This window comes from Lycium ferocissimum, chromosome 6 (assembly GCF_029784015.1).
Source record: "Lycium ferocissimum isolate CSIRO_LF1 chromosome 6, AGI_CSIRO_Lferr_CH_V1, whole genome shotgun sequence".
NCBI classification, from domain to species: Eukaryota; Viridiplantae; Streptophyta; class Magnoliopsida; order Solanales; family Solanaceae; genus Lycium; species Lycium ferocissimum.
Genome location: NC_081347.1, coordinates 71,630,400 through 71,702,488, shown reverse-complemented (window position 1 = coordinate 71,702,488; position 72,089 = coordinate 71,630,400). Strand labels below are relative to the sequence as shown.

The 72,089-nt window shown below is 37.1% G+C and overlaps 4 protein-coding genes across 6 annotated transcripts in view; 1 reads left to right on the top strand and 3 right to left on the bottom strand.

Annotated features, from left to right (window-relative positions):
- Window positions 1-3,984: 3,984 nt before the first annotated feature.
- LOC132061619 (uncharacterized) lies at window positions 3,985-6,229 on the bottom strand. The gene is made up of 4 exons (XM_059454391.1): window positions 5,552-6,229; window positions 5,014-5,092; window positions 4,222-4,284; window positions 3,985-4,112 (listed from the first exon to the last, which is right to left on the bottom strand). Exons 1-4 carry the CDS (start codon window positions 6,227-6,229, stop codon window positions 3,985-3,987), a joined length of 948 nt encoding a protein of 315 aa, XP_059310374.1.
- Window positions 6,230-38,451: 32,222 nt separating this feature from the next.
- On the top strand, window positions 38,452-58,041 carry LOC132061617 (transcription initiation factor TFIID subunit 2-like). The gene is given in 28 exon segments (XM_059454390.1): window positions 38,452-38,465; window positions 38,806-38,883; window positions 38,885-38,941; window positions 39,566-39,896; window positions 41,367-41,512; window positions 41,594-41,660; window positions 43,160-43,359; window positions 43,490-43,645; window positions 43,948-44,030; window positions 44,139-44,230; window positions 44,830-44,955; window positions 45,043-45,096; window positions 46,778-46,846; window positions 47,128-47,225; window positions 47,326-47,681; window positions 47,782-47,870; window positions 48,026-48,151; window positions 48,287-48,343; window positions 49,465-49,544; window positions 49,629-49,671; window positions 53,865-53,951; window positions 54,040-54,129; window positions 54,437-54,495; window positions 54,611-54,701; window positions 54,777-54,942; window positions 55,086-55,269; window positions 56,253-57,409; window positions 57,412-58,041. Coding segments are annotated over 28 exon segments (4,569 nt in total). The 3' UTR covers window positions 57,825-58,041.
- Window positions 58,042-58,825: 784 nt separating this feature from the next.
- Window positions 58,826-67,635, bottom strand: LOC132060305 (uncharacterized). Its single transcript, XM_059453280.1, has 10 exons — window positions 67,549-67,635; window positions 66,851-66,973; window positions 66,255-66,375; window positions 64,621-64,746; window positions 64,203-64,312; window positions 63,926-64,109; window positions 62,371-62,568; window positions 61,544-61,771; window positions 61,197-61,395; window positions 58,826-59,259 (listed from the first exon to the last, which is right to left on the bottom strand). The coding sequence occupies exons 1-10, from the start codon at window positions 67,569-67,571 to the stop codon at window positions 59,156-59,158; spliced, it is 1,416 nt and encodes a 471-aa protein (XP_059309263.1). The 5' UTR covers window positions 67,572-67,635; the 3' UTR covers window positions 58,826-59,155.
- Window positions 67,636-70,507: 2,872 nt separating this feature from the next.
- LOC132060304 (uncharacterized) overlaps window positions 70,508-72,089 on the bottom strand; it is a 7,473-nt gene continuing 5,891 nt past the window's right edge. For all 3 annotated transcript variants that reach the window (XM_059453277.1, XM_059453279.1, XM_059453278.1), the window contains 3 exons: window positions 71,481-71,882; window positions 71,302-71,398; window positions 70,508-70,793 (listed from right to left, as the gene is read on the bottom strand). In XM_059453277.1, the coding sequence (XP_059309260.1) occupies window positions 70,780-70,793; window positions 71,302-71,398; window positions 71,481-71,882 (513 nt within the window). In that variant the 3' untranslated portion in view covers window positions 70,508-70,779. The remainder of the gene's footprint in view (window positions 70,794-71,301; window positions 71,399-71,480; window positions 71,883-72,089) is intronic.

Here is a 72,089-nt window from a genome sequence, read left to right as displayed (position 1 = left end):
CATGCCAAGATGGATGAGCAATATTTAATGTAAAATGATCCCTCCACCATGTTATGTCCTCCTAAAACAATGTATACTTTCATAAAGTAGTGGATGCTCAAATATTCAATTGTATGCTTCAACTTTTTCTCCTCAAAATTTTCAGCCCTATGGCCGAATGTAACTTGTGTGTTTCTTCCAAATTTAATTGTCCACAATATGTTGAAAATGTAGTGGATGAATCAACATTTAATTGCATATTTGTATGTCTTCCATTAACCTTATTTTAGATGACTTTGAGTCATCCTTTTTACCTTGGATGTTGATGCTCTTGTTGGCTCATTATTGTCACCAATTTTTACTTAACACCACACTTAAGTAATTCCTAATCTCCAATAACATTTTTGTACTAAGTAAAATTTGTAACCGATTTGTTCTAGTTTAGAAATTAAAATCCAAAGTTTCTATCTCACGTTGATTCTTTCGCGAATAACTCGACGTATAAAAATACGGGGTCTAACACTTCCGGCATACTTTTTTCTTTTTCAAGCATAAGGTTTGCCCCTTCCGGCATATTTTTCGAAATTTGTTCGTAAATTTTCCTTTTTGTGAACCTAATTTCTGCTTGTTTCGACATAATTTTCAATCTTTTACCACTTGCAGAATTTGTTTATTTTTTATTTTAATATTTTTGCTTTGATGACGGATGTTGTGTTTCTTAATTTGTTACTTTATGTAGGTTGTTGAGGAGGAACAATTGGGCGTTGAACAGTTTGGTGACGCCAATTGCGAAGAATCCATTGTATCTCCACCAAAAGGAGATATGGCTCAAAATCTTGAGCAAACAACACTTGAAAATCTTGAGCATATAAGACGTGAAATACCTGAAGCTCAAGTTTCTAATGAGGGTGATGAACACGATGTTGTTGCTCATATTGGGGTTATGCCCGAGCCTATTAATGCAGTTGAGCCATTGAGGAGCGAACCAGCCAATGCAGACCTGCCCGAGCCTATTAATACGGTTGAGCCATTGAGGAGCGAACCAGCCAATGCAGACCCGGTTCAAGTCAGTACTCCGAGGGAGTCCATTGTTGTTGATGGAAAGGGTGAGAACTCTCGAAATGGAGGACAATTATCGATATGTGTCCTTTGAAGATATTGTAAATGTCGCTTCTTCGTCAAAGAAAGAATTGTTAGTCAAACCCCTCTATTCTTGAAGAAGAACCTGTTGTTGAAGTGGCGGAAGTGCTATCTTCCTTGAAGACAAGGCGCCAGAGGAAAAGGAAAGCAGTGGGTGATACCCCGGCACCCGGATGGATGCTATATTCTGGACGAAACGATCTTCCTTTTAGGTCACGGAAGGACGAAAGTGACAGGGATGAACAGTACAGAAGGATGTGCCCATTCCATTACTTCAAAAGCAAAATTGCCGTCAACTTTTGGAAAAAATTTATCAATCCTCAAAATCTTCTAGCAAGTAGATTTCGACCTACTGGGTAAGTTTTTAGTTATTGTGTTCTTTCTTAAAAGTTATTTTCTGCCCACTCCGGCATACTTTTACTTTTGGAAACCCAAATCTTGCCCCTTCCGGCATACTTTTCCCTTTTTCAAGCATAAGGTTTGCCTTTCTGTGAACCAAACTTCTGTTTGTATTTTTCTAATTTTTGTTCCCTTTTCTTTAATCAGGGAAGAAGATGAGGTAATGTATCCTGGAAAGTTGAACCAACTGAGTGAAGTTTATAAGTTGGGTGATGTTGAGCCAAAATATAGGATGTTTTTTTTGGAGCTGTACCATGATGTCTATGCGCTTAATGATGAGGTTCGTGATTGTCTTTTACTTTTTCTTTTCTTATTTTTCTATTAGTTATTGCTTCTTGCTTTTTTTTTTTTCCTTTATTGTTGAACCACTAATTTTTTTTTTTCCTTAACACAGCATATTGATGTGATGCTATATTATTTGAGGAAGAAAATGATGTATCATCCTCCAGCTGCCAATCTTTGTTAAGTACACAACCATAGATATGATGTTTGATCAGCTTGTGCAATTTGACATCAATAGATACTACCAAGACCGGTTAATTACCAATCGGTATCTTTGGCGGCGATGATGATGCATTTCTTTGAGTAATATTGTGTATGGGCAAAGAGGAAAATGTGGTATATCGTGGGAGAATGTCGACGGGGTATTAATTCCTATTCGCCCGGATGCGATGATCCTAAAGCAATTTCTCACTATGTACTTTTTTTTTATGATTGATGAGCGTAAATTGGTAGTTTATAACTCACTCAATCATAATGATGATCGTTTGGTTCGCATTCTCGAGGCCTACTGTGGTATGATCCCTAAGTTGTTGGAGGTCAATGATTTTCAATTATTCAGGCCATCATACAATAACTTCGATAATCGACATATACAGGTACACTTTGTCCAAAGCAAGGATCGTACGTTTCATTATTATCTTTTTTAGCTTTTTCTATTGTTTTTTGTTGATTTTTTTATTTTGTTTATTGTTTTTGGTTTTGTTGTTCTAAAACATCTCTCTTTTATGACTTTCAGAGATTATAATTGTGGTCGTTTTTTGATCAAGTTTGCTGATATGCTGATTAGTGGTGAAAATCCGGCTGATTGGGATGGTTCTGGTTTGATGGACTACATGAAAGAGTGGTCAATCAATTTGGTTTGTCATGGGAAAGATAAGCTGAAAAAGGGTTATGACACACCACCAGATACAGCTGGAAGTGATTATCATGAGCATAACAGTATGGAGTGTGAATATGAGATGAAAAAGAGAGCAAGATCTCTGAAGAAAGCAAAAATATAGTTTGTTTTAGTTGAGCTAGATCTGTGAAGAAAGGAAAAAAAATAGTTTGTTTTAGTTATTTTTGCACCATGTAATTTTTTTTTTTGTGCGCCCTTTGTGTTTTTTGTAAATGTTATAAGATTGTATAGTTTGTTTGTGTTATAAATTTCAACTTTAAGCCCCTTTGTAATTTGATGGTGTTCATTTTTAATCTCAACTTCTCTGTTCATAAAAGCTGTTATTTTGTTGAAAATCCAAGTTATGCCCCTTCCATCACAACTTTATGTTGGTTGTGTAATAGAATTTTACCGGGGTCGGCATAGTTTCTCATTTTGTAAACAGAAGTTCTGCCCATTACGGCATAATTTAAGTTCAGCAAAGTTGCCAAAACCAGCAACAAAGACAAAACCTTTGAAGTTATTGACCAGCCAAAATGCACTTGTTGGGGATTATTTGTGACGTAATGCTGTTATTTCGTTGAAAATCAAAGTTATGCCCTTTGAATCACAACTTTATGGTGGTTATGTAATAGGAGTTTGCCGGGGTCGGCATACTTTGTCATTTTATTAATAGACGTTCCGCCCATTCCGGCAGAAATTAAGTTTGTATAGTTTGTTTGTGTTATAAATTTCAACTGTAAGCCCCTTTGTAATTTGATGGTGTTCATTTTAATCTCAACTTATCTGTGTCATAAAAGCTGTTATTTTGTTGAAAATCCAGGTTTTGCCCTTTCCATCACTACTTCATGGTGGTTGTGTAATAGAATTTTGCCGGGGTCGGCATAGTTTCTCATTTTGTAAATAGAAGTTATGCCGTTTACGGCATAATTTAAGTTCAGAAAAGTTGCCAAAACCAGCAACAAAGACAAACCCTTTGAAGTTATTGACCAGCCAAAATGCATTTATTGGGGATTATTTGTTACGTAATGCTGTTATTTTGTTGAAAACCAAAGTTATGCCCTTTGCATCACAACTTTATGTTGGTTATGTAATAGGAGCTTGCCGGGGCCGGCATACTTTGTCATTTTATGAATAGAAGTTCCGCCCATTCCGGCAGAAATTAAGTATGTATAGTTTGTTTGTGTTATAAATTTCAACTTTAAGCCCCTTTGTAATTTGATGGTGTTCATTTCTAATCTCAACTTCTCTGTTCATAAAGTTGTTATTTTGTTGAAAATCCAAGTTATGCCCTTTCCATCACAGCTTCATGGTGGTTGTGTAATAGAATTTTGCCGGTGTCGGCATAGTTTCTCATTTTGTAAATAGAAGTTATGCCGTTTACGGCATAATTTAAGTTCAGAAAAGTTGCCAAAACCAGCAACAAAGACAAACCCTTTGAAGTTATTGACCAGACATGCCAGTTCCGGCATAAATGTAAAACTTGAAAACAACAGAGAGAAGGAATATTGTTATGTCCCAAGGAACACATTTATTAAACTTACCAGGATGTAGTCTTTGAGATACCAATTTTGTTTTACCATTTTCCCCGGCAAAAACTGTTATACCTGTCAGAGGAGGTATAAATTGTAAAACTGGATAATTTAAGTTCATGATTTTTTTTTCTTTTTCCTCAATGTTTTTATGGTAGAGAATTGTAGATTTCATGTAGGGACATTTATCTGTTGCTATTATATAGTCTTTTATTATCAGCAACAAGAAGATAACAACTTAATAAAAGAAAATAATAAAAGAAAGAATGGACAAAAGAATAAATGAGTGATAAGATGCTTGAAGTCTCAGTCTTAGTAATACCAAAGTTTTGCCATTTCTTTCAGGCAGAGTGTGCATTATGCGTCAAGAATCATAAGATAAATTCATATAAACCATGTATAAGAGTGTGATGTTAGGATGACAATTTCCTCTTTCTGTATCTTCTTGAATATGGATTGAGAGGTCAATCGTGGTTACGGGTTGCCCTAGTGTGTCCAAAGAACTTGCATCTACCACGTCCGTATGTGTACTTTGTTGATTTGTTCTTGGGCGATATCTTTTTGTTTGTTTTCTTCCGAGGTCTTATTTTAACATCGGGCGGCGTTATTTTAAAATCCATAATGTTTTGTGGAATAATCCATGAGTCTTGATTTCCAGCGATAGTATTTCACCTTTGTATGTCTCGTGTGCTTGTTTCTTGAACCGATCCGCACGGTATGTAGATTTTGGCAAACTTCTTTTGTCTCAACTTGCCATGGCATGTGTGCACGGTAACTCGTCAGTTTGGAACTCCAAGCACTCACAAGTCATATTCTTCAGGTCTACATTGTATTGATATCCTTCATCTTTCACAACAAATTTGACGGGAGTTATGTTTTCTACCTGTGGAAATTGATAATATAAATGAGTGATATTTTTTGTGGCAATTCTCAGATTATATGAGAGTTATGCCCTTTCCAAGCATACTTCCGTACATTGAAAATAAGATTACGCCCCTTGCGAACTAAGTATAAAATAGGGTCATAGTTGTTCCTTTGTCCAGCATAACTTTTGTGTTTGGTTAATTTTAAACTATACATTCCTCATAAAACTAAGATTGAAGTGTGTTGGTAAAATCTACTTACTTTCATTGTGAGCAAAAAAACAGTGTAATAGTTATGCCCTCACCGGCATAATTCCATGCTAGTTATTATAAGTGTCTGCCCCTTCCGGCAGAACGAAGTATAAAAATAGGGTGATAGTTTTTCTTTTATCCAGCATAACTTTTGTGTTTGGTTAAAATTAAACTATGCATTGCTCACCAAACTAATATTGAAGTGTGTGTTGGTAAAATGTACTTACTTTCATTGTGAAGCCTCTGCTTATCTTTTCAAGCAGAATCTTTTCAGCCCAACATGTCAGGTCATGGGACGGTCCTGTTGCGTCCAATTTTCTCTGGTAAAACCAATATTTCAGCTTGTTCTGGATGTAATCAATACATGCCATTATTGGCAACTCCCTTGCTTTCCTCAATACAGAATTCATTGTCTCGACATTGTTTGTTGTGAGCATGTTGTAACGCCTGTTGGTGTGGAATGAACGTGCCCATCTTTCCGGTGGTTCTTCTTCTATGTATTCTGCTGCCTTTTGGGTCGATTTGTTGTATACGTGACATATAGGTACGAAACTCGCTCGTTTGTAGGTAGTTGCGCATTGTAGAACGATTGATAGGATTGCTTCGGATGGGAAATATTTCTGCAAGTTCTTCTCCATGTGGTAGATGCATATTCCATGCTGGGTATCTGGATACAGTTCTTTGATTGCAGTTGCAATTGACGAGTGGCGATCGGAAAGAATTGATAGGTCTTTGCGCGTGCCAAACACCTTTTTCACGTGTCTGAAGAACCACCTGTAGGATTCATTATTCTCAGAGTCAGCAATACCAAATGCGAGAGGAAATATGCTGTTGTTTCCATCTTTTGCTACTGCTATCATGAGCACACCGCGGTATTTTGATTTCAAGAAGGTTGCATCCACCATCATTGCGGTCGCGTTGTTTCCAACCCTCAATTGATGCTCCATACGCAAAAAAAGCATATTTAAACTTATTGTCGGTCCATTTGATGTTAGCAACTGTTCCAGGATTTCTTAATTTCATCATGTGAAGATATTGCGGTAGAAGTGTGTAGTTATTTTCTGGGCTTCCTCTTATGACATTATAAGCGTGTTGGAGGGAACGCCATGCTTTGTGGTAACCAGTTATTCCAATGAAATTGCAACAGTTATTTTCATGAAACTGAAAAACCTCCTCTGTCTTTATCCAATTTAAATCAAATCCATGCAACAGTTATTCCAATTTAAAATGGACTAATTTATACTTCTATATAAACCAACACAACTTTGAAGAAGGAAAAAAAAACACTTTACTTCTGAAAACCAGATATAATCACATACAAAATGAACCAAAATCAACATATTGTACATGTTAATGGTGGCCACGGGCAAGCACATGAACATTCCCATCCTCATAACCAAATCCATCCTAATATTGCAAATTTGCAAATTACTCATGAAATTGCGATATCAAAAGAGATATAGATTTTCGAGGGCTCATTACGGTGCTCTAAGTAGAGAAAATGATGATCTCGAAGAGAATTACGATTTGTAAGGCGAGAGGTTATTCCAAAGACACCGGCCAAGTTGACGATGGGGCAATTTGGAATGGGTACACGTGAAATTAGAGCTCGATGATGGTAGTTTGGTACTTATGAAGTTAGGATTTTATGTTTTGTGGATATATATATATATATATATATATATATATATATATATATATATATTACTATTATATATAAGAGGGAATGTGAGGACTTTTGTAGTCCTCACAATAATTTCTCAAATTTTTAAAAACTTTTTCATTAATTACTTTTATGTCCTAATTTTATTTATTTAAGTCAATTTTTTGTTTTTTGTTTTTAAAGTCTACTTTTCAAAAGCTATCGAGCCTGGAGACTTTTGTAGTCCTTACAATAATTTTCAAATTTTTTTAAAACTTTTTAATTAATTACTTTTAGGTCCTAATCTTATTTATTTATGTCAATTTTTTTGTTTTTGTTTTTAAAGTCTACTTTTCAAAAGCTATCAAACCTCCTACCTCATTTTTCACGTTCTTTGATTTTCTGATTGGTGCTCGATATCCGCATTTGAGCCCAATTAATCCAGATAATTCGCACTGCATCGCGCCTATTCGGGGGGGAGCGCTTCCTCCAAAGATTTTTTTCCATATCCATGTTCGAACCCCTAATCCCTAATTAAGAGAGGAGCAGCTCCATCCGCTGCACAAGTTAAATTATGTATTTGTCTTAAAAGTTCATTAACTATGTATAGATTATTTATTTAGAACTAAATAACTTCAGAAAATTAGGATACATAAGTTATAATTTCATCAAAATGGAAGTTAAAATATTAAAGGAGTGGAATGAAAATTTTGCTTTTATATAACTACCCACTTGTGGGACTACAATGGGTATATGGTTGTTGTTGTTGTTGTTGTACACTTATACTAACACAAATTATATTTCTTTAGTTAAAATATCGCTTTTATATCTTGAGTTTGGGCCCGGCTTAGCACGGGCCTCACATAACTAGTATATATATATATATATATATATATATATATATATATATATATATATATATATATATATATATAAATGTATGTTAAGAAGTGTAAGTTTCTTTAGGTTTGTAGAATTTTACTTTAATGGCTTCTAAAGAGAAGTATTGCCTTCTACGGCATACTTGTTCAGAAGTTTGTTCAGAACTTTGCCAGTAACGGCATACTCTACTACTTTGTAAATTGTACTTTTGCCTTCTCCGGCATAATTGTTATTAAATTTGTTCAGAACATTGCCGTTAACGGCATACTCTACTCCTGTAAATTGAACTTTTGCCTCCTCCGACATAAGCACTTTTTGTTTCTTGATGATAATGCAGTAATTGTTTTTGGTTAAAAAAAATGAAAACCTCCTCTACCTTCATCCAAATAAAATCAAATGCCTGCAACAGTTATTCCAATTAGAGGATTGACTCAACTGGACTAATTTATACTTCTACATAAACCAGAACTTTTGCCTTCTCCGGCATACTTGTTATGAAATTGGTTCAAAACATTGCCGTTAACGGCATACTCTACTCTTTTGTAAATTGAACTTTTGCCTCCTCCGGCATACTTGTTCTAAATTTGCACACGCTTACCTTAATTCAAGTTTAAATCGATAAGCATTGCCTGATTTAAATTGAATTTACTATAATTACAATTTCAAGTAAATAAGCATTGTATACTAATTTAATTAAGGTATAAAGTAATTAAAGTCAGAACAAAGCATTAAATCCAATCGATTCTATTTTGCTGAATAATTTTATCATGCGTAATGTTCAATCTGAGCTGTATGTCATTTGTTTCTTAATAATCAGGTCGTAGAAGATGATCTTTTTCAAATATTAACAATCTAAACTCAATAAAATCGTTAAATTGAGTTGAATTAAGATTTGTACCTTTTACTGATGTTGTAGCAGCAAAATCAATGGAGAAATCTGGCTTGAAACAACGATTTGAATAATTGAGAAATAAGCCTGGGAACGAAGTTGGGCTGGGTTAACGATAGAAGGATTTGAGAATAATGATTTTTGTTGTGTTTTATATGTAACGGTTAGGGGTAGTAATGTCTTTTTACCATGTTAGTTTTGTTCGGAAGGGCAATAATTAAAGACCACCATTTTGAGAGGCAAAATCTAAAGACCAGCCCAAAAGAGGGGCATTCGCGCACCTCTTAAAAAAATCCAGAACTTAAAAAAATCGGAAAACTAACCACAAAAGACACACTTTACAGCTAATATCTGTAAAAATATTGCTTCTTCGATTATTGAAGAGGAAATTAAATTCAGAAATCAAACAAAACAAAGGTGTGACATTAGATCTGATGAAAAAGTAGAGTATGAATAGGAAAAATAAACCAAAATAGACATACCCACATAACCGATGCGAGGGAGGAGATTGAGATAGCGACGAGCTTACCGATGGTTGGAGATTGCGATAGCGACGAGCGAGGATTCGTTCCTTCAAGGCGTAAGGGTTACGATTCCGAAAAAGAACGAGCAAAAGTTTTTTTATTTTATACTTTTTGATAATTTGGAGGGAATAGTTAATTATTTGGGGAAAGAATTGGAGGGAAGATAAAATGATTAAAATTGCTTTCAATTAGTCATTTTTAGTAGTAAATTATTTTAATTGTCGGTAAAAGGATACTTGTGACCGGCTAATATGTTTTTGTCGCTAATTTTTTAAGTTAAAGAATCAATTAGCGGCTATTGTATTATTGCCGCTAAAGGCCCTTTTTGTAGTAGTGACAAACCGTTTTTGGATTGGGACTGCTGTTACTGTTTTTAGCATAACTCCTTGTATACAGCTCCGTTTTGAGTGCTTCAAGATGTTCTGGAAAGCTATTTCATAGACCTAAAAATTTTATTCAGGATCTGAAACCCAGTTTTGCTTTTATCTACTCGAAAAGGGGTGATGAAGTACAGGGGAGGTGCCGCCCAGATTTTTGTTTTGAAAATCCTACATGAACTGATGTTAGTATTTTGAGCATATATTTTTGTACAAAACTGCTGTAGGGGTGATTCGAAATTTTCTGAGACCCTAAGACATATATCTACAACTTTCATTGAGGACACAAAGTCCAGTTTTTCCATTTACCCCTTCGAAACTGAGCAACAATACAAGACAAATAGTAAAGCGCTGTCAGTAATTTCGTTTTGATAGTTTGGGCTGAAGTTCGTTGATTTCGTGTTTAGTTGTGATGTGCTGGGACTTTTGAACTTAAGTAGATATTTTATTGTGTATTTAAGGTATATATGCTCCTGTACAAGCTAAGAGAAATTGTTTGATGAAGTGGGCTTTGGTTGGTCTATGGCGTAGAGGGTTTGAACTCCTCGAGTTGTGGTAGAACTTGTTGTGTGGTAAAACGCCAAGGTTCGTATATAAACTTGAACTTGAAATATTTTATTTTCTGAAATTTTGAAGTATCTTGATGGGTTGTTTCCTTACTCTTCGTCTTATATTATGGTATGGTTATTGTCTCAAGTATTGCAAAACTTTTGCTAAATCGCCCACTTGTACGAATTGCTTGATCATTTTGCATTCTTGTTGGGACTTTGTCCTTCTTGTTACGGTGACTTGTCATCGATATTGGCATGCCCCTCGATTCGGATCTTGCCCATCTTGACTTTGGATTTACATTTCATCTTGATGATGGATTTTCGTCCATTTTCGAGTACGAGTGGAAAGCCACTTTCAACATGGTTCTTGATTCTCTTGATATTGGGTGATGACCCTTCTTGATATGGGCTTCGGTCCTTCTTGATATGGGCTTTGATCCTTCTTGATATGGGCTTCGGCCCTTCTTGATTTGGGGCTCCGGCCCATCTTGATAATGATTGTGCTTAGTGTGAAGGCATGACGTACACATTGGGCAAAATTGGTTATTGACAACTCTTTTGGTTTGAAATATAAGCTTTCTTGATACTTGAGTATTGATATTTTGAAACTCTTCAAGGTTTGTATTCGATACTTTGATATACTTGTTCACTCGAAATTTTAAGCTTTCTTGATACTTGAGTCTTTGATTATTCGTATTGACATTTTGAAACTCTTCAAGGTTTGGGTTTGATACTTTGAGATACTTATTCACTTGGCTTTTTGTTACCTTATTGAGCTACCTACGGCGAACAAGGGAATTGGAGAATCTAATGGCTCCAAGCCCAAAGTTTATACACCACTAAGCTTTATGCTTAGCGATAGTTGTTTTCTATCGTAGGTAATGTGCGAGATGAGATATGAAGATGGCCACTTGGAGTATACTTTTGGGAGCCTTAGTGAAGATCACATGTTCATATGCATCTAGTCTTTGTAAACTTTTTGGGGACTTGTACATGATACATGTGTGGCACTTATGTATGAAATTTTGAAGGCTTGTGGAAAACAAGACCATGTGCTTGTAACTTAAACTTGGTGACTGGTTTTGCTATTTTAGGGTGTGTTTTTAACCCAAGTCATGCCATATACTGAAATTGTATTTTGTCTTGTAATTATGTACAAAGGATGATATTAGTTTTGTGAAAATCTCTAGTTTGGATTTTGTGTATCGTATGGACCCGCAATGGTGTCGATTTGGAAATAAAAGTTCAATGCGAAGTTCTTAAATGTGTTGACTATTTGAGAAGGGAATTACTATTTTAAAATGATACTCTGATATTGTAATTTATCTAAGAGAATTTTTCGGAGCACACAAAAAAATAATAATAATAATAATAATAATTAAAAAAAAAAATGCCGTACTTCCAAATTTTTCCGCATGGGCCTTTTTCCGCTATTAAATATATTTGTGAATATCTTTTGGCATAAGTTCCTTCTAAACGATGTAAGTGTAAAATTGACTTTTGTTTCGTAATGGTGTCCTCCCAAAGGGGGGTGCTACAAGTGTTGGTATCAGAGCCTAGGTTTGTGATTCTAGGACTTTTATTGTGATTTGTTGGTATATTTTTCCTTTTTGGCACATGTTTTTTTTAGTATATAGCGCATATGCATCATGTACATGTCCCTAATGCAATGTGATCTTCCCTTATGTAGGAATCAAGTCGTGGCATCTTCTACTTCTAATAGACTTATGGAAGCCGCTCGTGAGAGTTTAAATAACTCTAATGCCCAACCTCACCTACAAGAAGGGGTTGGAGAACATTTTGCTGATTCTAATCCTCCTAGTGCAAGTGGATCTGAAGCGGGAAATAATCAGGGTGCAAGAGTTGGGCCACACCCTCAAATGAGTCACAGTGCTCCTGCTGTTGATCCTCCTTTTCAACAAATGGTTGACTTCTGTCGTCACATGGCTAGAAGAATGCCTGACCCTGATGAAATGAACTTTGAGAAAATGAGAAAAATGGGTGGAGTTGAGTTTGAAGGCACCGTTGACCCTACAGATGCCGAGCAGTGGTTGGAACGGATTGAAAGAGTTTTTGAGCAATTAGAGTGTTCAGACGCTGCCAAATTTAAGTATCTTTGTCTCATTGTTACAAAAAGATGCCTATGATTGGTGGGTAAGTGTACCGAATGCCAGGGCAAAACCTCATGTTCTTACTTGGAATGATTTTGTGAAAGAATTTCATATGAAGTATGTCCCACTTGCTTATCATGATGCAAAGAAAAAAGAGTTCTTGAATTTAAAGCAAGGGGGTATGTGTATTGCTGAATATCAGCAGAAGTTTCTCAGGCTTTCCCGTTATGCTGGTGGTATTATTAATAACGAGAAAGATAAGTGCAGGCGATTCGAAGACGGTTTGAATAATTCCATCAGAAAATCTGTGGCGGTCCTACAACATGAAAACTTTTATAGATTAGTTTCAGCTGCTCTTACTTGGGAAAGGATCGACAAGGAACAAGCTAGTAGGAATGAAAACAAATTCGGAAAAACTGAAACAGATTCAGGAGGTCCATCAAAAAGGGGAAGGTTTGACAGTTCCAAAGCTAGTACTGCTCACAAGTCAGCCCAGCATAAGCAAAATAGATCAATTTCCTCTACTGCCAGCACTCCAAGCTATGGCCAAGACAGGACTCGTATACCCACTTGTTCACAATGTGGAAAGAATCACTTTGGTACGTGTAGAAGAGCTTCTGGTGCTTGTTTTAATTGTGGGAGCTTCGATCATAAAGTGAAGGACTGCCCTAGTCCGAACCCCACTTCTTCTCCGCGTACGGAAGGCTCAGTTCAAAAACCTACTACCGCTCCCTCTCAAGGGAATAGAGGTGTAAGATCTAGAAACACACAAGCAACAGGTGCAGGTGGAGCCAACTAAGCTAGTGGGTCAAGAGCTACAGCACGAGCTTATGCGATGAGACAGAGGGATGACCAAGATGGAGCAGATGTGGTTGTTGGTAAATTTCACTTATTCGGCTTATGTGTTGTTACATTATTTGATCCTGGTTCTACCCATTCCTATGTTTCCTCATCATTGGCTTTTCCTGACAACGTGAAATCTGTGAGACTTGATTGTGGTGTGCTTGTCCAAATTCCTTTGGGTCAACAAGTCGATTGCGATCAAATCTATCGGGATTGTCCCTTGGTGATTCAAAATCTAGTCTTCCCGACTGATTTGATTGAAATGCCTTTCCAAGACTATGATGTCATTATCGGTATGGATTGGCTTTATAGATATCATGCGCTAGTTGATTGTAGGTCGAAACATGTGACCTTTAGAGCTCCTTCACTTTCACACATCATTGTTCAAGGTGAAAGATCAATGACATCTAATATTATCTCCGCGGTTGTGGCAAGAAAGATGATCAGACAGGGTTGCGAAGCTTATCTTGCTCATATATTTAATACACACCTGGAAAGTCCAAGCCTTAAGGATATACCAGTGGTGTGTGAATTTCCTGATGTCTTCCCTGAAAATCTCCCCAGACTGCCCCCGGAAAGGGAGGTTGACTTTCCTATAGAGGTTATTTCTGGAACTACTCCTATTTCTATAACGCCTTATCGAATGGCTTCAGCAGAATTGAAGGAGTTGAAAAATCAATTGCAAGAACTCCTTGAGAAAGGTTTTATTCGCCCGAGCGTTTCTCCCTGGGGAGCTCCTGTTCTATTTGTTAAAAAGAAAGATGAGACTCTTAGGCTTTGTATTGATTACCGGCAACTGAAGAAGGTAACAATTAAGAATAAATACCCACTGCCTAGGATTGATGATTTATTTGACCAGTTAAAAGGTGCTAGTTTGTTCTCAAAAATTGACTTGAGGTCTGGGTATTACCAACTGCGGGTAAGGGAACAAGATGTCCCTAAAACTGCCTTTAGGACTCGATATGGCCATTATGAATTTTTGGTGATGCCATTTGGGTTGACGAATGCTCCTGCAGCATTTATGGATCTGATGAATCGCGTGTTTAAGCCTTATCTTGATCAATTTGTGGTGGTCTTTATAGATGATATTTTAATATATTCCAAGAATAGTGAAGATCATGGAAAGCATCTTCGAATGGTTTTGCAAATTTTGCAAGAGAAAAAGCTTTATGCTAAGCTTTCCAAATGTGAATTTTGGCTCGGTGAAGTGGCCTTTCTGGGACATATTGTGTCGGCTGCAGGTGTGAAAGTGGATCCTAGTAAGATTCAAGCTATTGTTGAATGGAAACCACCTAAAAGTCCAACTAAAGTAAGGAGTTTCTTGGGCTTAGCGGGATACTATAGAAGGTTTGTCAAAGGCTTCTCCATTATAGCCTCTCCTTTGACTAAACTCTTGAGAAAGGATGTCAAGTTTGTATGGGATGACAAATGCCAGGAGAGTTTTGAAAAGCTCAAATCCTTATTGACACAAGCTCCTATACTTACTCTACCAACTGAGGGAAAAGAATATGTGATATATAGTGATGCTTCTCATCACGGTTTGGGTTGTGTCCTGATGCAGGAAGGGAAAGTGGTTGCATATGCCTTTCGAAAATTGAAATCACATGAATTAAATTATCCTACTCATGACCTTGAGCTCGCTGCCATAGTGTTTGCTTTGAAAATTTGGAGGCATTACTTATATGGCGAAAAGTGTCACATATTTACTGATCACAAGAGTTTGAAGTACTTGAGTACACAGAAAGAGTTGAATTTGAGACAACGTAGGTGGCTTGAACTCATTAAAGATTATGACTGCACGATTGATTATCATCCGGGTAAAGCCAATGTGGTAGCAGATGCTCTAAGTCGTAAAGCCCTTGCTAGTTTATCTCTAAGTCACTTGCCTTTGTTTCTTAAATTAAGAGCCATGAATGCTTGTCTTGCATTTAACTCTGATGGCTCTATTGCTGCTAGTTTGCAAGTCAAACCAGTTCTACTTGAACGGGTGAAAGAAGCACAGAAATTAGATGAGAAGCTTGTGCAATTGATCAAAGAAGTTCAAACTGGAGAAAAGCTTGATTTTAAATTAAGGGAGGATGGTGTTCTACTTTATCAAAACAGGTTATGTGTCCCTAAAGATGACAACTTGAGAAAAGAAATTTTGAATGAAGCACATACTTCACCGTACGCAATGCATCCTGGAGGTACTAAAATGTACCAAACTATCAAAGAACACTAGTTGTGGAATGGTATGAAGAAAGACATTGCGGAATTTATTTCTAGATGTTTAGCTTGTCAACAGGTAAAGGCTGGGCATCAAGTCCCAACTGGGTTGTTACAACCCTTGTCGATACCTGAGTGGAAATGGGAAAGAATAACTATGGACTTTGTTTCCGGACTTCCACGCACTCAAGGAAATCATGATGCAATTTGGGTTATAGTTGATAGGCTAACCAAAAGTGCTCATTTCTTGGCTATCAGAATGGACTACCCACTTGAACGTTTATCAGAATTGTACGTTAATGAGATTGTGAGGCTACATGGTGTCCCTGTTTCTATTGTATCTGATCGAGATCCAAGGTTTACATCTAGATTCTGGACTAGCTTGCAAAAAGCTTTGGGCACTAGGTTGAACTTTAGTACTTTCTTCCATCCTCAGACAGACGGTCAGTCCGAGAGGGTGATTCAAATTTTGGAAGATATGCTTCGAGCTTGCACTATGGAATTTAAGGGTAGTTGGGATAGACACCTGGCTTTGATAGAGTTCGCTTACAATAATAGCTACCAATCAAGTATTGTCATGCCTCCCTACGAAGCCTTATATGGGAGAAAGTGTAGGACTCCCCTTTGTTGGAGTGAAGTCGGTGAAAGGAAATTGGTTGGTCCTGAGATTGTCCAACGAACTGAGGATAAAGTAAAAGTCATCAAGGATCGTCTAAAAATTGCTTCGGATAGACAAAAGTCTTATGCTGATCTAAAAAGGCGTGAAATTGAGCATCAAGTGGGAGATAAAGTATTTTTAAAGGTTTCTCCATGGAAGAAGATTATGAGATTTGGCCAAAAAGGAAAACTTAGTCCTCGATTTATGGGCCATATAAAGTACTAGAGCGGGTTGGACCGTTGCATATAAATTAGCTCTTCCACCGGAGTTGGATAGGATCCATAATGTCTTCCATGTTTCTATGCTTAGAAGATATCGCTCAGATCCATCTCATGTTCTTCCTGTTGAATCCATAGATGTCAGCCCTGACTTGACATACGAAGAAGAACCTATCCAAATCTTGGCGCGTGAGACAAAAGAGCTTCGAAACAAGAAAGGTCCGTTAGTAAAAGTCCTTTGGAGAAATCATTCTGGCAAAGAAGCTACCTGGGAGCGAGAAGAGGATATGCGAATTCAATATCCACAGTTGTTTTGAGGTAAGTATAAAGTAAATTTCGGGACGAAATTTCTTAAGGGGGGAGAGTTGTAACACCCCAAAATTTTCTTTTTTTGAAAGTAACACCTCAAATTTTTTTTAGAAGAAAAAAAAAATTAGTTATGTTTCGGGTGATCTGACTTCGGGAGGTCGTAACCCTATCCGAATTTGGGAATTTGGGAAAACTCATAAAATGAAAGTTGTAGATAATTGAAATACCTTTCCAACCATGTATTATGGGCTTATAGGTGACATCTGGATAAAGAGTTATGGACATTTTAATGCAAAAAGGTCAAGTTGTACAGCAAAATTCGGCCCAACCCGATTCCAAGTCGGGTCAGGCCCAACTCCTTAGCCCATTAAGGGATATTTTCAGCTCCCTTCTTCATTTCCAGACCAAGAAATATCCAGAACATTTTAAAGAGAGAGAAGAGAGTAGAGAGGGAAAAAAACTAAGATTCGATCAAAATCTGAGCTCCGAATCCCAAAGCTCGTGAAGAGAAAAGTGTAGTACGAGTTGTCATCGTCATTTTAAGCTAAATATTGACCTTGGGGAAGGATATTTTCGTGGTTGAGCTACTGCTAAGGTATGTATAAGATTTATTTTATGTTATTAAAGTGTTTATTTGGAGGTTTAACGGATTAGAACGGAGAAAATAGCATTATAAACTCGTTTGTTGCCTTATTGCAATTTATGGATTGGGGGCTGTTTTGTTGGATTTAAATGGGTGGAATTAATGGAGTTATGATGTATAATAATTGTTGATATTGTTATTGATGTTGTTGATAAGTTGTTGTTCTTGAATTTGAGGGAATAAAGTGTATGAAGATATTGTATACAAACCGTTTTTGGATTGGGACTGCTGTTAGTGTTTTTAGCATAACTCCTTGTATACAGCTCCGTTTTGAGTGCTTCAAGATGTTCTGGAAAGCTATTTCATAGACCTAAAACTTTCATTCAGGATCTGAAACCCAGTTTTTTCTTTTATCTACTCGAAAAGGGGGATGAAGTACGGGGAGGTGCTGCTTGCATTTTTGTTTTGAAAATCCTACATGAACCGCCGTTAGTATTTTGAGCATATCTTTTTGTACAAAATTGCTGTAGGGGTGATTCGAAATTTTCTGAGACCCTAAGACATATATCTACAACAAAAATGATATGTAGAATGTACAAAAATGTCCTTTGATCTTTTAAACATGTCATGTGAAAAGTTGGTTTAAAGAGTTGCCAAAAAGGGAAAGAGGCATTCTTTTTTAAACGAACTAAAAATGGAAGACAAACAAATTGAAACGAGGGAGTAAAATAGTAAAAGTGAGAACCTTGTGAGCGCATCTAGAATCACCACTGCAATTCCTCGATTGTCACTTCTACCGGACTTTGGCTGATTGTCTCCTTTAGTCGTAATGTCATCATAAAAAGCTCTTGTAAAGAAGTTTCACCAACCTATCCAACATTTCCCATAAATCCACATAACAAGAAAAGAGTTATTTGTCAAAAAACACACCTAAACTATCACTTGCGAGTTACACGCCTCATCCATTGATCCTTTTACCTACCTAAACTATCACTCATTTGGTATTAAAGCACAACTCGATGTTGAGTTGGCCAAATATTTGAAATTAATCTACAACAGGCGCGTGTAGAGCAACTCAGCATCAAGGTGTGTTTTAATACAAAGGGAGTGGTAATTTAGATAGGTAAAGGAAACAACGGATACTATCACTTTTGCGCTAGTTTCATACCTCAACTATCCATTACTCCCTTTGTCTACCTAAACTATCACTCCCTTTATATTAAAACATACCTCGATGTTGAGTTCGCCAAATATTTGAAATCAATTGACAACTCAGTATGGGGTGTGTTTTAATACAAATGGAGTGATAATTTAGATAGGTAAATGGAACAATGGATAGTTGAGGTACGAAACTTGTCAATTCTTGACAAGAAACGAAGATGAATAAATAGATAAGACAGGAAAAACAAGCATCAAGAACTAAATTATTTTCCCGGTCTTGGATAGGATGATAAGAAGAATTAAACACGGAGTTTACCTATTGAATGGCACGATACTCATCTGGATGAATTAATTAAATCGCAAAGTTCATCCAGTGAAATTTAATCCTGAAAATCCCTAAATTATCGCCAAGATTTGATCCTGAAATCCCTACGTCCACTGTTAATTAGTGATTAGTGAAATTAGTGTGGAGGAGATCGGCGCTATGGAGAAAAAGAGGTGGTGGAATGGTGTTAAATCCTTTAATTGGGGGATTTGGAGTGCTATTTATTAAGGTTGCTCCAAGCCCCAATTATTTTCCCTGTATCTCCACGTCCCTCTGATTTCACTTCCCACCCTAATTTGATTTCTTCCCTTCGTGTGAGTATGGAGACCCGCAATTTTGTAACCCAAAAAAAAAAAAATTGGAATCAAACTAACCCATTAAAAAAAAAAATTAAACTAGGCTTCACGCATAGAATTTATGTGTGAAACCCTTGCCTAAAAACCCGACCCACCCTTTATTCTTTCTTTTCTCTTTCTCAAAAATTAAGGTTTTTTGCGTACTTTGATCGAAGATTAGTCACGTTTCAAAACACCGAAATATAAATATTTTATATAGAAATTAATATTTTTTTTAGTGTACAATAATATCGGATCATTACATCAAGTATACATATACATTTTGATTGTCGTTTTAGGGTTGTAAGTGCTCCGAAGTACGTTTGAAAACTTGTTATATTTAGGTTTAAGAGCCATATTTTAGAGGGTGCGGATTCTTTTATGTCTTTTTTATTTTGTTATTGTATTGTGTAATCCGCACCTTTTGAATGTGCAAAAATAAATATAATATTTAAAAATAATTCATCCAATACGAGAGGCTCATAATAATTGAAAAATATTTCATTCCATTAGCAACGAAATACACCATTAAATTACAATAGACTTTAAAAAAAAAAAAAAGTTCTAGATACTCTTCTACTTCCAGATGTGCTGCCACCACGAGAGTTTTTGTAACACCCCAAAATTTTCTTTTTTTTGAAAGTAACACCTCAAATTTTTTTCAGAAGAAAAAAAAAATTAGTTATGTTTCGAGTGATCTGACTTCGGGAGGTCGTAACCTCATTCGAATTTGGGAATTTGGGAAAACTAATAAAATGAAAGTTGTAGATAATTGAAATACCTTTCCAACCATATATTATGGGCTTATAGATGACATCGGATAAAGAGTTATGGACATTTTAATGCAGAAAGGTCAAGCTGGACAGCAAAATTCGGCCCAACCCGATTCCAAGTCGGGTCAGGCCCAACTCCTTAGCCCATTAAGGGATATTTTCAGCTCCCTTCTTCATTTCCAGACCAAGAAATGTCCAGAACATTTTAAAGAGAGAGAAGAGAGTAGAGAGGGAAAAAAAAAGCCAAGATTTGATCAAAATCTGAGCTCCGAATCCCAAAGCTCGTGAAGAGAAAAGTGTAGTACGAGTTGTCATCGTCATTTTAAGCTAAATATTGACCTTGGGTAAGGATATTTTCGTGGTTGAGCTACTGCTAAGGTATGTATAAGATTTATTTTATGTTATTAAAGTGTTTATTTGGAGTTTTAACGGATTAGAACGGAGAAAATAGCATTATAAACTCGTTTGTTGCCTTATTGCAATTTATGGATTGGGGGCTGTTTTGTTGGATTTAAATGGGTGGAATTAATGGAGTTATGATGTATAATAATTGTTGATATTGTTATTGATGTTGTTGATAAGTTGTTGTTCATGAATTTGGGGGAATAAAGTGTATGAAGATATTGTATACAAACCGTTTTTGGATTGGGACTGCTGTTAGTGTTTTTAGCATAACTCCTTGTATACAGCTCCGTTTTGAGTGCTTCAAGATGTTCTGGAAAGCTATTTCATAGACCTAAAACTTTTGTTCAGGATCTGAAACCCAGTTTTGCATTTATCTACTCGAAAAGGGGTGATGAAGTACAGGGGAGGTGCTGCCAAGATTTTTGTTTTGAAAATCCTACATGAACTGCTGTTAGTATTTTGAGCATATCTTTTTGTACAAAATTGCTGTAGGTGTGATTCAAAATTTTCTGAGACCCTAAGACATATATCTACAACTGTCATTGAGGACACAAAGTCCAGTTTTTCCATTTACTCCTTCGAAACTGAGCAACAATACAAGATAGTAACGCTGTCCAGAATTTCTGTTTTGATAGTTTGGGCTGAATTTCGTTGATTTCGCGTTTAGTTGTGATGTGCTGGGACTTTTGAACTTAAGTAGATATTTTATTGTGTATTTAAGGTGTATATTCTCCTGTACAAGCTAAGAGAAATTGTTTGACGAAGTGGGCTTTGGTTGGTCTATGGCGTAGAGGGTTTGAACTCCTCGAGTTGTGGTAGAACTTGTTGTGTGGTAAAACGCTAAGGTTCGTGTATAAACTTGAACTTGAAATATTTTATTTTCTGAAATTTTGAAGTATCTTGATGGGTTGTTTCCTTACTCTTCGTCTTATATTATGGTATGGTTATTGTCTCAAGTATTGCAAAACTTTTGCTAAATCGCCCACTTGTACGAATTGCTTGATCATTTTGCATTCTTGTTGTGACTTTGTCCTTCTTGTTACGGTGACTTGTCATCGATATTGGCATGCCCCTCGATTCGGATCTTGCCCATCTTGACTTTGGATTTACATTTCATCTTGACGATGGATTTTCGTCCATTTTCGAGTACGAGTGGAAAGCCACTTTCAACATGGTTCTTGATTCTCTTGATATTGGGTGACGACCCTTCTTGATATGGGCTTCGGTCCTTCTTGATATGGGCTTCGGCCTTTCTTGATTTGGGGCTCCGGCCCATCTTGATAATGATTGTGCTTAGTGTGAAGGCATGACGTACACATTGGGCGAAATTGGTTATTGACAACTCTTTTGGTTTGAAATATAAGCTTTCTTGATACTTGAGTATTGATATTTTGAAACTCTTCAAGGTTTGTATTCGATACTTTGATATACTTGTTCACTCGAAATTTTAAGCTTTCTTGATACTTGAGTCTTTGATTATTCGTATTGACATTTTGAAACTCTTCAAGGTTTGGGTTTGATACTTTGAGATGCTTATTCACTTGGCTTTTTGTTACCTTATTGAGCTACCTACGGCGAACAAGGGAATTGGAGAATCTAATGGCTCCAAGCCCAAAGTTTATACACCACTAAGCTTTATGCTTAGCGATAGTTGTTTTCTATCGTAGGTAATGTGCGAGATGAGATATGAAGATGGACACTTGGAGTATACTTTTGGGAGCCTTAGTGAAGATCACATGTGCATATGCATCTAGTCTTTGTAAACTTTTTGGGGACTTGTACATGATACATGTGTGGCACTTATGTATGAAATTTTGAAGGCTTGTGGAAAACAAGACCATGTGCTTGTAACTTAAACTTGGTGACTGGTTTTGCTATTTTAGGGAGTGTTTTTAACCCAAGTCATGCCATATACTGAAATTGTATTTTGTCTTGTAATTATGTACAAAGGATGATATTAGTTTTGTGAAAATCTCTTAGTTTGGATTTTGTGTATCGTATGGACTCGCAATGGTGTCGATTTGGAAATAAAAGTTCAATGCGAAGTTCTTAAATGTGTTGACTATTTGAAAAGGGAATTACTATTTTAAAATGGTACTCTGATATTGTAATTTATCTAAGAGATTTTTCGGAGCGCACAAAAAAAAAAAAATTAAAAAAAAAAATGCCGTATTTCCAAATTTTTCCGCATGGGCCTTTTTCCGCTATTAAATATATTTGTGAATATCTTTTGGCATAAGTTCCTTCTAAACGGTGTAAGTGTAAAATTGACTTTTGTTTCGTAATGGTGTCCTCCCAAAGGGGGGTGCTACAGTTTTGCCCACGTGAACGCTTATTATGCCTAAATTGCTTACATGTCGAGTACTTGCGAGAGTAAGTCTTTTCGCTAACATCCATTTGATTGTGATAACGGGTTAGCTTGTTTTTTCCCAATTTACGGATATGGTTCTTGTTCGCAATCATCGAAAACGGCGCGGGTGGCCAATAAGCTTGATCACCAAGGGGACGGAATTGGCCCGAATATGCTTTAAGGTATTTTACGACCTTATATTCCTCCGCCACATAATCATTTACATTTCTGGCCATTCTCTCAAAGCACCTGACTGCATGAGAACATGGCATGTGGTACGTTTGCCACTTACCATAAGTGCATGATTGTGTACGTTCAGTAACGATATGTTTGTTTCCTCCTTTGCCGCCGCAATAACCCGTTCTAACTTCATAAACTCGTTGAACGACATCATACTCGATCATTTGGTGACCCTCTGCCTTTCTTCTGTAGTGCTCTATTTTTTTGTAGGGCTTTGGCATCCATGTTCCCTCGTCGGCTAATATTGCTATGGCCTGCCTTGTCCTATTCGCAAATCGCTCCACGACCTGCCTGAAAGTTAGTCTTACCATTGCGGTGACAGGTAGTCCTCGAGCAGATTTGAGGAGTCCATTGAAAGACTCCGAGTCGTTCGTTAGAGCATGCCCCATCTCCTTCCTCCATCAGCATAAAGAGTCCATTTTTCAACTTCTAATTTCATCAACCAAACATATGCCTCTTCACTCACTTCCCTTAGCAGCTCTATTTTTGCAGCCCATTTTCTTTGTTGATGCTGCATCGCAGCCCCCCACATCAATTTGTTTACAGTGCCATTTCCAAACTTTGTTTGCAAATTAGCCTTTAAGTGCCTTAAGCAATATCGATGGTAAGCATGTGGAGGCTGCCACCCTTCCAGAGTAAGCATATTGTGAAATATGCCTTTATGACGATCCGATAGGACACATATGCCCTTACGACCCTTAATAACATGAGTTTGTAGACGAGTCAAGAACATCCCCATGTCTCGTTGCTCTCGTTGGCGGCAATTGCGAAAGCAAGAGGGAATATTGACCCATTGGCATCCATACCTACTGCAATTAGGAGCTTAATGTCATATCGGCCATATACATGGGTCCCATCTATCGATATCACATTCTTGCAGTGAGCAAAACCATCAATACTTGGTTTGAATGCCCAAAAGACGAAGTCAAAAATTCTGCCCTCTAAAAGCCGCCACTGTACAACAGTGCCAGGATTAGCATGTTGTAGAGCCGCCATATACCCCGGCAACGCCTGAAAAGAGGATTCCCAAGTTCCAAAGATCGTTTCAAAAGCACGTCGACGCCCGAGAAATCCCTTTCTCTTGCTTATCATTTTACCATATTTTGAGTGGACCATGCCAATACAAGTTTTGATAGGCATCCTGCATAAGTTTAAACAAAAAACATTTAGCAATGATATTTTAATTGCTATAAGATATATAATGTAAACAGTCAGATAAATTACCTTGGAGTTTCCTCAATGTGTTTAACTAACACACGAGCAATCATGTTTATATCTAGATTACAATGATGCGCTTCGACTTTGTCCCATATCACAAGTGTGCTTCGGGTGGAATTTTGTGATTTCCCACAAACCATCCGGCTTAGCAATTCCCCCAAGCAACCACCGACAGCCTTGAGTATGTCACCTACAAATCAGCCTCCATACCGATCTGTTTGAGTCATCAACCTTAAACTCCCTCATACCCTGTACACAATACATTCTGACAGCCCGTTGCAACATCTTTTTTGATATGAACTACATTCCCTTTGCAATGACGCATTCATCAGCCATGGGATTTTTTTGTTCAATCCACGTTTTTTTGTGACCTCGATAATCATCTCTTGTGAAGACAAATGCATCCTCACGACCTTGGAGACTGTCAAGATATGGAATATAGTCAGAATGCCATTGCATTGAGCTGTCAGGAGTTGGGTTTTCGGCCATCGGTGGTGGTACGTGGTGTTGAGTTGGTTCTGGTTGGTTTTGGGGACTATAATGCGTATCTTCATCCCCTTCACTATCTTCATCATCGGTTACCTCTGCATTATTAGCTGGTTTATCGCCATCACTCTCTGATGTATCCATATAACTTGGACAATCAGCGCCATCTAAGAAAGGCCTCCTCCTACACGATAAAAAGCATATGTTAAATTCTAAATTCACAAATATATATATATGTATGTATGTATATATACATATATATATATATATATATATATATATATATATATATATATATATATATATATATATATATATATATGGAGTTTTTTTGTCTATTACCATAGATGGATTTCCACAACGGGAGGTTGAAAGCAAAAATGAGTGGATGGTTAGGAAGACCAAGATACACAAAGGATTAGTAATTGAGATTATGTAAGTTATCCAAGAGGATACTTCGTACATAAAAGGAATTCGAATTGGGGCTTTACGTTCGTAGAAATGGTCAAGAAGTACTCCCATGATTCTCGATCCGAGTATGTTCCTATCCACCGAGTAAGTAAATAACTATCAAGAACGAAGTAATCTTTTACTTTGGTTAAAGGCCCTTTTCCGAGAAAGGAGAATAGGAATGAAATAAAATAAATCGAAATAGAAAGAAAAGAATCTAATTGCAAAAGCAAAAAGGAGGGATGTCTTGTTTTTTTCTTCCTTTTTTCTTTTTTTGTTTTTATTCTTTCTTTCCTATAATTCAATTTTTATTTCTATTTAGAGAGATAAAATTTTTGTCATGATTCGTGAACTAATGGACTCTCTAATTTTTTTTTCATAATTGAAAATTCGAGGTTGAAATGTATATGTGATATTGCTATAAAGCGCATTTTATTTAATGATAAGGTTATTAATCAACAAAGAAAAATTAAAATTCTTAAAAGATGAGATCAATTCGAAGCATTTATTTATTGGTTTTAAATATAGCGCATGTAATTCCATTGGTCTAATTTGGGACCTTAGGATAGATTTTGATTCTATCTGACAAACATATAAAGATAAAGAATAGGAAAGGGCCCTTAGATTTATAAAGGATTACCAGATATAACACAAAATTTCTCCACCTATTCCTTCTAGTCGAGCCTCTCGGTCTGTCATTATACCTCGAGAAGTAGAAAGAATTACAATCCCCATTCCACCTAAAATTCGCTGAATTCGTTGATAATTAGAATAGATTCGTAGACCAGTCGACCGATTCGTTTTAAATTTAAAATATTTCTATAGGGTCTTTTCTTATTCCTTCTATGTCGCAGGTTAAAACCAAAAAATCGTTGTTGTTTTCTCGATGTTTTCTCACGTTTTCGATAAAACCTCTCGTAAAAGTATTTGAACAATATTTTCGGTAATATTAGTAGATGCTATTCGAACCACCCTTTTTCGATCCATATCAAAGCATTTCGTATAGAAGTTATTATCTCAAAGAATAGTGTCCCTACCCATGATGAACTAAAATTATTGGGGTCTCCAAATTTGATATAATCAACGTGTTTTTTACTTATTTATTTTTGAATATGATATGAATTATTAATTCAATTTATTTCTCGATTCACTCAAAGAGGTGAATAGGGTCCCAATAGAGATATGTAAAAAGCAGGTCCGATTACGCGTATTCCTAATCCTAAATGGAATGTAACGATGTAGGGATCCATATGTAAACATATTATCTATTTAGATAGGCCCGAATGACCCCTTCTCATAATGAGAATGTATATAACCCTATTCCGGCCTGGTCCGGTATGGAATGAACTTATAATCATGGAATCGACTCGATCATCAGATTATAAGTTCATAACCCTAGCCCATTCCATATAAGCAAAAAATCTCAAATAGCCTTGATCATGAGCCATATAATTATCACTATAAATAAGAACCATAATTCCAACAGTAGTGATTAATATTGACATAATAGAAGTAAGTGGGTCGATCAAGTATCCGAAGTCTAAAGAAAAATCATTATTGATGATCCAAGACCATACATATTGATAAAAAGAACTGCTATTTATTTGCCGAATAGACAGTAGATTGAAAAAACCATGACTATTCTTAACAATAAAACACTCGAAAAGCCCACATACGGCGAAAACTTTTTGTTGCCGTTGGAAAAAGAATAAGTCCCGCTCCTATTAACATAGGACCGGAAGTGGAATGAAAGGTATGATCCACGCATATTCATATATCCGTTCCATAAAAAAGTTTTGAATTCTTAATTAATTGTTTCCGATTCACCGGATCTTACCTCTTTTGAAAGGCGTCAATAAAAAGTAAAAATATGGACTAACTTAAACTAATTTAAAACTTAAATCGAATTTTCTATTCTTACTTATTCGAGTCTTTGCTAAATACTTCAACTATTGAAATCAAGAAGTTACAATGGGTCAAATGATATGAAAGGGATTAATTACTAGTCTCCTTTGAAATAGGCCCATTTTTCCCAGTTTTACCAAGAAATTGAACGGGGATTCCGGTTTTTCATTTCGAAGTAAAAATGGGGTTCTTATCTTTAAACCTCTCGAGGTATTTTATTGCATGTAAATGAAATGTGGAACCATAAATAGAAATCGAGTATTTTTTGGATTCTTTATTTTATTTTTTATTAAGTTCAACTAATTTCATTTCTTCATTTCTACGTAATGTAACCAATTAGCAAATTCTATAGGTATAGATTTTCGAATCAAAAAGAAAAGAATGTGAAATTGTGAAATAAAGATGTCAATAGAGAACCTTTTCTTTTTTACGATTCTGAATGTTTTATGGAATAGAAAAACTGGAAAAAAACGCATATTGGCCTTCTTTTTTTATTTCCAGTATTATGTCCAGAACAAACAATTTTTATCAGAAACATTCCTCTAATGAATTCCCTGGGAACTTCTATAGTCAATGGAATATATAGAATTGTGATCAATCAAATATTGCAAAGTCCCGTATTTATTACCGATCGAATTGGACCATAACGGAATTTCGGTCTATACCGGCACCATAATATCAGATTGGGGAGGAAGATCGAATTAGAAATTGATAGAAAAGCAAGGATATGGGCTCGTGTAAGTAGGAAACAAAAAATATCTATTCTAGTTCTATCATCGGCTATGGGTTTGAATCTAAGAGAAATTCTAGAGAATGTTTGCTATCCTGAATTTTTTTTTGTCTTTTCCGAGTGATAAGGAGAGAAAAAAATTGGGTCAAAAGAAAATGCCATTTTGGAGTTTTATCAACAATTTGCTTGTGTGGCGGCGATCCGGTATTTTCTGAATCCTTATGTAAGGAATTACAAAAGAAATTCTTTCAACAAAGATGTGAATTAGGAAGGATTGGTCGACGAAATATGAACCGAAGACTTAACCTTGATATACCCCAGAAAGAGGCTGGCCCAACTTAAATGAGATATGATAGCTTCTTTATGATCTAACATTCTTGCCAATACATTATCTTCATTTTGCTCCGGATTGTAATCTCTAATGAAAAATATAGCTCCATGAGCAAAAGCTCCGTCATGATGAATCTGCGATATATTGGTGGTGAGTATATAATGCGACTTGAGTAGTAAAGTCTTGTGCTATGAATGCATAAGCGGTGTAAAGAGTACATGTGTTGAGCTACCAAAGAAGTAATAACCCCTAAAGAAGCTAGAGCAAGGCCTAATTGAAAATGAAGCGAATTGTTGATTGTGTCATAAAGACCCTTATGTCCACGCCCCAATCGTCCCCCGGAGGAATATGTGCATCTAAAAGATCTTTCATACCGTGCCCAATCCCGAAATTGGTTCTATACATATGACCAGCAACGAGAAAAATAAATGCAATAGCTAAATGGTGATGGGCAATATCAGTCAGCCATAAACTTTGCGTTTGCGGATGGAATAACCTACACATACTGATTATAAGCATGTTGTGGAGAATGATCAACTCCACCAAATCGAAAGGACTGGCTTTCATCCACAGTTGGTACCACTGGCGAGTTTTGATAATAATCAGCTGCACTGAACTAGAAATTATTATAATAATCAGCTACACTGAACTAAGAATTATTGTAATAATCCGCTCTCCTGGGCTGAGAATTCTGATAATAATGACTTGCTCCACTAAATTGAGATGACTGCCCAATATTACTCGTATCAGGTCTATAACCCCTACAAAGATTTAAAAATGGTTATTTATCAATACATACAATAAACACGTGCTACTGCACAAAATAATAATATAAGAATGCATATTTACCAAGTTTGATTAAATTGTTGGGTAAGATTTTTCAGCGGCACCTGGCCACTCAAAATGTCCCCGTAAGAACTAATATCTCCATACGTGTTAGCTTGACTGGGTTGTTGTTGCGGCACCTCTCTGAGTATCTTTTCAACATACATCTCCAGAACATTAAGAGCGACTAAATGTTTTAATTCTTCTGGCGCATTCAAATAATCCCTTAAAGAATCATCATCATTGATATAATGCCCACCATAAAGCACTATACCATTGGAAACTGATTGTGGATATCTGCCTGTTATAGAGATTTCATACTCATCTGGACTAATCTTCATTTTTTCACATATGTAAGTGACTAGTGATTCATAAGACATTTCAAGTGGACATTTAACATGAACGTTTGGTCTTTTATTGTAACGAACTGTACTATTGTCATCAAGGATAATATCATCCCAATGTATTGAAACCTTAACTGGTGGAATATCTTGAGCCATTTTTTGTATGACTTAAAATAGGTTTTTTTGAATGAATTTAAGAGACTTAAACTTATGAAATGGATGAGTTTTTACCTCGTCTAACATTCTTCTTAAATAGATTCATATTCACCCCTATTGCGCACAAGAACATTGCGTAATATGAATTTAATTCAAATAAACGGTCAAAAATTCCGCATTGTGTTGTCCGATCGGTCCTTTAGGTGTCATAAAAAAGCTGAAATTGGCATGCATGATGTGTTGTCAAATCATGTCCTATTGCGCACAAGAACATTGCGTAATATGAACTTAATTCAAATAAACGGTCAAAAATTCAGCATTGTGTTGTCCAATCGGTCCTTTAGGTGACATAAAAAAGCTGAAATTGGCATGCATGATGTGTTATCAAATCATGTCCTATTGCGCACAAGAACATTGCGTAATATGAATTTAATTCAAATAAACGGTCAAAAATTCAGCATTATATTGTCCAATCGGTCCTTTAGGTGTCATAAAAAAGCTGAAATTGGCATGCATGATGTGTTGTCAAATCATGTCCTATCGTGCACAAGAACATTGCGTAATATGAATTTAATTCAAATAAACGGTCAAAAAATGCAGTACTATATATAACATGATTGATAAACAACTAGTATTCACTTTAAAACGAGTTATCATGACATTCTACAACCAATTTGGAAATCTTGATTCTATTACATGTTTTACCCCAAAGAAAATATTTGAAGCAATGGGTAGGACATGGGAACTAGATGATGATGATTTTCATTACTCAAATAACCCTAACAAAAGATTCAATCAAGGATACAATAAAACAATGAGAGAAGAGTGGAATTGGCGTGTTAGGGAGGCTGAAGCACTGGAGGAAAAGTTAGTTTCAATAAGGCTTAAACGCCCAAAAAAATGTGCTATGTCAATGCCTCGCGGAACTCTACAAGAGTTTAATTTTGCTCTTAATCGTTTTCGCGAAGAGAACAATCGGATGCAAATACGTTACCATAGGTTAGAATATGGTATACATGGTAGCACAACATTTAGATCCAAGTGGGATTCGGACTGTGAAATGTCCGATGAAGATTAATATTTTTCTTATAGTAAGGTAAGTAGGTAGGGTCATAAAGACCCCCCTCCCCCCGAGGGTACTTGGGGGTTTGCAACTATATAAGTATCCCTTTCTTTTGTTATTAGACTACACCATATTCAATGTCGAGTGGTAGAAACTCAGCTTGGTCTTTACTCCTTCCAAAAGAACCAAATAGCAGTGATGATGAGAGTTCAAATCATAGCGCTTTTTTCGAGTGAAACCAGTGATTTCAAACTAGATGAGCTAAATCTGGACCTTCTTGTAGAGCGTAATGATGATTGCTGCAGTGTGAAATATTCAGATCTGCGGGAATATTATTGCGGTTTACACCGAGAATGGTCACATCGGATTGCCGAATCAGAACGTCTTGCTCGTGACTTGGAAAATCTCAATGCTCCAATCCCAACAAGGTACTCACTAACCATGCCTCGAGTAGGTCCAGCAACTTGCGAGATGGCCGTACAAAGGATTAGAAAAGAAAACAATGAATCGGTAAGACGTTGTAGATTTTACATGCTAAAGTTGGCTGAAGAACAAGCATCATCAACCGGTAGAGAACTAACATCTCCTGAAAAAAGATGTGTGTTAAGAGACCGCCAATATCGTTCTGAGGACGATATCGAAGACTTCTATTCTGATAACGATTAGGGTCTATTTAGGCTCACTGTCTTAGATTATGAGTCATTTAATTTTCGGACTAAGGCTGTTAATTTTTATTTTTATTTTATGATGAAGTCATCAATTTGAATTAGTTTGACATGTTTTTTAATTTGCTTTTATTGTTAAAGTCTATTATTAATTGACAATTTAACAAATAAACACAACTAAATTAGTACATAAAGGGTGCGGATTACATTATAGGGGAAAAGGTACAACTAGTAAAAAGCATAATCCATAGAAATATTAAACTTAATAAACAAAATACATATAAATAATGAACAACATAGCACAAATAATCGTCCACAATTTAAGTTTTTCTTTCAAAGCTATTTTCTCATGCTGAGCCTCTCTAAGTTTAGCCTTCAGCAAATTTCATTTTTTTCGGAATCGGTGAGCAATACCTCCAAACCTTCAATTTTTTCTTCAGCTTCCACAAGCTTAAATTGTGAGTCCAACTTAGCGGTATCTCTAGAGATACGTGGAGTCACGGTATCTCTATTCAAAACTGGATTTTTAAACTTCGCCACCACCGTTTTATCCACGTGAATGCTATCTTCCCACCGAAAGTATTTGCAACCGCCCATATCCTATAAACATTACAAGAAAATCGGTTTTTCAAAGTAAAATATATGGATAACGCGAAAAAAAAAAGCACTAAAAAATGTAAAGACACTTACTTCGAGCACTTTACAACGCAAAAAACGGCGACTCGGATTATCTTGGGTCTTTGATGTTTTTAGTTTACAGTAATAACTGCATTCACAAATATCGGTTTGTATAGCAAACATTGAAGTTTCAAAACTTTGAGATATGTTTTTGGAAGTGTAAAAGTGTGTTGAAAGGGTGAAGATGGAGAAAATGAAAGAGAAAAGAAAGAATAAAGGTTGGGTCGGGTTTTTAGGCAAGGGTTTCACGCACAGATTCTGTGCGTGAAAGGTATAAAATGTAAATGTACACTTTGGCCCTTTCACGCACAGAATCTGTGCGTGAAGCCTAGTGTTTTTTTTTTTTTTTAATGGGTTAGTTTGTTTCCAATTTTTTTTTTTTTTTTTTGGGTTACAAAAGTGCCGGTCTCGTGAGTATGGATTTTTTTTTATAATATAATGGTAAATAGTTATTCGTATTTCATAGTAGGAGTATTATTTATACTAAATAAATAAATTAATTTAAAATTAAAATATAGATTATATTAATTATAATTAAATATAAATATTAAAGACATGTGGTTTGTATTCATTTATCTTATCTAATATAAATATTGTATTAAAAAAAATCTAAGGTAATCTATCATTCTGAATTTGGTTAAAGATTTTATTTGGCTAAATATTTAAATGCGCTTATTTATAGAGTTTAAGTTATATATAGTGGGACAAGAATTTTTCACACCATTGAGTCACATTTATTTATTATCGCCGGTGATGTGTTTTTATTATTTAATACTACAAATAAAAAAAAAAAAAAAAAAAAAAAAAAAAAACAAGTAGTAAAAGTCAAATAATGTCATGCAATCGTATAAATTGATCTTTCCATGCTTGAAGCCTATGTATCACTTTTCAATTGAGAAAAAAAGGGTTACGCTTTTTATTTAAGTACATGTACGATTGGATTGCACTTTCAAACAATTTTCTGATATTTGTGATAAAGAGTAATTGTGAACTTATGAATAATTATGCACACACCGTCAAAAAATACTCGTCTTATATATGCGTGTCATGTGTGCGCTGTAAGAGAATGTTTTCCTTGAATAATCTGTTCCCATGAATGGGTTGATATACATGATTTACACCATAATTGTAGGCTACCAATTAGGAACTAATTTCACTAAATAATACTAACATATGCTATCCTAAAATAGAAGATTACAAAATATATTTTACTAATCAGAATATATTTTTACATATTCTAACACACCCCCGCAGTCGAAGCGGGAGGTCTACGAACGGTTAGACTGTCGCGAAAATCATCAAATAGTACGCGCGGAAGACCTTTGGTGAAAATGTCGACAATACGATAACGGGACGGAACGTGTAGGACACGAACTTCGCCACGTCTAACCTTTTCGCGAACAAAGTGAATGTCCATTTCGATATGCTTGGTACGTTGATGTTGTACGATTTCCGGACAAGTAAATGGCACTTACATTATCACAATAGACCAACGTTGCTTGACGAATAGGACAATGGAGTTCAAGCAACAGATTACGAATCCAACAAGACTCGTAGACAACATTAGCAACCCCTCCGTATTCTCGCTTTCAAAGCCACTTGACTTAGATAGAGTAGGTTGGCGCTTGGAAGACCAAGAAATCAAGTTATCCCCAAGATAGACACAATAACCCGATGTGGAGCGTCGAGTGTCGGACATCCTCCCCAATCAAGATCGTATATGATAGGGTGTTAGAGGGGATTTGTATAAATGTGTGCCAAAGTCAATCGTACCTCGAATGTAACGCAAAATGCGTTTTAATGCTTCCATATGCTGGACCTTGGGGTCATGCATAAACAAGCAAACTTGTTGGACAGCGTATGATATGTCAGGCCGAGTGAATGTCAAGTATTGCAAGGCACCAGCCAGACGACGATACTTCGTAGGATCCTCATACGGGGCGCTTGAAGAAGCGCTGAGTTTGCCCTTTGAGTCAACCGGTGGGGGCAGGCTTACACCGTGACATGCTCGCTTCGTCAAGAATATCCTGCGTATAAGAACTCCGAGACATAAAGAGGCTATTGTTGTCCCCGGAGACCGCAATCCCCAAAAAATAGCTCAACGGACCCAAGTCTTTCATTGCAAATTCCGTAGCTAATTTGGACATGATCGAGTCTGAGAGAGTCTGAAGATGCAGTTAGAATAATATCATCCACATATAACAAAATATAAGCAATATCTTTCCCACGACAAAAGATGAAGAGAGAGTTGTCAGATGTACTATGGGAGAAACCAATGGTTGCCACATATTCAGCAAAACGCTGATACCAAGCCCGTGGTGCCTGCTTCAAACCATAAAGAGATTTACGCAAGAGACAAACATGATCAGGACGAGCTGGATCCCGAAACCCCAAAGGTTGATACATATAGACAATCTCATTCAAATTGCCATGCAAGAAAGCATTCTTCACATCAAGCTGGTGAATGGGCCAAGAGCGAGATAAAGCAATAGTAAGAACCACACGGATAGTTGCCGGCTTGACCCACGGACTGAACGTCTCGTCACAATCAACACCCTCCCGTTGAGACCTGCCATCACCTACAAGCACGGGCTTTATGCCTCTCAAAAGAACCATCGATTTCTTTTTATGCCGAAAAATCCATAAAGACCGAATAATATTAGCATTTGGAGGACGAGGGACCAACTCCCAAGTCTTACTATCAATAAGAGCATTATATTCATCTTGCATAGCATTCTTCCAATTCGGATCATTAAGGGCACCAACGGGATTCCGAGGAATGGGGGAGATGGAATTGGTGGTGACACTTAAGGCTTGATTATGGTACTTGGAGTTGGGCTTAAAAATCCCATGTTGACTACGTGTAGTCATGCGATGCATGGGTGGGTGGCTGGCAGGGAGGGGGCTGCTGCCGTGGTGGGGCAGTGTGGGAGAGAAGAAGGTGGCGGGCGGGGAACCGGGGGGGGGGGGCGGTGGAGGCGGGCTGGGCGATCGGCGATGAAGGAGAAGAGGTAGGGGAGATCGGGTGGTGGGTTGCACGAGAGGGAGGGCGTATTGGGGAAACGGCACACGGTCATGCAACAAGTGGATTCTCAATGGGGAATTATCATCATCCAAAAAATCATATGAGGTAGGAGATAGAGTAGGCATTTGTGAAAAAGGAAAGGAATTTTCATCAAACCACACATGCCGAGCTATGATTATTTTTCGGCTCGATAAGTCGTAGCATTTGTACCCCCGATGGTTGGAAGGGTATCCTAGGAAGACACATGGAGTGGACCTAGATTGTAGCTTATGAATTTGTGTGTGGAAAGAGAGAGAAAGCATAGACAACCAAAAACTCGAAGATGAGAGTAGGATGGATTCTTTTGATAAAGAATGTGAGTGGGTGTCTTATATGCTAAGAGTTTAGAAGGGAGAATATTGTGTAGGTACGTGGCCATGGCCAAAGCGTGATGCCAATAGGAGGGGCATAGATGCATGGGCAAGGAGTGTACGAACAACATTATTGATCGATTTTATTTTCCGTTCCGCCTTACCATTTTGGGGGGAAGTGTGGGGACAAGAAAAGCGGAAACACATCCCGTTTTGTTCACAAAATTTATGAAAAGGACCATTATCAAATTCACGCCCGTTGTCACATTGAAAAGTTTTGATTTCTTTTTCAAGGCGAGTGCGAATGAAATTCCGGAACGACAAGAAAACATCATAAACACAGGACTTTGTTTTGATTGGAAAAGTCCAAAGAAAATTTGTGTAATTGTCAAGAAATAAAACATAATATCGTGGATTTGGATGAGGTAAGAACAAAAGTCCATACATCCCGTGAACAATATCAAAGGGCATAGTAGTAGTTGAAAGAGAGTCATAAAAAGGCAATTTAATTAATTTCCCCAGAGGGCAAGAATGACAAACATTGTTTCGAGCTTTATTACATTCAATCAAATTACAACTACGTAAAGAACTAAGAATAACATCCCCTGGATGACCTAAACGGAATGCCGGATATGAGGAGAGATGACACTAAAAGCGAGATGGTGCGAATGGCGAGATGGCTCGAAAATTTGGGAAGAATGGATAAAGATCACCCGAACTCTCACATCTCATGAGTTTGCTCCCCGTCTGTAAATCCTTCACATTAAAACCAAAGGGATCAAATTCAACAGAAACCATATTGTCTATAGTAAATTTACGAACAGAAATAAGGTTTTTGATGAGTTTAGGTGCATGTAGGACATTTTTCAGTTTTAAAGAGGGATTTACTTGAAGGGAAGCCTGACCATAACCACGAATTGGAATCATGCTACCATTACCAACAATAATGCCATTATTTTTGCTCAATTGATAATAAGACGAGAGAGTACCTTGGGAGTTGGTCATATGAGATGTGGCTCCGGTGTCCATGTACCAATTCCTGTCATCGGGCGGAGTCAACGACATTGTGTGCATAGCTTGATCAATATCTGTGGGCGCATACCCGCCGCGTGGACGATGGGCCGACGAGTAGAACGACCGCGTGGAGGACGAGGACCCCAACTCCCCGCTCGCGAGGGGGCCGGACGCGATCGTCGCCCGCCACGGGCCGCCGCCATCCCGCCGTGGGGTAGGGACAAGGTGGGGTGGCCCACGGCTGCGTGGCCCCAAAGCGCCCATGGTGGATAATACCACGACGGGCCGAGGCCTTGCTTCTGCCGCCGCGGGCCGTGCGGTGACGCGGGCCGCCCCCGCCGCCGCTTTGTCCATCGCCGCCGCCACCGCGGTTGTTGCGGTTGCCGCCGCTGCGACCGCGGTTGTTTTTCTGCCGGCCACGATTCTCGAAGTGCCACGATTGTGGGCGTTATTTTCGAAATTATGGGGCTGTCCATTACCCGAGAAATGCCGAGGAGTAACATTGTGGGAAACAAGAGCGGCCGGTCGAGCGGCGTCGTGAATGGCGTCCTCGCCGGCTATCTTCCTCAAGCTCAAGCATCGACCGGACAACATCAAAAGACGGGGAGAGGAGTACGGTGCTGCACCGTTGTGCGAAAAAGTCTTATATTCGTCCGACAACCCTCGCGAGAAGGCGAAGCACAAGTCGTTCGTCGGAAACTTTGTGACCGACGTTGGCAAGGTTGTCGCAAGAACTTTCGACTGGTGCGGAGGCTTTCACATTCGGAAAATCCACCAATTTGGTGTTGGTGAACTTCGCATCAAGAGCGAGAGCCTAGCCGATTTATTGTCCGAAAAAAGATGAACAAGGCGGTCCCAAGCCTCGGCGGCGGTGTCCTCCGGATGAATGATCGTGTTAAGAAGATCATTGGATATGGTGCCATAAATCCATTGCCGAACAATGTCATCCGCCCGTTCCCATAGTGCCTTAGCGGCAAGTTTCTGCGAATGGCCGTGGTGGCACGGTGGGAGAGGCGGGGGGTAGGATATGGTCGATCACCAAGTTGGCACGACAATGGAGCTTGAAGAGGGTAGCCCGCTTATTGTATTGGCTTCCTTCGTAGTCAAGCACAATAGGAATGCATGATTTGATATTGGTGACGGTAGTCGCGGGATGCAACTTGGAGGTGTGACCAGAGAGAGAGAAGAGGAGGAAAACGAGAGAGAGAGGGTGGGAGGGAGGGGGTCGGCGGGGCGGGGGGTTGGCGGGCCGAGGGGTAGGGTTTTAGGATGCTAGGGTTTTTAGGAGAACCTAGTCGTCGATACCATGTAAGAGAATGTTTTTCCTTGAATAAATGCATTCCATGAATGGGTTGATATACATGATTTACACCATAATTGTAGGCTACCAATTAGGAACTAATTTCACTAAATAATACTAACATATGCTATCCTAAAATAGAAGATTACAAAATATTACAAAATATATTTTACTAATCAGAATATATTTTTACATATTCTAACATGCGCTTTATTTAAAAAATGTATACACTGAACATATATCATTTGATTCTTAATATACTTGTATTGTTCTTATTATCTATCTGGGTAGTCCTAATAACTACTGTACATTTTCGTTTGATTATCATATTATGATAACAACTAAAAAAACATGACAAAAATCGTCTTATACTAACTAATTAGATATATTCATGTGCATCTCATAATGTTATCATAGAAAAAACAATAATTCTCCTTCTATCTGCTGGTATATGCTCCTATTAGACTTATGTTGGGGCGGTGAATATTCGAGAAGGTCATAACCCGAGCATCAAATGTAGCTAAATCACGAGAATAAGTATCATCACTTGCCGTCTTAATTAAAGAAATTGGAAAACGCATGAAGGTGAAACATAACACTTCATATTGGCCTAAAAAAAAAAGTCATCATTTATATCATGTATAATCTTGTCACATACAAACCATCACGATCACTAGGAAGATAAGTATTAGTCTTTATGTTTCTTGTCGAGAAGGATAACTACTAGTAATAAGAGAATTGTAAATAATTGCTCAAAGTAATAAAGTAATGTAAAATAATTCTGATAACAAATTAGTCATTGTGTAAGAAAATTAGAAAAAAGAGGACTATTTAGTGTCAATTAAAGTTCATGGTGCGTCATATGTAAGCCTCTTGAATTCAGAAGAGCATAGGAGAAGGACCAGGTAAAGGAGTCGAAGAAAGAGAAAACAAGTGCAAAAATTTATTGTGGCAACGACGAGAAATCCAATAGTCACACAATAAAGTGGATGCTCCTTCGCCCCCTTTTTCTGGTGTATCCGATGCATGTTCCTCAAGATACTTTATACACCTATAAGTTTTTTGTACTCCTGTACATTCTTGATTAAAAGAAAAAAACTCTTGATTTTAGTATGAGAACTAATTCAATAGATTAGAACACAATCCTCATATGATTTACGACAAATTACATGCTCTCCCACAACACGTGCGGGGAAGATATCGAAGATGGGATGCTTGAAGTAAGTTACAAAGCTTTGCGTATACCAAAATAGAATTTGATTGAATGTCAGAAAGTTCATTAGCGTTTTAAGATCAATTTTTGCACTAATTAGACGAAAAAATCAAATTTATTACCAGCAAAACAAAACTTCAGTAGTATAAAATTAAAATGGCGAGACTTAAGCGCTTGTTTGGATGGTCGTTACCTATTGTATTGTGTCGTGTTGTTAGTTTAAATACAATATTTATTTTGATTGTTACTTAAATTTTAATGTATTGTATCGTCAAATCCATCGTTACATAAATCAACCCCCCTTTGGGGTCCTGTTACACCCAATTTTCCAGAGTTTTTATTTATAGTGCTAGTGAGGAAAGGAGTAAGAGTATATGTGTGTTGAAAGCTCGTAAAGGGAAAAGCGAAGAGCAAAAAGGGGATAATAATTCTGAAACAGAAACTATGCCTCTCTATTGACATGGAAAAACAAAGAATTTATGGGTCTGTTTTCTCCTTCTTCCAACTTATTATTATTCACTACATTTTTATTATTCAACTCAACTAGGGTTTTAAGGACCAATTCAAGAAAACTGGGAATATCCACTCATCTTGAAACTTCTTACTATGTTTGAACTCTTTCATACCAATGTAAATTTCAAGAAATTATGAATTTTAGAAAGGTACTAGGTTTAGGAGAATAAGTGGGTTTCTTACTTCAACAATACCAATTCTTTTGTGAGCAAGTAAAAAACATTTGTATATAATCTAGACAAATACTACGGGAGGTGGGGATGGGGGCTACCAAGTTGATTCACTTGGTTTTCTTGGAAAATTAAACTTAGGTCTTTAAACCTGAAGTAACAAATCCGTTTAATCGTGTCTTTATTAAATTAAAGATATGTAGAATGTATCAAAATGTCCTTCAATCTTGTGGTCTTAAACATGCCACGTGGGAAAGTTGGAATGAAAGAGATGCCAAAACAGGAAAGAATCATTCTTTTTGAAACAGACTAAAAAGAATTGAAACATAGGATTGTTTCTCGCTGGTATTAGGATTGTTGTTAGCAAGTTATGCGAACCCTAGACACTAATACTAATTTGGGTGTTAACTTTTTGGCATTTCAGTTACACAGAGCTTGATATAGTTGTACCAGAAAATGGAATTTTGGGCTTGCAGGCGGATAATTTGGTGATAGATAGTGTCACAGTTGATGGGGAGCCCACAGAATTTGAAGCTTTCCCGCACTATTTAGCCTTGGAAAGTGGGGATAGATGGTGCTCTGTATCATCAACTACATCAGCTGCTGATGCAGCTGGCTCAACTTACTTGTCACATCTAGATCGAGAATTGCTAGCAAATTTGCTGATTATGTGCAGAAAACCCGCGAATCATGATATTGAAATACAGGAAGAGCATTTAGAGAATGGGGTGAACACTTCAGCTGAAAACAATCAGGTTTTTAAGTATTTCTTTTAGTTTTTGGCTCGTCGCACAAGCTTTAGTGCTGCTGGCGCTATATCTTTGATTCGTAGTTGTTGTGATCGGTATTGCAAGCGGTTGCATGTTTTATGATGGAAAATGACTTGTTGGAAGAGAACATATTCCTGCATTTCGTTACCTGGAATTTTGTGAAATATTTTCTCCATGAATATAATTTCCAGCAAAAGGTGAAAATGAGTTTTGTCACTGATGAGTGGAAGTCATTTTCCACTACAAGGTGAAAATGACTTGCGTCCCTTATGGGCGGAGATTTTTTTTTTTTTTTTAAAAGGTAACAGGCGGAGAACAATTTTCTTTAGAAGTATCTCAACATAACTTGTTTGGGTCTGGAGGAAAATGTTTTTCAAGAAAATTAGATGAGAATATAATTTCATCATTTTGTGTAGAAAAAATGATATCACTCATTGTTCAGTGTTTGGTTGGGTGTAAAAGTAGGTGCAATATAGTAATTGTACTAGGCGTAGTATGGGTATGAGGATTATGTTTTATTGGTACTATTGGGTATTAAAGGTTGATATCAATACCCAAGTTAGTGCAAGTGAGATCAAATAAGAATTGAAATTTTTGTGGAGGTAATGATGTCATTCTTTACATTTCTTTTTGAGAAAAACATTTTCCAGGTCTCTTGATCATAACATTTTCCATTGTACTAAGTACACCCTATTCCATATCACTTGCTTCATTCAAAATTTAGACAGGTGTGTTTGGTATGGAGAAAGCGTTTTTCATGGAAAATATTTTACCCCAGGAGGTTATTTTTTGAATCGCATTCTAGTGTTTTGTCTGGTACAAAGTGGGTGAAATATGACAAATACCAGAAGAAGTATAGTGTATAAGCATAGTAATTTGGTGATAATTTTAAAATAGGCAAAAGCGTGTAAATGTTGATTGAAGTATGTGCCTTCTCTTCCCATCTATTAATCCACCTATTTTACATGCGAGCAAATGAACACGAAGATGTTATTCCAGAACTTTCGGCTCGTCCACAATATCAAAACTTTAGTCACATAATTTTTAGGTGAGATAGCTTGAAATGTAGAATCTTTATCCGCACATGAATATTTAACTTTCCTCCAGCAAAACTGATGCGTTGCCATACTTTGCACAAAATTATATTTTAAAACTTAAGGACCATAATCAGCTCAAAAGTTGCAAATTGACACGTCTCAACCGTATAATACTCAAAAGGAACTTGATCATACACACACACAAAAAAAAAAAAAAAAAAAAAGGACAAAAGGAAATGTTGTCTCAAAATTGAAGGGCCCTAGTCAGAGTAGTGGTGCGATATAATTGAAGAAAGTTTGTCAATCTACTACTTTAATCTATATAGAGATGTCTTATAACGTTGATCAGATTTCCTTTAGGACATTTAAGTAATGAGGTTTACACTTCTGTGACTTATGTAGGTTATATTGAATGCAGAATGTGAAGAAGGTCCGTATTGATTATTGGGTAGAGAAGGCTGAAACTGGAATCCACTTTGATGGTGACGTTTTACACACTGACAACCAAATTCGGCGTGCACGATGTTGGTTCCCCTGCATGGACGACAATTTACAATGTTGCTGGTAAGATGCAAGACTTGTTAAACTTTTGGATACTGTTTGAATTTAAGTTTACTATATTCATTCTTGTTGCTCCTTCTGCAGCTACGATTTGGAATTTACAGTGGCCAGTAATCTAGTGGCTGTTACTACTGGAAGCTTACTTTATCAGGTGGGTGGATAAGCTACATCTCTACTTCCGAGCTAGTCTTGTGAGGGGTTCTCGTTGAGTGTGGACTTGTGCTAGCACTAGTTTGCATGGATTGTAGAGTGTTCTAACATTAAAATCAGTGATCTTTTGGTCCTTAAAAGTCCATTAGACGTTACCTCTACGATGCAAGAATGAGTATCAGTTGGTTAGTTGATGGCAAATTATATTTATGATTTTTAAGTATCTGTTTTTTCTTTTTTCTTTTTCTTGATTCCTACTTGTGGGATGATCCTGGGTGCATTTTTGTTGTTTTTTTCTTGATAAATATATTCGTGATAATCATTTAGTGAAATGGTAATAGCTGATCTTAGGTTATAAATTGGTTAAATACCTGGATAGCCCCTTAAACTTGGCACTATTTGTAAGTTAGACACTCTAACTTTACCAGTGACTAGACAGACACCTCAACTTGATAGAAATCTGTGACCTATAGGTCAGGGGTTTGAGCTGTGGAAGCAGCCACTAATGCTTGCATTAGGGTAGGCTGTCTGCATAGCCAGCGGGATGCTTTGCGCACTGCGCTGCCCTGCCCTTTTTATGGTTTGTTGGCTAATGAGGTTGTGTATAACCGATCAATTACTATAAAATTTTCCTTATAAAAAAAAACAAGTATAAAGTTTCATGTATGCTCGACTTTTACAATTGGAACGAAGGACAACCTCCAGGGTAGAAACGGTGCTTAAACTTCTTTGCGAAGTAAGGTCTTGGTATGATAGAACATATATCTTCAGGAAAAGGTTGGGGAAGAGTAGATGTTACATCTGTAGTTCTTGAAGATTGCTTTGCCGCTGGCTCTCATGCAGTTGTCACACCTTATAATTGTGCTGGCTGTGATTTAGTCTTGCCTGAATGCTGTTAGAGATTCCTCGGCGATCAAATGTTGTCAAACTGCGAGGTCTTTCTTTATCCTAGGTTTTGTGAGGGGCTGATCATGGCATAAGAGTAACTCTTTCACCCCTTCGATAATCCCCTCCTTTGTGTGAAGGTAAGGTTTTTGGATGGATTTTGAATCTATGAATTGACTAGGTTTTTGTTCAATGGTAGTAAAGAGAGAAATGTAAAAAACAGAGGGACATGATTAGTTTTCAACTTTGTGCCGCTTAAATCGTCCCAGAGTAACTCTGAATTCATTTGTGTCTTGTTGGAATGCTCTTCATAGTCACAAAGGTGTTAAATCTAGTTACTTTTATTGGGGGATGACCAATTTGTCCTTCATGTTGCAGTTTGACATTGATTTTCAAATAAAAAGAAACCGTGAGTTTACAGTTCATCAATCAGTATCAATCTTTTGCTGGATGCACTTTGCCCATATAATGCAACCAATGTATTCCAAATGATGTCCTTTCTTTGCTTTTTCTTTTTTCCCCAATGAGTTGTCCAGAGGTGCAGGACCAAATTTGGGTGTTGGATGTCTAACTTAGTTTTCCCTTTTTTTTTTTTTTTTTTTTTTTTTCCGGCAGGTCTGGACCGAGGATGTTCCTGCTCGTAAAACTTATGTCTACAAACTAAGTACTCCTGTTAGTGCTCGATGGATATCCTTGGCAGTCGCACCATTTGAAATTCTTCCTGACCACAATATTACTCATCTCTCACATATTTGTGTACCTGCTGACTCAACAAAGCTACGCCACACTGTGGGATTTTTTCACAGTGCTTTTAGGTATGTAACTTCTCCTCATGGAATCATCTTTGCTTGGACTTCTTTTCACTTTTCCGTCCTGCCCAACCCCCCTGTTACTCATATTCAATCAGTGGACCTCAAAGAAAATCTCTTCGTTGGTTTTGAACAGCTACTACGAGGACTACCTTTCTGCATCATTTCCATTTGGGTCATACACTCAAGTTTTTATTTCTCCTGAGATAGCAATATCCTCAGTGAGTTTAGGAGCCTCCTTGAGCATCTTCAGCTCTCAATTACTATTCGACGAGAAGGTCATTAATAAGATATGCTTGTATAATGAATTGTCAAAGTAATACACAGGAAAATTTGGATTTTGATCTTCAAATTGTAGAAAAATCTAGTGAAGTCAACAAGGAAAATATGCAGAAGTAGTTTATGCTTTCAAATTTTGCAATCTTTTCTGCTCCAATTCATGCTTACCTATTATTCTGTTGCCCTTGTATTACTCTTCTCCCCAGAAGAATATAGGTGATTAGAGTGGCTTGCATTAACAATTGTTTGTCAAGAAAATTCATTTTTCTTCTTCCTTGTTATTTCTTTTGATGGGTTCAGATTTATTTAACAGACCATAGAGACGAGGATTAAACTTGCTTATGCCCTTGCAAGACAATGGTTTGGAGTGTATATCACCCCGGAAGCGCCAAATGATGGTAAATTGTTGGACAAGTTAACATGTGATAATATATAACTTCTGTATCTTAACTAATGTGATAATATATAACTTCTGTATCTTAACTATGTGTCATTAATGCTTTCAGATTGGTTGTTGGATGGTCTTGCTGGTTTCTTGACTGATATATTCATCAAGAGATTCCTTGGCAATAATGAAGCACGCTACAGGAGATACAAGGTTTGCTTCTACTTTATGGTCTTTTTTAATTAAAATGATGGTGGTGTCCGGGCCAGCTTGTGCGCACCTCGACTACTTCACCAGCTACCTGCCCCCGCCGTCAGCACAGGTACCGAGTAACTCTCCATCTAGGCTTAGTTAAAGCAGAAGTAATCACCCAGTGTTTCTTTTGCCTCCGCTAGGCTTGAACTTGAGATCTCATGGTTCTCCTCCCACTTCATTAACCACTAGACCACGCTCGTCTATTTTATGGTTTTCATTCGCAAGCAACAGGTCTATGTTTGCATTTTATTTGTAGTTCCATCAACAATCTATAGATGGAAGCTTGCAGCTCTCTTAGGCTCATAATGTCACCGTGCCTATTCATATGACAAGGCAGAATAGGCACGTGATAGGTAAGAATGAAGCTTTTAGGTTCATCAGTTGTGTTATTTGTGTTGATTGTCCGTAATTTTCATACCTAGCCTTCCTTTTCAATACCATATTTAAAAAATAGTTTGGTAATTTAGGGTCAAACTTCAGAAGCTGTATCCTGGACATCTCTGTGTGTGTGAGAGAATGTTCTTCTTTCTTGATCTTACTTCCCCGACGACTTGCAGGCTAATATTGCTGTTTGCAGAGCAGACGATAGTGGTGCAACTGCCCTAAGTGCTGTTGCTGCTTCAAAGAATTTGTATGGCACCCAATGTATTGGTTTATTTGGAAAAATAAGATCGTGGAAGTCTGTAAGTGATATGTTGTCATTCACTGTAGTTACAAAATATAGTGTACCGATCAGGTCTGATCCCGGAAGTCTGTATGTGTCTTAATAGGTTGCAATTCTCCAAATGTTAGAAAAGCAAATGGGACCTGAGTCATTTCGCAAGGTATGAGCCTTATTGCAGCTATTATTCTCTGGTGCCACCTTTATTCTTTGAAAAGACATCTTAGAATCTTATGGCTTTTAGGTGTACATGCATCTTGTTAGAAATTATTTTATTGGCTTCTCTATTTTATTTCTGAAAAATTAGTTTAGCTTAATATGTAAGATATTTTAGCAAAACACGCAAGTATTTGTATATCCTTTTTGGCTAGTGCAATTCTCAATCTCAGGTTCCCTCCACGTACAGATAAAAGTAAATCAACCATTTTATAGCTCATCAACTCGTCAACCATAGGTTTTCAATAATATCTGTGTTGGAAACGAGAGTATGAAAAAAGTTTTTTTTTTTTCCTTATTTGATCAGTCACAACCAGGTTTTCCATTGATTCACCTATGATAGTGAAGTTTCTTGTGTCTTAATAAAAAATGTTTTTTTTTTTTTGAAACTGGTAACTGTTTGATAAAAAATGAAATATTCCGGTGTACTCGAAGTTGTATTTTATTTTAACTCTAAGAAAGAGAGATATTATCCCAGCGGCAGGAAGAACAGATCTTAATTAGTCAAATTATTAGCGTAGGTCTGCTATAATTTTCAAAGTACATATGCTTGTGATGATGACAAACAAAATGCTATGTGAATTTTTAAGACTAATACTATCAAATGAATTGTAATACACAAGTCAAATTAACTTTGTAAAATTTGTGCCTAGTAAAATGATGTCACGTAAAGTAGGAAAGATAGTATATGCATTTTAGTGGTTCTGCAGCTTTCCAATAACTAGAAAAATGATGCTACTTTTTTTTTCCCTCTCTAATTGCTTCATTGGGTATCCTAAAGCATGCCCCATCTTTCTTAAAAAATGGTGCTTACATGGCTAGCTGAGATGCCGTTTGCTCAGTCCTTTCTACCGACCTGAATATGCATATAGATAGAAGAAAAGTTATTGACTGTAGAGCTACAACACGACTTGCATTCTTGCTCTCTTGTATCTCGTCCACTGTCTCTCTCCTCTTTGTTCTTTGCCTCTCTTATGAGATGTCTTCTTTGCGCCAGAAAGTATGTAGCTCTTGGAACCAATACCATCTCCATTCATCTCCATTCACCATGCATCCTTGTGCCGCTGCAATTCCATTGTAGTTGTTGCACAGGTTTGATTGATGCAGTTGCAGTGATGCATAATGAACATCTGAATCAGTTATGTTAAGAGCCAAACACTATTTTTTTTTTCTGTTCTGGGTTGAGGAATGTGATGTTCAAAGCTTAGTTCGGTGGTATTATGGTCTTTTCCAGACACGTACTCTCCTGTTTGGTAGAAAAGGATATGCCGGGGATGAAAATATGTCCAGGGTTGTTCCATATGTATTGTTGGTAAGAGAGAACCTTCTTGGAAGAATAGGATAGTACTGCGGACACAGTGTGTTTGCTCTCCACGGTAAAGAAGGCAATACTCTTTTGGAGATTTCTTTATGTTGTTTAAGTTACAGAAAATTTGTTATGGAGAAGGCGGGTCTTTTGTATGTTTTTCTTTATGAAGTGAACATTATCACTAATGGGCATCAAGAAGATGTAAATAGTGCAGCTATTACAAAAGATACCAAGTACAAAAGAGATTCCTTAACCCCATATGATGTATGTTATAGTAGTTTTATTTGATGATACTAATTACTTATCCTTATTTTTGCAGATTCTTCAGCAAATTGTTTCCCGAGCTCAAGATGTAAATCGGTCGTTGAGAACCCTTAGCACGAAAGAGGTTTTTTTCTAAATCAGTTCTTGAAACCATTTTGTAATAGTTTATCCTCCCTGTAACAAAGCAAGAAATAAGCTAGCCTTTTAGATACAGTTTCTTGTATTTCACATGAAGCATGTGTCTTTTTGCCAAAATGCATTCAGGACCAATTCAGTGGTTGTGCTTGATTTTATCTTCACTTTTTTATTTGGGTTCTGGTAATGCTAATTAAGTGGATTACATTTGCATCACCTTTTGAATCATTTAGTAGCTTTGTTTATCTTATTTTGCACTACAAATTGCAGTTTCGGCACCTTGCCAACAAGGTTGGTAATCTTGAGCGCCCCTTTCTTAAAGAATTCTTTCCACGTTGGGTCGGATCATGTGGCTGTCCAGTGCTGAAGTATGATTTCTCCTGCAAGCTTCTGTGCTTACTTTGAGTTAGGCATTGAAATTGTTTGACTGACATCTGTTTCGTCTTTCGTCTTTGGTGCCTGAACAAGAATGGGATTCTCCTATAACAAAAGAAAGAATATGGTTGAGTTAGCTGTATTGAGGGAGTGCACAGCTAGAGTTGCCTCAAGTGCTACTATGACTAATGGTAAGCCTGACTCTGAAAAGCAAGAAGGTGATGGCTGGCCTGGCATGATGAGCATAAGGGTGCATGAGCTTGATGGCATGTACGATCATCCAATTCTGCCTATGACCGGGGAACCCTGGCAGCTGCTTGAATTTCAGTGTCATTCTAGACTTGCAGCAAAACGTTTTCAAAAAACCAAAAAGGGCTCTAAACCCGATGGTTCGGATGATAATGGTGACGCAGTGGCTAATGTAGATACTCGTGCAACGTATGTTTCATGTATTTTTGTCTTACATACTCTTCTCTTTAATCTTAAACAGTTTTTTGTTTCTTCACCATTTAGTGTATCTGGAAATTTATTCTTGCTGTGGATTTACAGCTCTGACTCCCCCGTTGTTGTGGCTCCGGGCAGATCCTGAATTGGAGTATCTTGCTGAAATTCATTTTAATCAACCGGTCCAGATGTGGGTAAGTATTGTCCCGTGTTATTCATGAAGTGCTGTTTGTATTTTAATATTCCCAGCTTAATTTTCATTTTGTTTGCACTTTTTTCCCAGCTTAATTTTCATTTTGTTTGCTCTTTTAAAAAAGTTAATCCTTATGATAGTGTTTGGATTCCTAAGATAAATCAATTGGAGAAGGACAGAGACGTGGTTGCTCAGGCGCAGGCTATAGCAACATTAGAATCATTACCACAACTTTCTTTTGCAGTTGTTAATGCTCTCAACAATTTCCTTTGTGACTCTAAGGTGTGCTTTCATCATTAGCCACTACCGAAAAGTTACATATCTCCCCTCGCCCTTGTTTCCCCATGCTTTATGCTAAGCTTGGTGAAATCATTATTTACCTTCTATTTTGCTTTCTAATACTTGGGGATGGCTCAGGCCTTTTGGAGGATTCGAATTGAGGCGGCGTTTGCTTTGGCTAGTACAGCATCCGAGGTAAAGATCTTTTTTTCTTTCCATTGAGATTAGTAGTTTATTTTTTGGCAAGTGTAGTTTCAGCCTTTTCGGCTGTCACATTGTCGTTTTATTTAAGTACCCTTTTAAGCATTGTGTTCATTGATGCCTCTGATTTTCCGTTGGTATTGGATTATAAGATCTCTCAGTTCTCTCTACACGCAATATGCAGTTGCTCCATTCGCTACAAAATGGGAATTTTATGTTTTCTGAGTCATAATTTTCATGTTATAGTTTCACCCAACTGACTTGAGACTTCATTCATATGGCTTTGAATATGGCATTTGATGACCTTGATATAGATATCTTAATGAAGACGGGGCAGTAAACACTACTAACTTTCCTCATGGCCGTTCTTTTCATATGGTAGTACCCCACCCTTCAAAACTCCCATACACTGGTGTTGGACAGTGGCACGTTCTCACTTATTCTCCCTCAGTGATTTGAATCCCTGAACCTTTTGGTTGAAGATAGGGAATTCTTTCCACTAGGACTATCCCTACACTGGTGTCTGACAGTGGCACGTTCTCACTTATACTCCCTCAGTGATTTGAATCCCTGAACCTTTGGTTGAAGATAGGGAGTTCTTTCCACTAGGACTATCCCTCTTTTATCATCCCTTCATTGTGATCTAAAGAACTTGCAACTCATCTATGATCCAAAGCCCTTTTGTCTTCGTGAGGGTAGGTCTTATCTTCTGGAGTTAATTGACATCTATATTCATGCTCAATAATTACAATTTAAATGTCAACCATAGAGAAGGATAACAATTGACGCTGATTAATGGGTGTTCAAATGACTTAAATTAGTTTCGATCTTGTGAATTGGACGTCTCACTGGCACATTAAAAGCTCCTGGATAAAGATGTAAGTTAAAGTTATTTCCCTTGTGTATGTCCTCATCAGAGATTGCCTAGTGAATTGCTCACCCTAATCCATGAGGTGTGGATTCTTTTCTCTTGAAATTGTGTTTGTGATTTTCATGTTCTTTGACTAGGCCAGATGTTCTTGTACTTCTCTGATTTGTGGGTTTTCTTTCTTTACTTATCAAGATTATTGGTGTGCCCTCCTTCACATTAAACGATATTTTAAATTCATGGTCAGGAAACTGATTGGGCTGGCTTGACTCATCTTGTCGCATTTTATAAAACTCGAAGATTTGATGCCAATATTGGACTTCCCAAGTGAGCTCTGCATTCCTTTTCGCTGGCATCTTCACCGTTTTTCTGCAATTTGTGATTCACATATTTTTTTCTTTCCCTTTTTAGGCCAAATGACTTTCGTGATTTCCCGGAGTACTTTGTACTTGAGGTAATGCAATGAGGTAGGATGTGAATTGTATATACACAGTTGTGAATCAATGTGCTGGTTATCTGAAATTAGACATTAATTAATTCTCCATCTTCTTGATTGCTCGAAGCTGGAGGTTGGGAACGGTTTTATTTTTGTCTGTATCCCTTCACGCTGGGCATATTTGGGATTTTGAACCGCCGCAAATCAATGAGATTTGACTAATACCATGGATTTTTATTTCCTTCTCTTTCGGTACCTTAATTATTTTATTGATATTGTAGCAAAAAACTCTGTAAACTATATAATCAGGAAGTATACCAAAAAGCAGGGAACTACACAAAAATATGGTTCCCTCTACGGAGACACCTAACTTTTTTTGGTAGCAAGGACCTTGTGAGTGCAATAAAAGGTTATAAAGCCAAAAGAAATGCTGTAATCTGTACGAAGTTGTATTCCCTCACTTCAAAAGCTCTAATATTCATTTCCTTTCAAAATTCTTACATAAGTTATAGGCGCTAGCTGACCAAATTGATCGCCATAAACTCTTGCTATCTCTGATTGCCTGGTGTAGTTTTGTTGTAAGCAAGGTCAAATATATGGCTAGACACTTTAATGTCATCAATTGCCACTTGCCAGATGGCCATTGTAATGACCATTTAGACACCTCTACTGGGTGAAGTAGTGTCTCTCAGACATCCGAGTCTGACCCACAGATCTTCATGGTTGAGTGCCTTATATGTTAATCCGAAGCAGTTCCAGTTGAAACATTATTTTAAATTCTTTTTGTGACGGCCTGACTGATAGCCTTCCAATCACTGGTGACGCCTCACCTTTTGTTTCATCCATTTTTTCTTTTCTCCAAGCCCTTCTTCCCAAACATTTCTGCTTTGTGCCAAAAAGGAGCTTGAAAGAAGAGAATCAGAGATTGTCGCTGTTGGATTCTTCGGCATCTAAACCAATTCTCCTCCATTCAGCAACTAGAATCAGGTTTCTAAACAACATTGGAATTTCTTTTCTTCACTTAAGTTTTCTAGTAGTGGTCAGAGGGTGAAAATGATTTTATAGGGAGAGGTAGGGTCCGTGATGGCTTGTATGGTGATATGGGAGGATGTCTGGTTGTTTCTAGGTTATGTTTCTTGGAACTGGTTTAACGATTTTCTATTCTTTTTCGAATCCCGAATGGATAAATTTTGAGAGAATTAGGTGGAAGGATTTTAGAGAGGATTAATACTGTCATTGATACGAAACAGGATTGAAAACATGGATAACGTAAATAACACGGAATCAAAGATAGGAGCTAGACCTACTATTTTTTCCTGATGAGGTAAGAGTTGTATGAAGCTATTAATAACAAAGCATCCTTGAATGCAAGAATCGCAAAAGTGGAACAGGCAGCTCCTAGAAAGGACAAAAGAACTTATCATAGAGGGAGCTAGACCTACCATTAATTAGAAAACTAGAACTAATTAAACTTTGAAGCCTAACTAACCTCTTAAGATTTCAACTTATTGGAACCCTAAACTATGAAGACCCTCAAGAGATTACTAACTACTGAAAATCCTCGAGAAAAGTAATTAAGCATTCACTATGAATCAGTCATCAACTAACACTAATGAACATTAACAAAACAAAGCCTTAAAGAAATTAAAGGCATAAACTCATAAATACATAAACAGGAGTAGCTACTTACTACAATGCACCTTACTACTACGACCCACCTTACTACTTTCATGGACCGCTAAATGAAATGCAAACTTGGCTACACCTAACTTTTATACTCGTGTTAGTGGTGATATAAGTGTGCTTAGTACTACCTCTTTATGTGGGAGAAATTTCTTAGTGTGAGGTATTTCTTGATATTGTTAGAAGTAAACATTGGAAGGAACTTAGTGAAGAAACAAAAAAAAAATTATATCTATTCTCATGAAGCAGAAAGGAATAACCGCATGGAGAGCGGTAAACATATCTAGTTTCCTAATCTTGATTCTACCTTTGAAGTTGAGCCCCCTTGTGAGAAGTGTGAGAAGATTATCCTTGAAGCATTAAAGCTTAATGAAGTCTTGAATGAGCAATTGAGTTTCAAATCCTTTGTAAAAAGTACTCAAAGAAAAAGAAATATTAAAAGAAAAGATCGGATGAACGATGACTTGTTGCTCTTGAAGAGGTTTATCGATATCTTTATTTTTTATTTGTTGTTATTTAACTATCGTAGGGTTTATCTGAATTCTCTTTAGCAATCTCTCTTGAATTACACAATAGCTATGTAATTCTTGTATGAGTTCTCTATCTTCCATCTTGGACTTTTTCTTAGTTAGAAAGTTAAGCTAATTGGTGTCTAGCTTTTCTTTGAATGTTCTTGATTTCAATTGATTGCATTCTTTTTGCTTGATTCATACCTTCTCTCTAGCTATACTTCATTTAGTGATTATTGTTAAATGACAAATGTGCAACTAATTCATAGGTGTGTGTTTGCTAATTAATAACCTCAATTCCTATTCCTTTTTTTTTTTTTTTTGAGAAGGTAACATATTGTATATATTTATATAAACAATACCTGAGGTTGTGCTGAAACCGTACTTACAAGTGAAAGAAGAAAAACTGCCTCAGAAACCTAACAAAAAACAAGGGTGTCTATCATTGAAGCAATATCTTCTATATATCTCTGATTGGACCAAAAGCAAAAGAGTCTAAAGCAATTTAACTTAATCTTCTGAATTGAATTGCTAATATCATCAAAACATCTGGAATTCCTCTCTTTTCTGATTGTCCACCAAATACAAGCTGGGACAATCCTCCATCTATCACTGTATATCAATCCTGCTCCTGCTTCCTCCCAACTTAACAAGACTTCAATAATCGTCTTTGGCATTGTCCAAACAATGCCTCTAAGGCTAATGAAGATCTTCCATAACATGTCTGTGACCCTGCAGTTTAGGAATAGATGGCTGACTGTCTCGGCTTCTTCACCACACAAGTAACACTTTGAACAAAGATTGATTTTCCTCTCACTAAGGTTGTCATGTGGCAGCACCACTTCCCAAGCTATCAACAAGGAGAAGCAAGATACTTTGTATGATATTTTAACTTTCCAGATGTTCTTCCATGGCCAGTTGGCCATCTGTTGGTTATCGAAATCCTCTTTTTGGGACAAGGTGTTTGGAATGTTACCCCAATAGAAATCAACTACAAAAGATAGTAACTCCTTTTGGAGAGGAGAATTAAATTCAGAGCATTATTTAGTGGAAATATAAGCTATTTTATTTTAATCCATACATTCATTCATCTGCCGATACATCTACAGAACCCAATTGCGAAACATCGTCTTCATTAGTCAGTCTAGGTGGCAATTAGTGGGGATGGAGATGGAGAGGGGGAGAACTGACTAATTGGTGGTTAGTAATGGTGGCTTGAGGTGAAAATGATTGAGGAAGTGGATGTGTTCAATCAGAAGTGTTTGCATTGGTTTTTGGACTTCTTTAATTATTACTATTTTAGTTACGTGCGCCATTTTTCTGTTCAAAATTACATCTGTCTCTATTTGATGGGTTCATTTGACATGTTAGCATCGAGTGTATATCACGCGGGCTCGAGTGTCCAAGGAGACCCGTCTGTCAAGTAGAAGGATCAAAATAGTCACTTGGAAAGTTAACGTGTCAACTGGCAGTTGGTGACAATTTTAAGTGTCTAGCTACATATTTGGCCTGGAATTTTGATTAATTTATAGAAGTGGTATGTTATTTGAATTACTAGTCCCTCACCTAATTGCTTTGCCTAGTCCTTTTCCGGCTTGTTCAGGGAAGATTGACCAACTTCACCCTGCTGGAATTTGGGTTCATTTGAATTTATCTCTTATTATCTTAATGCAATCACCTTTCCAGTAAGTCTTCGTGAGATCCCAGCCTTTTCAGTGCAATTTGTTCACGATCATAAGGTTTTTGGCAATCCTCTGGGTCTCAACTCGTATTCTGAAGTTGGCTTTCAAGAGTGGTTTGGTTTCGGTGACACAGAACTCTTCACCATTTAATGAAATTTAGCAACACTTGCAATCCATTCTTGATTCTATAGGTTTGCCTAATTCTTAGCCGTCCCATACCATTACTGAGCTGGAAGGTGCTCTTATTGATGATGATTCAACTCTAAAATGGACTTTTATGCTTTTATATGTTCTTCTTTTCACTTTAACCATTCTTTGCGCTGGTCTTTTTCCCCAGGCTATTCCACATGCTATAACTATGGTTCGAGCAGCTGACCAGAAAAGCCCTAGGGAAGCTGTTGAATTTGTTCTACAACTTCTGAAGGTGGTCACTGTAGTTGCTTGATTCTACTGGCATCTCCTAGTGCTGATATATATGCTTTTTACGTATAAGTTGCTTTGGCTTCATGCAGTACAATGACAATAGTGGGAACCCCTACTCTGATGTCTTTTGGCTCTCTGCGTTAGTCCAGTCCATTGGTGAGCTTGAATTTGGACAGGAGGTATTCGTCACTTTCACAAATCCTTGCCAATCTGCCTGATGAATTCCCTGCATTTTTCTCTTCTATTCAGATTTTTGTTTCTCTTATCCGTTTATCTTCAACTCTTTAATGACGGGGTTGAGCATAGATTTGTTAGGAGCTTTTTTTTCCCCCCTTTCTTTCTGTTCATTCACTTCTACCACATTCCATGATGTTTCCTGATTGCCAGTTATATATGGTTTTTAGGGCCATTTTCTTCCCAAGTTAGCTTTCTTATTGCTCAAACAAAGACTACCTGTTTGATGGTCAACCTGTTGGCATATTGCAGAGCATTGTCTATTTATCATCCCTTCTCAAGCGAGTTGACCGGCTCTTGCAATTTGACAGGTGCATTATTTTCTGAATTATTGGATAGGGTGGGCTAAGTGAACTAGCTTTTATCACCCTTTTTTTTTTTGAAAGTCAACTAGCTTTTATCAATGGTTTGAGAATGATCTAACAGGTTGATGCCAAGTTACAATGGTATTTTGACAATTAGCTGCATCCGATCTTTGACCCAAATTGCAGTAAAGCTGTCAGAGTTTGTTCCTCTTGTAAGCAATTTCCCTTTCATCTAGTACCCCCACTAGGAACTGGCATATGTAGATTATCATTATTGGTGGTTGCAGGATCGTGTCATTGAGCTTATTAATCCATTCCGGACTTTGAAGACACTGTGGAAAGTTCGGGTTGAAGCAAGCAGATCGCTTCTTGATCTGGAGTTCCAGCGCAACGGCATTGATGCTGCATTGACATTGTTTATTAGATATTTGGATGAAGAGCCAACTATAAGAGGTGCTGTGAAGTTACTAATTTTGTCGGCCCAGTCATTTTTTCCGGTTGATGAAATACAACCTAGTTCAGATTTTCCCTGTTGGTTTCTGTTAATTTGTTTGATACAGGTGCAAAAAAGTAAATAATTTCTGTTTTGACCACAGGTCAAGTGAAGTTAGGCGTGCATGCCATGCGTTTATGTCAGATAAGAAATGAATCTGATTCAGACAGTGATGTGAAGGGTGAAACCCTAGTTGCTTTGTTGCGCCTGCTTGAAAGCCGAACCTCGTTTAACAATGTTATTCTTCGTCATTACTTGTTCTGCATCTTACAGGTCCTTGCTCGAAGGTACTTATTCTGTTCTTACCTGTTATGCATTTTGGTAAATGGTACTTCAATCTACTCTGCTGTCGGTGGGATTACACTGGGTATGTTGTTGTAATCTACTCTGCTGTCTGCTGGAAATGACAAGGGAACTTTTAGTTGTGTAGATTCCTAATTAAAGCGTCTTGGGCTCTTGGCAGGGAAACTTGTTTTCTTGCTCCTGTTGTGTAGATTTCTAATTAATACGTCTTCTTTTCTCTCTAAACTTTGCTTAATGTCTGGAATCATTTTGTCGGTGTGATTTACACGGTGATCCTCCTTTGCCACTTACGACATATTTATGCATGATATTAAAAAGTGCATGAGAACGGAATACTAAATAGATTATGTGATGAAATTTGTGTACGTCAGAGCATGTTACAAACCGTGAGAACACAATTCCTTAGAACTCTGTTTGTTAGAGCATTTTTATGTTTACTTTTCCGAAACCTGTTGCACTTTGGAGTGTTCCCCTCAGTCTGTTCCATTTGGAACGCTGGTAGAAAGTTAGTAGGTTGTTGAGCGATTCTCTCTTTCCTGTGGGAGAGCATGGTTCGAGCTTAGAACATCTTCTCTGCTCCCTTTCCACTTATCAGTATCATTACTATTATTTTAGTAGTATCTTCTTCTTCAGTTGTATTACTATTGTTGCTGCTTGTAATTGAGGTATGTTTACTATTTTTGCTGTCAATACTTTCCTTTCTATAGTATTTTCACCGTAGCTTGTAGTCTGGTAATGGCCAAACCTATTTTTTGAAAACGCTTTTCTTGGGCTGAGGGTCTATCGGAAACAGCCTCTCTACCTCTCACAAGGTAGGGATAAGGTCTGCGTACACGCCACCCTTCGCACGCCACCCTTCACAGACCCCAAGTAGGTTCACACTAGGTATGTTGTTGTTGTACCATTTCTGGTATGCAGTTAGGTAGGATTTTTATTGTTTACTGTTTTAAAATTTAATTTCTTTCAGAGCGCCAACACTGTATGGAGTGCCAAAAGATGAAACTTTGAGGATGGGGCATGCCGCATTTTGTAGCAACCTTCAGAATCTTTTCGCTGATCTTGTCAAACAATCTAAACCTCCTGAATGTCCTCTGGAGAACCTTGAAGATATACTTGATGGTTCAGCCCTTGCAGAAGCTCCTCACGAAGCAGATGCTCTTCTGGGCAATGAAAATGCGAAAGCTGTTACTAGCTCAGTACCTGATAGTTTATTTGTATCTGAGGTCCGGAAAGCAGCAGATGATAAAGAAGCAAATGACGCTCTATTGAGTAATGAAATTACAGACACTGCTACTGGCGCTATACCTGATAGTTTGGTTGTTACAGAGGTCCAGAATGAGGCAGAGGATTCACTGAAGATCAGCCACGAAGTAATGCATCCAGTGGATGACCTCCCACTGGCTAGTTCCACAGCTCCTTCTAGAGAAGAATTTGTCTTACGTGACAATGAGGAAACAAAGCCAATGGGGCCCCCAGCAGCTGATATCCTTGCAAATCGTGATCAAGGGAAGCTTTTAGTCAATCTTGGACGAGATAACCCAGGAATTTCTGAACCTTCCAGAGAACCTGATACTGTTTCTGCAAGTCATGAAAGAAAGAAGCCTGTTTTCAAGATTAAAGTGAAAAAAACTGTTGCATCTTCTCAAGCTGAAGATCATGAAAATGCAATGATGGACAAATCTCATGATGGTTTTCGTGATGTTGACCGTGGGGCAAGTAGCTCAGTTTCTGTTGATGCACCTCAAAGAAATGTTGTTGAAATATTGAGCAGTGGTAACAACCAATTCCCTGAGGATGTCAACTCTTGTCATGATGTTGGATCTCATGTTACTGCCAGCATTGGAAGTGTCAAAGTTGCAATCGAAGGTGAAGAGCTAACGAAGGAGTTGCAATGCACCGCTGAATCAAGCAAGGTTCTTTTGGTGCCACAACCTGATGATCACTTATCGACTGGTATCACGAGAGTTGATGATCCTGAGGTTGAACCACATAAATATGCAAGTTTACATTTGCTGACTATGCCTAACCTTCCAGTTCACGGCAAAGTGAAGGAGAAGAAGAAAGACAGAGGAAAGAAACGAAAGCTGGAGGGGCGCAAAGATGACCCAGAGTACTCGGAACAGAAGAGTTAAAGAAGGAGAAGAAACGGAAGGAGAAAGAGTTAGCAAAGCTCTTGAAAGACGAGGCAAAGGCTTCAACGCCCGTGGGGAGTCAGGGAAAGAATGAGCTGCGAGGTACCCGAGCAGAGACAATCAGGAATGATCATAAGACAAGTTTGGTGGAGCAAGAAAGTAGAAAAGATGAGGCTGAACTGAGACAGGTGATGAATGGTGCAGAGGCAAAGGCAACCTCTTCGGGTTTGTATAGTAGGAATGAGGATATTGGGGCTAAAGGAGCAAGTGTGCAATTGAAACCCGGCGGCTCTAGTGGGGTGAAGTTAAATGTAGATAGAGGTGACACAAGTGTAAATGCTGCGCCACCTACTTCTTCACATAAACTTAAAATTAGGATTAAAAACCGAACGCTTGGAAAATCATGATTTGTGTAGTAAATTTCCTCGTAGAAATAGGTAATTGTTTTGTATTTCTTCTATTCAAGTGTAGTTTTTAGTGGCAGAGCCACCATGTAAGAAATTTGCTTGTAGGGAGTCATGAGTACATGTACTAATGAAAAGGTGTTTACTCCTCACTGCGACCTCTGTGTATTGTTTTGTTTCTACTGCCTCTAGTGCCAAAGGTGTTCAGTCTCGGGGTTGAGTTTTGCTTAATCATTTGGTTAAATGTTTAGTTATGTTTGGTTAAAGGCTGGCATAATCATATGACAAGTGAACCAACGGTTGATTTGTCTACATTTGGGGAAGTAGATATTTTAAATGGGCCAACAATGATGCCCAATATGAATGGATTAACACAAACAGCTTCAGTTCCAACTGAACAACAGATGCTGCAGTTTGAAAATGGACTTTGGGGTGCTGGTGAAAGTGCAGCTTGGGATCCTTTTCTTTTATCATCTGTGCTGGGATAATTTCTAGCACTTGCATAGCCATGTGAGACAGTTTAGGATTTAAGCTTTGATAGACGTCAGAGTTAACGGAATTCTTTATTTTTTTAGGGCTCTTTAATGCCTTGTTTACCCTATTTGTTATACTATTTTATGAGATTACTAATTATTAATAACAAAGCCTCGGAGACAGTTTATGGGAAGATTTGTGTTTAATGCTTTCTTACTGCGTTTCTCGGGCTTCCAATAAAACAAGAAAAGGCTCCCACTAAAATTATTGTTGAAGTGGAAACAAGGTAGATATAGACACTGACAAGGTAGACTAGAAAAACAAGGTAGATATTTTCTTCATTTGAAGTGATGGATTGCTGCATGACGACCAATTTATCATCCCTTTTCTTTATTTTTCCCTTTGTTTACAGTCATTGCATTGCTAACGCCTAAAAGTATACACAAACGCAACAGCAGCCACAAATTCATCATTTCTTTATTATTATTATTATTATATACCTGATATAATATGGAATAACAATACATGGGTTAAACATCAAAAGACAAACCACCCTTAAGCTTTTCTTTAAATCCTTCATCATCATCCTTTAAATTCTATTAAGTTAAAAAAAAAAATAAACCCATATTTTAAATTTTGACCCTACATACCCTATTCTTTAGTACAAAGAACAAACGCTCTTGACAAAAAATAATGTGTGTTATAACCTCTGCATGATCAATCCATGTATTACAATTTTTGCATAACTTAACCAAACAACCCAATGTCCGGATGACGATGTCTGTCTCTTCACATCGCTACAACATGCTTACAGACCCGGGCAGTCTGCAAATCTTGGGGCTTAAACATTACTTTGACCATCAACCTTCTTCCCAGTCTATGTCATCTTCTTCATCGTTGTCGTCTCCCGAAGCATCTGCTTCAACATTCAAGTCTACCTTGAGAGCTCCAGTTGTATTAGTACCTGAAACATACCCAATGTGAACATGAAAGTTGAAGTTTAAAACTAAACAAATAAAACACGACCTATAAATTGAAAGCGAAAACGAAGCAGCCAGGCGAGAGAGAGAGAGAGAGAGAAAAGAAGAATCAGAGCCTAAAGAATTGGGAGAAGACAAAATTTAGCAGCAACCATCACATGTAGAGCTCTAGCCAAGCAGGCAGAACAAAGTTACACGTCATACCAACTCTAAGAAGTTGGAAAATCCTCTCTAACAGGTCTTGAAGTTCCACCTACGAGCCTAAACTTCGTGGGGAACTCTTTACACCTTGTCCTTGTCCAAGGTGCATCTACTGCTACTCTTAATAGTCTAAGACTACTACTTCCTAGGAAGTGCATCACACGTGTCACTCACAGCGCTACACATACATAACGTAAAATAAAAAAAATAAAAAACACTTGAAAAACCCCAGACCAGCCATTGTCAGTGTGTAACTCCCTCGCGCATGACCCCACGAAAATTTCATAAAGATACAAGGAATTTCAGGATTCTGCTTTTAGTTACTCTAATTAGATGATAGAGTAACTATCATCAAATTATAGCCAGTGCAGGCAGCACATCAGCACTGGCTATAAATTTCAGGAAAATCATAAAATAATGTGAAGCCATACAGTATACTATGAATTCTGGTTATCGAGGGAAGTGATCAACATATCCACCCAAAAAGAGACATAACATGGTTAGAACAAGAAACGAACACGCATGTCACTCGTTTGCTCTTAGTTGGTAAAGAAAGAAACTTATCTTCCTTGACCTAAAGCATATCTTTTTACACTAATTACTGGAACAGATAAACAAGAGTACTTGAAAATTATATTAGGCTCAAACCTCAATAGCTTTACAGGCCCAACTTCTATAAACTCCGCAGAACTTGCATGGCATTTGCAATAGACTTTTGTTATTGAGTATCTACACTTCCAAAGACCATTATTCTAGAAAGTCAAGGCTCAAGGAACTATGGAACCTTGAGCATTCTCAAACAAATTACCATATCTCTCCTCTCTTAGTAAGGATTCCCACATGGCTTATGTCATCGACCCTTTGAAATTTTTGTCCATATATTTCAGTTCCCAGCTTCCATAGACTAGTTGTTTTTATTCAAACAGGACATAAAATAGCGTACGTAATAACTTTCTTGACATCTCTAAGATGACTGTACAAATTCGTAATTAATTAGAACTATAGGTGTTGTGAATATTTCAGATTGATTCGTGAAAGATGTTGAGAGTTGTTAGCATACTTTGATAAGTTGCATATTCTTCAATCTTCTTAATGTTCCCTTTTTTTTTTTTTTTTAAAGATCTTTTGATAACTGAAAAATCTCCCTTAGTTTAGCTGGCCCAACCCCAGTGAGCCCATAGGTTCGAAACCCGACGGAATATAGGCCAACTCCTCTACCCTGCTCCCTCCTAAATATCACGCTTCGTGTTAGTGTCAGAGTTCAAACTCGTGATGCACACATCCTGGGTTGCACCCTTACCATTGAACTAAAGCCCAGAGGGCTATTTCCTTAATGTTTTGAGCGACAATTTTTCAGAATATCATTTAACAATTAGGAGAAGATGTGATTTCCTCGCTGTAAAAGTAAACATAGTGGAAGAAGCTTTGGAATTCATGGGAAACCAAAAATAAAAGAAAGGCCAACACTTCAAGCTTAAACCCCAAAAGATTATGATGCACAGAGTATAATTTTAATCCATTTGTTCCATTTATGGTCTCTCTCCATTTTATAAGGACTCAAACAAAGAATTTGCACCAACGTATAAGGTAAGGAGCTGAACCTCATGATGTAGCAAGCTAATAACTTCAATTACTCGCACCTCCATTATCAACGTGTTTGAACAGTCCTTCTATCCTCAACTACTTAAGAGATTGAAGTATATGAACAATATAAAATTACCTGCAGGTGGGGCCTCCTCCCATTCGATATCCTCTCCTTCGTCCTCCTCTTCGCGTTTGGATTTCATGCCAACTTGGCGCTCAGTAGAGGTGTGATACACTCCATCTGTAGTTGATGTTTCTGGTAACATTTTGGCAGCTTCTTCTTGCTCTCTTTGCCGCTTGAATAGAGCCTCGTAATATGCCTTAACATATTCATCCTACCAAAACCAAGGGAAAAAAGTAGACATTAAAGCATCGATATACAGCATATAGACAATTCAAGCAAGAAAGGAAGGGGCAGAAAAGGAGAAGACGGGCAGGAAAAGTTAAGAACCAATGAACCATACAAAAGGCAATGAGCTTAACCTTTATATTTTTCACATCCTCAGTTTCTATGGACTTCTTGTCATCAGATGATCCCGCTGCAGCAGAAGTACCCTCCGTATTCGACTCTTGCTTGACCTCTCCACGCTGCTCCTTTGTAAGATTCATTCCCTCCTTTATCATCCATGGAGGCAAAACTTTCATTGGTGTAGCTGAAACCTCAGATTTGATATCTCCTTTTTCCTCAAGACCAGAGAAAGCAACTTCAACCTGCAATCGACAGCAAAAAGTGGTTAAAATTCATATACACCATAGTTTCAGGGTGTATTTCACTCAACCAATCTGCAACCCCTACATCCTACATAACTTGGGCACTATTTTCTCCATCTAATTCGAAAAAGAAAAAAAAGACAAGGATATTTTATTGAAAACATTCAGAGCAATTGCTATATGTTTTATCATTGAGACAAAACAGTGGCTAAAGGATACACCTCAAGTGATTAGTGAGAAAGGAAACAGAGGTTTGTATATAGTATAAACAAATAACCAAGACGTTCATATGCACAAAATGGAGAAAACATCCAGTGTTACACTACAAAGGATGAGGGGTTAAAAAGGCTGTTCTCAGGATTTGATCAGAAGGCTAACTAACACAGCGCAAAAGCTCAGTTGTGCAATCTCTGTATGGACTAGTGCATGCACGTGCAGGAGTCATAACAATGATGCATGTGCATGAATATACACCAAAATCACCACAGTGCATTTCCAAGAAGCATCAGAAGCAACTAGAAACACATAATGATGAGCTTTCGAGTAAAAGCCTGTAACAATAGTATTTCTTTTTTCTTTCTCCAGTTGGGCAAAAGAACCTTTGTCTCCCCAACAAAAGGCATAGGTGTTCCACCAAATCCAAGCCCTTGTCCTGACTTTGAGTCATTTGCATTATCTCCATTTGCACCTCGGGCCACAGCGTTGGCTCGCAATTCCCATGCTTGAAGGCTTCCAAACTCAGGAGCGGGTAAATCTTTTACTCTGGCAAGTTGATCCATCAATGGTTTGAGTTGTGCCTGTAATGTTTTAAGTTCTCAGTAAACTGAACCAGATGCACAGAAAGAGAGGGTAAAATCAAGTCAACTGTTCTTAGATATTTAAGGATTACAAAAAGAGAAAAAATAAAGGAGGAAGCACTCTTAATAATTCATCAATTGTTATAGAGATCAAAACAACGGGGGGCTATAGCTCATCCAAAAGCAAAATAATCCAAGAAAAGTAGTAATACTAAAATGGACGCAGTTAGGATAGTCCCAACTAGTTCATGGACTTCTTTTTGATCAAGTAAAGATTTCATTAATAATAACAAGGCCAACTTGGCCGTCTACAAGAGGTCTACCAAAAAGGAGAAAACCTACAAAATATGGATCGAGGAGTAGTTATCTCTTTTCATGAGATAAATGATGTAAATGAAGCCAAACAATACCAAATTGGAAGACAAGACCCAACCTCTCCTTTAAAAATTCAGCCAATACAAGTTGTAGAAATTCTTTCAAAGCTACCAGAAAAATCATGTTAACAGAAAGACAAAATCAAATTCCTTCAGGCCAAAAGAAAGATATAGAGAAGCATTCAATTTGGCAGAGAGAGAGACTCCTCCATTTCAACCAAAATGAAAACAGAACTTCATAGATCTGTCTTATGAACATCCTCTTTTTATCAAGTAATCCAATTATTTATTTAAAAAGGGGCACAAAATGCCCGTATACAAGAAGTAAACCAAAAAGAAGACAATCTAAAGAAAAATATGATTTTCTATGGACAACACCCATTCCTCATGATTCTAGAGATCTCGCGGCTGCACCAAAAAGAAATAAGGGATAAGAGGCTATTCCTCAAGTGTACAAAATCCTTCTCTACTCCCTCAAAAGCTCTCCTATTTCTCTCTTCATACAGTCCAGTTGAACATTACTTCTTTGACCAAGCCTGTTACGAACATCCTTACACAACCAACCCGCAGATTATGCAGCAGTCCACTAATTCATTGAAGAAAAAGGCCAAATTAAGTTGCATTGGCTCTCTAGTTCTCTTCACTATCGCGGGCCAAATGGCTAATCAGTAGTCTCTAAGCACGCTGCCCTCCAGGAATGCAACACTGAGTTATCCAAGCGAAACTACAGCACCGGTGCCAACGCTTGTGAGTGCGTTAAGTAAATTAAACAGCTATTAGCTGGTATTCTTTTTATTCTCTTGCTAGCTTTTCATGACCAAATGAGTGAATACATTACATGACCCAAAAGCCACCAGTATTACATGACCAAATGAGTGAATACATTAAAAACAAAATGAATTGTGGAAAATACCTATATATCAACCTCCAAAAGAAAAAAGAAAAATAGTACACCCAAAAACATATATAGAAAGAAGACAAACCTCCACCCTATGAAGCATGTCTTCCAATTTCTCACGACGTCGTCTCCTATCATTGTCATCCCCATCTGCAGACCCTTGAGAAGCTATCTTGTCGCTCTCTGCCACTAGTTCCCCATTGCAACTTTCACAATGGAAATACTCATCCTCCGGAGAGACCAACCGCAATGCATCCAATGCAGTATATCTGAATTCGCATATTTAAGGAAAATCTTGAATTTGTCATGAGACGCATACCTATCAAAAAGACAAAACTCAGCGGCAGTATTGAAGGCAGAACCTTTTCCCACAGTTGGGACATATATACTCCTGCACTGTGTTTTTGTTATCCAGCTCATCTCTTAACTTTTTCTTCATTCGGTGCAGTCTGTACCTCACAACATCATATATCTGCAGAATTTGAGATGCCCCTCGAATCTTTAACTTTCATGAAAGTACCAATATAGTTAAATATCAATGATATCCAAGATACATGAGAAGTTATCCCTGATCAACAATCATGCTTGTGCTTGTACCATAATAAGCAGAAGTGCTATTACTATAGATTACTTAAGTCTCTCATAGTTCAATTCAACCAACGAAAATTAGACAGAGCCTTACTACTGCCTCTTGTTGTTCATCTATCAGTCAAGTCTGAAAACGCTATGACTAGAAGTATCAGAATACTACAAAAAATCTACAGAAGTTGGTAAGGGAACCTGTGCATAGTCCAGACAGCAATAGGAATGAGTATGCATCTTTATTTTGTCATCTCCGTCTTTCCCATGCAGGCCATCAACAGTAGCTGCAACTGCAGCATTGTATACTTTTGCACCCTTTGCTCCCTGTAACAAAAGATAGTCAGAGAACGAATGACAGATTATTTTGCAAAGAAATTGCAGGCAAAATCTGGAGAATGTTAGTACTCCCTCCGTCCCAATTTGTTTGACACTTTTCGCTTTTGGACAGTCAAACGAATTGTTCTTTGACCGTAATTTTTTCATGTCTTTTACATACTTTCCAGATATGTAAATTTTATTTCGAAAAATCTAAAGATTCTATGTTCAAACACAGTCAAAATTAAGAAGTTTGACTCTTGAAAAGCGAAAAGTGTCAAACAAATTGGGACGGAGGGAGTAGTATGTGATAATAACAGATGAATATGCAATTGAATCGCCCCTTTCTCACCCCTCAGCTTTTGGTAGAGGAGGAGGGTAGTTGCACATTGGTAGGTTAATAAGGGCAGAGGGAAAAGAATGTGCTGCCAAATCACCCCCTTCTCACCAATCACGGAAAAAAAATGCAATCAAATCAGCCCCTTCTCACCTACCACGGCTTTTGGAAAAGGAGGAGGATATGAACATTCATTAAAACGCCATTAGTTTGTCGCACATTAGCAATTAAATTAATGAGGCTGAGGCTAAAAGAATATGAGCACACAGAAGAAAATGCTACTTCTTTGTATTTGTAACTGAAAAATTTCCTCTTCTTTGCTGTCATAATGCATTTTTCTAACAGGTCTCAATGTTCTGTACCGTGGTAGCGAAGAGCAAATAGAATTTGCTAAAGAAATCAACTTGAAGAAGTATTCCCGTGTAGGAGAACATAGGAATGCATAAGGTAACAACAAAATAGGATTTTTTTTTAAAATGGTTTAGAATAAAGAAGTATGATTCTTTTTGGCTAGATTAAGCAAATAGATGAGTTTCTTCAGACTGAGCTTCACCGTTGGCATCCTTATTGTTTTTTTGTGTTGTATTACTCCCTCTGTCCCAATTATGTGGCACCATTTCTTTTTTGGTCTGTCCCAAAAAGAATGTCACCTTTCTATATTTAGAAACAATTTAACTTTATGAGATGATTTACAGCCACACATTCATATAAGGCTTGTTTTGGACCACACATTTCAAAAGTCTTCCTTTCTTTCTTAAACTCCGTGCTAAGTCAAATGGTGCCACATAATTTGGGACGGAGGGAGTATGTAACAATTTCATGTTTTTTTAGATAAGACAGGTTGAATAAATTACATAACGAATCTATAGAATTCTGAAAATGGGGTAAAGAGACGCAACTTAGTGTGCACCTTACATCCATATGGTTACCAAACAGCAAATTTCTCACATCCTCCTATTTACTTCAGAGGAATTTATGTAAAAGGGATCCAATTGCTAAGTTAAGGAAACAAATGGTGTTGCTTTAGATATATAAAGTCTGGAACACTCTGACTGTCTGAAACTAAGCCGTGAAGATAGCCTTAAGTTAGTGATAAAGGCTAAATCTTCCAGAAATTATATCATAGGCAGAGGCGGTTAAGTAATAAATCATCTCTATGGCAATAGAGCATAAAACCAACCTCTTTCCTATGGTCCCGTGTGATGAGCTTTTCTTCTTCAAAGAACCGCAAGGTGCGGCGTAGTTGCTTCGTGTGCAACTTCAAGTCTTTTGCCAAGTCTTCTTCCCTCACCCATTGTCGCCTGAAACGTATTATTTTTAATACGTACATATATTGCTCCATACAAAGCACTTTGTGGATGTGTGGGTGAATTATGCAGAAACTAAGCACGCAGTGCTTGAAAATATCTAAATAAAGTTCCTAAGTTAAAAAGAGACTAAACAAGAAAGAAAAGGTATAGATAGGTTGACATTATATGTCAGCTTCGATAAAAATGATATATCCTCCTCTAAGAGGCAAAATAGCTACTCCGTCTGTTTCAATCTGTTTGACTGGTTTTGACCTGGCATGGAGCTTAAGAAAGTAAATAAGACTTTTGAATCTTGTGATTTTAGACTAATGATATGTAGAATGTACAAAAATGTCCTTTGATCTTTTAAACATGTCATGTGGAAAGTTGGTTTAAAGAGTTGCCAAAAAGGGAAAGAGGCATTCTTTTTTAAAAAAGGTAAGACAAACAAATTGAAACGAGGGAGTAAAATAGTAAAAGTGAGAACCTTGTGAGCGCATCTAGTATCACCACTGCAATTCCTCGATTGTCACTTCTACCGGACTTTGGCTGATTGTCTCCTTTAGTCGTAATGTCATCATAAAAAGCTCTTGCAGCAAGTTTCACCAACCTATCCAACATTCCCCATAAATCCACATAACAAGAAAAGAGTTATTTGTCAAAAAACACACCTAAACTATCACTTGCGAGTTACGTACCTCATCCATTGATCCTTTTACCTACCTAAACTATCACTCCTTTGGTATTAAAGCACAACTCGATGTTGAGTTGGCCAAATATTTGAAATTAATCTACAACAGGCGCGTGTAGACCAACTCAGCATCAAGGTGTGTTTTAATGCAAAGGGAGTGATAATTTAGCTGGTAAAGAAAACAACGGATACTATCACTTTTTCGCTAGTTTCATACCTCAACTATCTTTGTCTACCTAAACTATCACTCCCTTTATATTAAAACATACCTCGATGTTGAGTTTGCCAAATATTTGAAATCAATTGACAACTCAGTATGGGGTGTGTTTAGTGATAATTTAGATAGATAAATGAAACAATGGATAGTTGAGGTACGAAACTTGTCAATTCTTGACAAGAAACGAAGAGATAAGACAGGAAAAACAAGCATCAAGAAGTAAATTATTTTTCCAGTCTTGGATAGGATGACAAGAAGAATTAAACACGGAGTTTACCTATTGAATGGCTCAATACTCATCTGGATGAATTAATCAAATCGCAAAGTTCATCCAGTGAAATTTAATCCTGAAATCCTGAAATTACTGGGTATGTTGTTGTTGTTGTTGTTATTTGATTAATTATCGCCAAGATTTGATCCTGAAATCCCTACGTCCACTGTTAATTAGTGTGGAGGAGATGGCACTATGGAGAAAAAGAGGCGGTGTGGAGAAAAAGAGGCGGTGGAATGGTGTTAAATTCTTTAATTGGGGGATTTGGAGTGCTATTTTTCATGTATCTCTGCCTCCCTCTAATTTCACTTTCCATCCTAATTTGATTTCTTCCCTTGATAAAAGGATCAAAATCATACATTATGTTTAGGTTTGGACCAAAATCATATAAGATTTTACTCTTTAAAAAAAAGTTTTCCAAATTTAAAAAAATTCCACATGTTTTAATGAAAATCCAATTCTGTTTTTTTTTTTTATATATATATATAAAAGGCTTACTACATTTGTTTTTTAAAGAAACGGATGTTGAAAAATTATTTTTCCTTATTCTACAAATAACGATTTTTCAGATTTCTTTTTAAAAGAATAAATCAATTTTTCAGTAATAAAATGTCATGTGCAATTTAATTTTTTTTTTTAAAAAAAAAATTAGTGTTGTCCGTTAGTCAGGGGAATAAATGAGCCAAAAAGTTGAATTGAGGGGTAGTTTTAGCAAAATAGATGAATAAAGGGTATTTTTATACCTTTTCTAAAAGTTCAGGGGCATTTTTGTTCTTTTCCGTTAAATTTCTAAAAAAATATTTGGGGGTTTGACTAAAAGTGCACCACTTATGCAAACATAATGTACTATTAGTGCTCCATGTGAAATAATATGTATGATTTTGATCCAAACCCAAACATAATGTATGATTTTGGTCCTTTTCTCGAGTATGGAGACCCGCACTTTTGTAAACCAAAAAAAAAAATGGAATTAAACTAACCCATTAAAAAAAAAAATTAAACTAGGCTTCACGCATAGAATTTATGTGTGAAACCCTTGCCTAAAAACCCGACCCACCCTTTATTCTTTCTTTTTTCTTTCTCAAAAATTAAGATTTTTTGCGTACTTTGATCGAAGATTAGTCACGTTTCAAAACACCGAAATATAAATATTTTATATAGAACTTAATATTTTTTTTAGTGTACAATAATATCGGATCATTACATCAAGTATACATATACATTTTGATTGTCGTTTTAGGGGTTGTAAAGTGCTCCGAAGTACATTTGAAAACTTGTTATATTTAGGTTTAAGAGCCATATTTTAGAGGGTGCGGATTCTTTTATGTCTTTTTTATTTTGTTATTGTATTGTGTAATTCGCACCTTTTGAATGTGCAAAAATAAATATAATATTTAAAAATAATTCATCCAATACGAGAGGCTCATAATAATTGAAAAATATTTCATTCCATTAGTAACGAAATACACCATTAAATTACAATAGACTTTAAAAAAAAAAAAAATCAAGTTCTAGATAAAAAAATCAAGTTCTAGATACTCTTCTACTTCCAGATGTGCTGCCACCACGAGAGTTTTTGTAACACCCCAAAAAAATTTAGTTATGTTTCGAGTGATCTGACTTCGGGAGGTCGTAACCCCATCCAAATTTGGGAATTTGGGAAAACTCATAAAATGAAAGTTGTAGATAATTGAAATACCTTTCCAACCATGTATTATGTCCTTATAGGTGACATCTGGATAAAGAGTTATGGACATTTTAATGCAGAGAGGTCAAGCTGGACAGCAAAATTCGGCCCAACCCGATTCCAAGTCGGGTCAGGCCCAACTCCTTAGCCCATTAAGGGATATTTTCAGCTCCCTTCTTCATTTCCAGACCAAGAAATATCCAGAACATTTTAAAGAGAGAGAAGAGAGTAGAGAGGGAAAAAAAAAAAAAACCAAGATTTGATCAAAATCTGAGCTCCGAATCCCAAAGCTCGTGAAGAGAAAAGTGTAGTACGAGTTGTCATCGTCATTTTAAGCTAAATATTGACCGTGGGGAAGGATATTTTCGTGGTTGAGCTACTGCTAAGGTATGTATAAGATTTATTTTATGTTATTAAAGTGTTTATTTGGAGTTTTAATGGATTAGAACGGAGAAAATAGCATTATAAACTCGTTTGTTGCCTTATTGCAATTTATTGATTGGGGGCTGTTTTGTTGGATTTAAATGGGTGGAATTAATGGAGTTATGATGTATAATAATTGTTAATATTGTTATTGATGTTGTTGATAAGTTGTTGTTCTTGAATTTGGGGGAATAAAGTGTATGAAGATATTGTATACACACTACTACAAAAAGGGCCTTTAGCGGCAATTAAAAAAGCATTTGGCGGCAATCATAATTGCCGCTATTACATTTACCGGCAATTAAACTTTCGCAGCTGTATCTGGGGTCGCTAAAGGTTTTAGCGGCAATACAGAAAAGTGCCGGTAAATGTTGATTTAATTGCCGCTAAATATCATATCCTTTGGCGGCAATTGTTTAGCGACAGTTATAATTGCTGCCAAATCCATTTCCAAAATGACCTAATCCACCATTTAGCATCCAATACAATTGCCGCTAAATCCAATAAATTCCTCTAAAAGGACTTATTTTAATGGCTATTGTTTAGTGGCAATCATAATGGCTGCTACATCTATTCCAAAAATGGTTGAATCAATACTTTTACCGTCTATTGTTATTGTTGCTTTTTCCAATTAAATTGCCGCTAAAACTCACCTACTTTAATGGCCATTATTAACGACAAATATAATGGCCACTAAATTCATTCCAAAATGGCTTTGTCAACACTTTTGGCGTCTATTTATATTGCCACTAAATCCAAATAAATTGCAGCTAAAAGTTACATGGTTTAACAATTATTGTGTAGCGACAATTATAATGGCTACTAAACCCATTTGTAAAATGGCTTTATCGACAATTATAATGGTAAATGCTCATAAAACACACTATTATAATTCATTAAAGTGCAATACACTTCATTAACTCAAGATAAACAAAAGCAAGTACTATGTCATAACACTAATGTAACTAGCAAACTAAAAGATAATATAATGTGTTTAAACTAAATAACTAAGGTCATTGTAACAATTCCTGTCAAATACTAGCAACAACAAGTTTCTAAATGCATAGCCCTCCAACAATTCCAGCAACTCTTCATAATATTGAAATCTTCCACATGGTATTCGAACATCATGTTGTATGACCTGAAATAATAAAATGAGTGAATATCAAAAAATGAAATCTGATGTAAAACTAGTACATATAGATCTAATATACTGTGAAATTTGTCAGACTCAAAATTATACTAAGTCTTGAAATTCTTAAAAATTTTGCCATAGTCTCACTTGTCAATAAGACTACAGATTGAGACAGCTCGCCACAAAAACAACAACAAACAACAATACCCAGGAAGGAGCATCAGATTTATTCATTCAGATCCTTAGGTGTTCCTATTTGTCAACTCCAAATGCAAACACTACTTCCACAACCGCCTGAAGCCTTCCAAGCTTACATGGACAGCCATGTATAGGAAGCAGCACAACAAGGATATTGCGCAAGAAGAGTTGGAAAACGTCGAAAGAGAAATAAAGGATGGAAAAACTGATGACTAAATAGCTGTTCGAATCAAACACAGTAGCAATAACACCAATACATTGTGCACAATTCAGAAAAGGAGTACTATGTACACATATTTAAATACAAGAACAATACCGTGAGAAGATGGAATATTTTCAGCAACACTCTGTCCTTTAAACAACATATGTGGTGATTGTTGTCCCCGTTCATGGCCACTGTTGGCATCGGGAACCTAAAAAATATTAACATATTAGATAACATTATTTCTGTAATATTAAAATTCAATAAATGTCTCCAACGTATAAAATCGTTACCTGGTCATCAGAAATTTCATTGATATTCTGATGTATAGATAACTCATTAGGAGCATTTCTACTCATGGCTTTTCTCACCCATGCTAATTCAGATAGCAACTTCTCTTGATTTTGTTTCACCAAACTCAGTTCTTCATTTTGTTTTCCGTTTATGTCCTTTAACTTTGTTACCTCTTGTTCTAACCTTTTTACAATCTCATTGGATGAGTCCTCTTCAACATTATTTCCAAAAGATCTACTACACCATAGTACAGAAGGAGTTGGACCTAGTCCTAAACCACGAACATAACCAGTTTTTTCATTTCCCAACACTTGGGAATACACATCCCCTTCCCAAGCAACAGAGCAAGGAGGTTGCTCATTCGATCCCTCACTATTACTCAACTTTTCATTGATCATGTCCTGCTCAATTAAGTAACCAAACATAAGTAAATAATAATGAAACAAAACACAAACAAGAACACATTTTCCTTTTTTTTCAATTGAGCAGTAAATACTATTATTTTTGTGGAAGATGAGGTAGATTATTTTTTCTTATCTGGATAGGCTGCAATGACACTACTTTTACGGTTAAATAAAGTTAAAAAAGCTCGGATGTGTTGGCACTAC

Excerpts from the sequence above, each read along its gene's own strand:
- LOC132061619 (XM_059454391.1), bottom strand. The coding sequence starts at position 6,229 with ATGGTGGATGCAACCTTCTTGAAATCAAAATACCGCGGTGTGCTCATG. Across the intron at positions 5,093-5,551 it reads GCAGAGGCTTCACAATGAAA|GTAGAAAACATAACTCCCGT; the intron begins GTAAGTACATTT and ends CAATTTCCACAG. Across the intron at positions 4,285-5,013 it reads AGACCTGAAGAATATGACTT|GTATAACAGTTTTTGCCGGG; the intron begins GTGAGTGCTTGG and ends CTCCTCTGACAG.
- LOC132060305 (XM_059453280.1), bottom strand. The coding sequence starts at position 67,571 with ATGAGTATTGAGCCATTCAATAG. Across the intron at positions 66,974-67,548 it reads AGTATTGAGCCATTCAATAG|GTTGGTGAAACTTGCTGCAA; the intron begins GTAAACTCCGTG and ends AATGTTGGATAG. Across the intron at positions 64,110-64,202 it reads TGTCCCAACTGTGGGAAAAG|ATATACTGCATTGGATGCAT; the intron begins GTTCTGCCTTCA and ends ATGCGAATTCAG.